Genomic DNA, 72,089 nt, shown 5'->3' with positions numbered 1-72,089 from the left:
TTGATTTGCTGATTTACTCACACTTCTGACCTTGCTAAAGTTCTCATTTCCTTTTGCTTTTGTTTTAATATCCAGGTACTTCTTGGACCCTAAATGATCTTTGAAGTGCAAGACTGTCTTTCCATTTGAAATATGTAACTGAAGTTGAAGATCTAATACTAAATGCTCCCCTTTAATTTTATTCCCATATTTCTCCCAAGTTCATTTTGTTCCTTCATTAGTTCCAGTTTTCTATAGTATTCATGTGGTTTATTCTAGGATATGTTTGAAGGCTATTTGTTAAATGAAAAGTGTTCTATATGAAGGTCGGATAGTTTATTATTGTGAAATATGTAGAACTTCAAGTAGCATAGGGTTCTAATAGCTTATTTGTAATTAAAAAAATACTGGTTCAAGAATGCTTAAAATACAGTACTCAACATGTGTATATTTTTTAGAATTTTAACTTGATATAACAAACGTATATTTTTTAGTATAGTTAATAAATAGTTTCATAGTTCAAGTTCATGTTGTTAGCATTAACAGCAATAATAATTTTAAGGTTTATAATATGGTTGTTAGTGTAGTAATTTTAGGATTTGCATGTGCTCTTGTTACGTGTGAATTATGGCCATTTGGGGCGTCAGTAGGGCCTTAATGTTTGTTATACTCTTGCCAAGGTTTGAGGCTGAATCTGGCCCAAATGGGGCCGCCTGTAATCTTGGCCAGGCGTGTTTGACCTCCATCTGTATACGTGTTTTTTTTTCTTTTGGGCTTAATCTTGAGCCCAACCTTCATCAGCATATAGTCTTTTCCCAAAATCAGCTTATTATGAATATCATTAAATTGGGCCTGGACTTATTGGCCCATTTGAGATAGGCTACTATCTGCTTGGCTGCACTTCTAGGCTCGATTTCAAGCTCAGTTTCCTTTTAAAATGGTCTTGGGCTTAAGCTCACACCAGAATTGGTTTAAATAATTAAAAGCCCAGCATGTACTCCAAACCTTCTTACAACTAATGGTTACGTATATTAAGCTCAAACCAATTCAAGATAAGAATATCATTAGACCTCCTTAATTAAGTGTAGTTTCTCTAAAAAAAAATAAAATTGAGGTGTGCCAAACACAAGAAAAGCCCATAACTTATGACCCTCATATTAGTATTACAACTTAGATATTAAATAATCATGTATACTCGTAGAAATGCTTTTAGGCGCGGCTTAAATTATTATAATTGTGTACACGTTCGCGTAAAATAATTGCGATTAACAAAATAAATCGATGTATGCGTTCGCGCAAAATTAGTCAAACTTTCTTAATAATAAAAAAGCATTATTAATTGTGGACACGTTCGCATGACATGATTTTTGACGCGCCAAACAAAATGAGTACACGTACACGTGACTCGTTTTCAAGATAATTCCATAATCACGAATGTTCGAGTAATTAAAAGCGGCTAAAGAGATAAATGCACATAGGTCTTAAAATGAGTAGCGACCGTGCTAGAACCACGGAACCCGAGAATGCCTAACACCTTCTCCCGGGTTAACAGAATTCCTTATTTAGAATTTCTGGTTCGCAGACTTTTAAAATAAAGTCGAAACTTCATCGATTTGGGATTTAAAATAAACCGGTGACTTGGGACACCAAATAAAATATCCCAAGTGGCGACTCTAAAAAATAAATTAAATAATCCCATATCGAATAATGTCACTTAAATTGGAAAAACTCACTTATCCCCTCTCGGGCTGGTAAATAGGAGGTGTGACAGGTGCCATCACGACTAGTTAGATTTTGGATCGTGACAAGTTGGAATCCGAGCTCTAGGTTTATAGATTTTGGGTCATGAGCAAGTGTCTAGTAGAGTCTTGCGGATCGGTATGATGACATCCATAACTATTGTTGATACCCAATTTTTTTATATATTTTTAATATGAATAAATACTTTTAAAATAGCATATATATGCATATATAAGCATGCACAAGGTTTTTATAATTTTTCTATAATTTTAAAGATTTTAAATTGATTTATTTTCTCCCCTTTTACTCATAAAATCTCCGATAATTACCCCTCAAATTATTATTGTTGTAATTTAGTCATCTAAATTCTATATATATGCCAAAATATTGTTAGAATATTTTTAATGCAATTTTGCATTTTAAAGCTAATTTGTATATAATTACAATATTAGCCTTATTAATGTATAATTACATTTATATGCATAAAATCGACCTTCAATATTTTAAAATGTTGAATATCAATTTTAAATCATTTTAGCACATTAATTTATTTTTTAGAAATTATCTATTATTTATTATAATTTATATGGGAATAAATTTGCTATTAAAATACTAGCCAAATTGTATTTTAGTTTTAGCCTTAATTGAACCCAACACCCCAGCCTAATTTTGGATTAAATAACCCTACCCAGGCCCTAATTACCCCTACCCGACCCAAAACTTATCAAATCCTGGTCGTTGATCTAAAAGATCAACGGCCCTCGTTCGTTCTTGCCTTTTTTACTCCAAACGACCCCCAAACCTAACCATTTTTCCAAATCCGCCGCCCAAAGATACTCTCTTCTCTCAGTAACTCTCAACCAAACCCTAGCCCTTCAACCGCCGACCTCTCCTCTCCGGTTATCTCCGGTAACCTCCCATCATCTCCTAAGCCTCCAATGGCTTCTCTCATGCCATGCCTGCCTTCTCTAAACTCTTCAACGGCCTAGGGCCATGCCGACTTGCATCTAGGGTTCATCACTTATCTGTTCTTGGCTACTCTAGTGTGATTTCGAGCAAAATCACGATGTATCTGTTACGATCTTTGGGATTCTAGACAGGTTCTTTCATCTCTCTATGGGTTTGTTCTGAAACCCTAATTTCTTCCTATATCTCTTACATCTGTATAGATCTAAGACGATTTGAGTTTCTTTCTTTAATGTTTTACACTGTCCTTGAAACCTTTTTGCAAGAATCGTTGATTTTAAGTGTTTTTCACCTTCTTCTAAAAAATTAGGGTTTTGGAACTTCTTTTAAAATTTTGTTTAACTAATTCTTTGTGTTTAAAATTCTATTTCTTGAATATTTTTGGCTGATTCTATGATTTTACTACCTCTTCAACTCGTCTATGTTGAAAGCCCTAATTTTCTAGGTTTTTTCGTTTGGTTCTGTGTATTAGTGATAACTGTGATTTCTACATGTTTTATACTAATTCTTACCTAAGCTTTGTGCATTAACTGCCATAAATTATTCCCAAAATGCTTACAAGTTGCGCTTGATTGGAGGTTTGAGCAACAAGATGACAAATACAAAAGATCGGCTCAAAAAGGAGTGAAATTTGCCAAGTGTCAAAAGACAACTAAAGTGGGGAACAAAATGACCTGTGCGGTCCGCATTGATGTGTCACGCGGCCGCACAGGAGAGTTCAGAGGTTGGGTTATTTCAAGGTCAATCTACGTTGTCCGCACTGCTTTGCCACGCGGCCGCGCAGGATAGTTCAGAGACCATGCAATTTCCAAGTCAAGATGTGTGGTCTGCGACCCTTTCTATGCGGTCTGCGCCCAAGAGTGTCACAGACTTAGTCATTCAAGGCAAAAGCCCACGCGGCCGCACACCTAATCAGTGCGGTCCGCGTGGATGAAGTTTAGAGAGGATGGATTTGGACCAAAACACCCTACGCGGCCGCGCGTCACATTTGTGCGGTCCGCGTCCCCAGTGTCAGAAGCAAGATATGAAGACCCAAACCCCTACGCGGCCGCGCGTCATTTCTGCGCGGTCCGCGCCAGACCCTCAGGGGTATTTTTGTCCGGTTTTTCCTGTGTAGTATAAATAGGACATTTTACTTTTTAGAGGGAGAGTTTTTTTTGGTTTTTATCAGATAGCAGCTGAACTCGAGACTTCATAGTTTTAGCCTATTTTGGGCAATTTCTTCTAGTATTAACGTGGATTTGAGTATATTAACATTGTAGTTAATTATTATATCAATTTCATCTACTATTTCTTCAATTTCTGTTTCTATTATGGCTAGCTAAACCCATTAGCTAGGGTTGTGGCTCAACCCTAGTGTGTGTAATTAATGGATGTGATTGTTTAGTGCATGAATGATGTTGGGTATTTGTTATTTGGATTAATCTTATGTTTTCATTAAAATTTGGTGGTTGCAAACACTAAGTCTAGCGTAGTGAGTCTTGACTCTTCTTGAGAAAGAGAGTCTATGACCCCAAAATTAATTCCAACAAGGAATTGGGATGGACCCATGAGAATGGTAGTCCCAATTAACGGGTTAAACCTCGAGAGAGTAATTACCCAACTTGAACCATAAGTTGCTTGGGCAAATTAGCCTACCTAATTGGTCTCAAGAGAGTCAATTGGGCAAAATCACTCTCTCTACCGAGAGGTGTGAGAGTTGGTGCAAAAGTGCAATGGTTATAGCATAAGTCCCATATTCATCATTCTTGCATTAGGAATCTCTACCTGTTAGTTGACCACCTAGGTACATGCCACGACCCTAGTGCCTTTCTCTATATTGCATACAACTTAGAATCAATATCTTAGCCTAACTTAGCTTTAAACTTGTAGTTGATAAATTGTAGTTGATAATCAAAAGAAAACAAAAAAAAATGTTAGAAGATCAATTAGGAGCTAAAACATAGTCCTAGACCATACAAACACTCAACTCTAAAGTGAAGCACCCTGTGGAAAATTGACCCCGATACCACTATTGGGTAAAAGTATTAGCGCCCACTCTTCCTTAGGTTGAGTCCGCTGCGATCACTTTTGTCGCCGTTGCCGGGGAGCTTTACGGTGTTTGACTATTTGTTAGCTAGTTTTATGTTTTGCTTCTTTTTCCTTCTTTTTACTTACTCTATTTGTGTTAATTCACTCAGGTACCAATGGCTTTAAACGCACAAGATGCTGTTAATATGGGAGTGGAGGAGGTGGAAGACGTAGAATAAGAGGAGGTTTTACCCCAAGCACAAAGACGGGGTAGAAATGCTAATGAAAATGTTAATGCTAATGACAACATACCAGACCCTCCTACACCTCCACCAAGAGTGGCACCAAGAGTTCTACCCAATGAAGGGTACGCAAGTGCAATAGTTCCTCCCCGAATCCGGGCGCGGAACTTCCAAATCACCAATGTCATGCTCACTTTGCTCGAACAACGAGGGTACTTCACAGGCGCCTCGGAACAAAACGCATACAAGAATTTGAAAGGGTTTGTGGATACTTGTTGAGGGAGCAAGCAGACAAATGTTTCGGAAGATGCACTGAGGTTAAGGCTTTTCCCCTTCTCACTTCGGGGGAAGGCATTGGATTGGTTGGAGAGACTCCCAAATCATTCCATAACTACGTGGGATGAGTTAGCCGATAAATTTATTGCCAAGTTCTTTTCTCCTAGTCATATGGCGGCTCTTCGAGATGAGATTCTATCCTTCAAGCAAGCGTCGACGGAGCCTTTACATGAGATATGGGAGAGGTTTCGGACGATGGTAAAAGAGTGCCTTAACAACGATATGAATGATGTTATGATCCAACAAACGTTCTATCGGGGTATAAACACAACAAACCAGTGCATTGTCAATCAGTTGGCCAGTGGTAATTTTATGAAGCTTCCATATAACGAAGCTTGTGATGTTCTTGATGAAATGGCCGATACTTCTTCGGCATGGCAAAGCCGGGATAATGTTCCTCAAGGTGATCCTAATGTTATACACTTGCATAAGGAGTTGCATGATCACGGCCAATCCATTGCCGAACTCACAACACCAATGAACCAATTGGCTAAAGTGCAACTTCAACAAGTTCAAAATCCGTGCCAAGTCAATGCCATGGAGGGAGTGAATATGATGAAAAGAAGGCAAAGAGGGCAACAACAACCTCAAGAAAATTTTGACAACTATGATGATGGTGAGGGATATTCGAATGAAGGTTTTGATGACCAAAGTGAGGAAGTCCAATATGTCAACAACTACCAAGGGAATAGAGGTAGTCAAGGGAATCAACAATGGAGACCCGAAGGTAATTGGGGCAATCAACAAGGTGGCAATTGGAATTACAATAGCAATCAAGGAGGCAATTGGGGGAACAATAATTCGGGGAATCAAGGTAATTAGAACGGGAACAACAATTGGAACAACAACAATGGTGGTCATGGTGGTTGGAACAACAATGGTGGTCAAGGTGGTTGGAACAACACTAGTGGACAAGGTAATAGGGGGCAAGGCTTTCAAAGGCCCCCAATGTATCAACAACCCAATAACCCGCCTCCGTTTCAATCTCAAGGGTCGAGTTCGTCGGGAAATGACATGGGTCGAATAGAGAACATGTTTGAGCAAATGATGAAGAAGAATCATGACTCCTATGCTCAATTGGCCTCCCATAACACTTCAATCCATAATTTGGAAGTACAACTCGGGCAAATTTTGCAATCTCTCAACACTCGCCCAAAGGGTGCTCTACCAAGTGATACAGTAGTAAACCCCAAGGGTGGGCATAATAATCATGTGATGGCTGTGACCACGAGAAGCGGAAGAGGCGGTGATGTGCAAGCCTCAAGAGGTAATCGAGTTGTGGTTGATGAAGAAGAGTTGCAAAATGATGAGATCCCATTGGTAGTTGAGGATGTTGTTGAACAAAGTGCAAGTGATGATGTGAGAATTGAAATTGATGAGGGTGAGGAGGAGACTCAAGAGGCCGTGAACCCATCTAGGGAACACGTTATTGATATGCCCGAACCGGTGGTGCCAAAAGCCAAGGCACCCTTGCCTAGACCTCCTCCGCCATATCCTCAAAGGTTGGCCAAGTAAAAAGGTGACAACTAGTTTAAAAAATTCATTGAGATGATGAAGAGTTTGACTATAAATGTACCCTTGGTGGAGGCACTTGAACAAATGTCGGGATATGCAAAGTTCATGAAGGACTTGGTTACTAAAAAGAGATCGATGGAGTGTGAGACAATCAAGATGACACACCATGTGAGTTCCATTGTACATTCCATGGCTCCAAAGCTAGAGGATCCCGGAGCATTCACAATACCATGTACCATTGGAAGTGCCGATTTCGCAAAAGCCCTATGTGACTTGGGGGCAAGTATCAATCTCATGCCATATTTGGTCTTCAAGACCTTGGGTATCGGACAACCTCGTCCAACTTCTATGAGGCTTCAAATGGCGGACCGGTCAATGAAGCGGCCTTTGGTGATTATTGATGATGTCTTTGTTCGTGTTGATAAGTTCATATTGCCGGCCGATTTCGTGATCTTGGATTGCGAAGTGGATTTCGAGGTGCCTATCATTCTTGGAAGGCCCTTCCTAGCTACGGGGAAGGCCTTGGTTGATATGGAAGTGGGAGAATTGACCTTCCGTGTTGGAGATGAAAAGGTGGTGTTCCACGTGTGCAAATCAATGAGACAACCAAATAGCACCGAGGTATGATCATTTGTTGACATTGTCACGGTAGTGATAGTGGATGACACAAGCGCAATGGAAAATGTTGAGGACCCACTTGAGGTCGTGCTATTGAACATGGATGTTGATGATGATGCTGGAAGGGTGGAGTGTGTGAATGCATTACATGGCATGGGCTCGTATTCTTATGAACCGAGGAAGTTATCTCTTGATCTTGAAAATCGCAAAACTCCACCCACCAAGCCATCTATTGAGGAGCCATCGGTGTTGGAGTTGAAACCACTTCCTCCTCACCTCAGGTATGAATTTCTGGGTCCTAATTTCACTTTGCCGGTTATTATTTCTTCTTGCTTGACTAACGTGCAGGTTGACGCCACTTTGGCGGTTCTTCAAAAGCGCAAGAGGGTGATTGGATAGACCTTGGAAGATATTCGAGGTATTAGCCCCGCATTTTGCATGCACAAGATAATATTGGAGGAGGATGCTAGGCCGTCTCTTGAACATCAAAGGAGACTCAATAAGGCCATGCAAGAGGTGGTCAAAAAGGAAGTCATCAAGTGGCTTGACACGGTGTGGTGTATCCAATTTCTGACAGTTCGTGGACTTCTCCGGTACAATGTGTTCCAAAGAAGGGAGGAATGACGGTGGTGACCAATGACAACAATGAACTTATTCTGACTCATACTGTGATGGGTTGGAGGGTATGCATGGACTACCGGAAGTTGAACAAGGTGACTAGAAAAGATCATTTCCCATTGCCGTTCTTGGACCAAATGCTTGATCGTCTTGCGGGTCGGGCTTTCTATTGTTTTCTAGATGGGTATTCAGGCTATAACCAAATTCTCATTGCCCCGGAAGACCAAGAAAAGACAACTTTCACATGTCCTTATGGCACATTTGCCTTCTCTCGAATGCCATTTGGATTATGTAATGCACCGGCGACTTTCCAACTATGTATGATAGCAATCTTCACCGACATGGTGGAGGACATATTGGAGGTCTTCATGGATGATTTTAGTGTGGTTGGGGACTCATTTGTTGAATGCTTGCAAAACTTGGATCATGTGTTGGCCCTATGCGAAGACACAAACTTGGTTCTCAATTGGGAGAAATGCCATTTTATGGTAGAAGAAGGAATTGTGTTGGGTCACAAAATTTCAAAAAGAGGGATTGAGGTTGATAAGGCGAAAATTGAGGTTATCTCAAGGCTCCCTCCCCCTACTTCTGTCAAAGGGGTGAGGAGTTTTATTGGACACACGGGTTTCTACCAAAGATTCATCAAAGACTTCTCTAAGGTAGTTAACCCGTTGTGTAAATTGCTAGAGAAAGATGTCAAATATATGTTCGATGAGAGATGTATGGAGGCTTTCGAGCTTCTAAAGCAAAAGTTGACGACTAACCCCATCATTATAGCACCAAATTGGAGCTTGCCCTTTGAGCTCATGTGCGACGCTAGTGATGTTGCGGTGGGGGCGGTCTTGGTCCAAAAAATCAACAAAATGTTCAATCCGGTGTACTACTCAAGTAAGACAATGAATGAAACTCAAAGGAACTACACGGTCACCGAGAAGGAATTACTTGCCATTGTCTTTGCCATGGACAAGTTTCGCCCATACCTTATGGGGGCCAAAGTGATTATTCATACCAATCACGCTTCCCTTAGGTACTTGATGACGAAAAAAGATTCAAAAGCGAGGTTAATGAGATGGGTGCTTCTTCTTCAAGAATTTGATTTGGAGATTGTTGATAGAAAGGGTAGTGAAAATCAAGTGGCGGACCACTTGTCTCGATTGGAGGAGGAAAGGAGGCCTTTGGACGGCCTTGAGATAAATGATGCTTTTCCGGATGAACAACTCCTCTCGGTTTTAATGCTAGACATTCCATGGTTTGCCGACATTTCCAATTATCTTGTTACCGGTGTGGTTCCGTATGAGCTCTCTTCTAACCAAAGGAAGAAACTCAAGCGGGATTGTTTGGACTGCTATTGGGATGAGCCGTATCTTTTCAAAATTTGCACCGATGGTGTAATTCGCCGGTGTGTTCCCGAAGAAGAGCAATTGAGTATTGTGAAAGCTTGTCACTTTTCGCCCTATGGTGGCCATCATGGCGGGGCGAGGACGGCGTCTAAAGTGTTGAGTTGTGGTTTCTATTGGCCTTCTTTGTTCAAGGATGCCGGTGACTTTGTGAAAAGATGTGATGAATGCCAACGTGCCGGAGGGATTTCGAAGAAAGATGAGATGCCCCTTAACACGATTCTAGAGGTTGACATTTTTTATGTTTGGGGGATAGACTTTATGGGACCATTCGTAAGTTCTTGTGGCAACACCTACATCTTGGTAGCGGTTGATTATTTGTCGAAATGGGTTGAGGCCATAGCTTTGCCAAATAATGAAGCTCGAAGTGTGGTGGCATTCTTGAAAAAGAGTATTTTCATGAGGTTTGGCACTCCACGTGCTATCATCAGTGACGGGGGTTCTCATTTTTGCAACCGGGCTTTTGACTCTTTCCTAGCCAAGTATGGGGTAAATCACAAGGTGACCACTCCGTATTATCCTTAAGCGAGTGGCGAAGTTGAGGTTTCCAACCGTGAGATCAAGAGTATTTTGTCCAAGACTGTCAATGCAAATAGGACCGACTGGTCGAAGAAATTGGATGATGCTCTTTGGGCTTATCGTACAACTTTCAAGACTCCGATTGGTATGTCGCCGTATCGGTTGGTGTTTGGGAAGGCTTGTCATCTTCCGGTAGAATTGGAACATAAGGCTATGTGGGCCCTAAAAAAGTTGAACTTAGAATGGGATGTCGTTGCAAATCTCTGGGTTGAGCAATTGAATGAACTTGATGAGTTTAGGTTTCATGCTTACTCCAGCTCGTCCTTGTATAAGGACGAGATGAAGTACCTTCATGACAAGTACACCCGAGGGAAGGAATTCAAAGCTGGTGACATGGTTCTTCTTTTCAACTCCCAGTTGAGGTTGTTTCCGGGCAAGCTGAAGTCTAAGTGGAGCGGCCCATTTGAAGTGGTTGGTGTAACTCCTTTTGGTGCCATTGATCTCAAAAATAAGAATGTTGAAGTTTTCCGGGTCAATGGGCATCATGTCAAGCACTATTTGGGCAAGATTGATGACAGCAACGTGGTGGCACTCATTCATTTGAAATGACTGTGATGGTAACATGCGTCGTGCCGCGACGTTAAATCAGGCGCTTCTTGGGAGAAAACCCATGTCTTTTTCTTTTTCCTTGTTTTTCTGTTGTAGAGTAGGATTTTTGAGCTGATAGTTTGTGAAGTGTTGCAGGGATAATGTTGAACCAGTGCAGGGCAAAAGTGCAAAATGGTCAATCTATGAATATTGCCTACGCGGCCGCGCTGGGATGGCTGAAAGAACCAAGTCTCTGAAGACTTTCACGCGGTCGCGCACCAAAATAGTGCGGTCCGCGTGGATTGAACAGCTAATGTGTAGGATGCAAAATCCAGCGCGGTCCGCGTCCCTTTTTGTGCGACTACGCTGGTAGATAGGTACTGGGTCCTAGGGCTTTTCTATAAATAGAGGCCTTGGGCCTCATTTTAACCTTTTCGCCAAATTTACATCTGAGCTATTGTTTTCACTGTTCATCAAGACTAATTGTGCACATTCATTAATCCCTGGTAGCAACTCTCATTCATTTCAATCATAGTCTAATTTTTGTTTTGTTTAATTGCTTTCTACTAGTGTAACTTCTTACTTTTGTCTTTTTCTTCTTAGTTTAACTATTAGCTTAGATTTTTGTGTGTTTTAGTTTAATCATGGGCATGGAATCTTGTTAAATAACTGAGTAGGGACACTTAGGACCCAAAAAGGTGAACAAAAAATGGATTTAATTGAACAAACACCCGGCTCAGTTAAATTAGCCCTACGCGGCCGCGCAGCATTTGTGTGCGGCCTGCATGACTCTAGTTAAGAGATGATGAACCTCTCTGTGCGGTCCACGTGAGCCCAACGCGGCCGCGGTCCAAAACAGTGCGGACCGCGTGTGAAGAGTTCAGAGAGGTCAACATTTGGGTATTTCACCTGCGCGGACCGCGTACCATTTCTGTGCGGTCCGCGCTGAACCAACGCGGCCACGGTCCAAATTAGTGCGGACCGCGTCGGTTTATTTAGAAAGGTATGTGTGGGTGTCAGTATACTGCACGGACCGTATGCCTTTTGGTGCGGTCTGCGCCCCTCTGTCTGTGTCACTGTGTCTGCACTCTTTGCATTCAACTGAACTATCTACTTCACCTTATGTGCTTCTACTAACAATATTAGACATGTATTCCTTGCAAACAATGGTTTAAAAATGAGCGGGCAAAGAAAAACAACCTGGGAAAGATGGTTCCTCCCGAGGGGGGAAAAGAAAGAGGATTGTGAAACTCACTCCTAAAACCAGGGAATTGATAAAGAAAACCCGGAAGATAATCTGGGAAGCTGATAGAGCTGCATCTCATTCCACGGGGAGTGAGTATGCACCTTCATGGAGCATTATCTTGGAGTCTGTCCCCACCCACATGTCCACTTCATTTCAGCTCCGTGATTCCCCTACCCCGGATCATGGTAATATAGCCTCCTCCAAGAAGCCGGTTAATGTCATCTCGGACTGGTCTGATGAGTCCATAGCAGGAGAAGAAGAGCAATACTCCACATCTCCCACAGCTTCATTATCAGGGGAGAGTGGAGGGTATGCTGAGGGAGGTGAGCCACAGGTCGGGGGGATAGAGCGTATTAGAAAACTAGAGGCATGGGCAGACAGGTTTGTTAGTGAGGTTGATTTCCACGAATTTTGGGAGTGGTGTCCCAAAAGGAAGCTGATTCCAGAGAGACAGTTCATAGATGCCGATCTTGTCCCTCTTAACCCTCATGTTCAAGCACAATTCCGCACTAGAGAGGGTTGGGGATTTTTTAAAGAACGTGTTGAGATGGAAAATGAGCATATGGTGAAGGAGTTCTACAGCAATGTTCACCATATAGTTCGGGACTCAAAAGCAAGTAAAGTGAGGGACAAGACAGTTGTGTTTGATGGCAAATCGTTGAATGAATTCCTGGGGTTCGAAGAAGAGGATGAATCGCAATATTTAGAAAAGCTAGCAATGAAAGAGGAGGTTCGTCCTTGGTTGGCCGAGCACTTGGCATCCCCGGGTACAGTCCTAGTATGGTTGAAAGCACAAGAAAAGATCTTTAGGAACACCCTGAACTTTGAAGCCAAAGGGTGGTTGACTTTCGTGTGTAGTCGACTTGACTCGTCTACACATGATCACTTTATTCCCCTTTCTCGTGCTGTCTTGGTAGCATCTATCATGGTGGGTTTCCCTCTGAATGTGGGTAATATTATGTCGAGAGTGATTTCTACAGTTGGTCAGGAGACCCAAACAAACTACCCCTTCCCAAACACACTCACTTTGTACTTCAAAGAATTGAAAGTGAAGAAAAAGAAATATGATGTCAAGGTACCTCCGGTGGCCCCGTACTCATGGTATAGTCAGTTGGATCCAGACAACCCAAATAGGGGAAAGAAGAATGTGGTATCCACTTCAACCGCACCTGGACAGTCTGAGGAGCCAGTGGTCATTGAGTAGCCCAGTGAGCCTTCCACCATTCCTGCTACTGATAAGGCATTTCCTCCAGGTCCGTCGTCAGCAGCTGGTCCTTCTATTGAAGCTGACCCGGTAGTCCCTTCATCAAAGACTCACCGGTTCACCGCAAACCAGCTCACCCATTCCCTTGCCAGTTTGAACAACTGGATGGAAGCTACGACATCCAAGTTGTCTACATTGACCACTACTGTACAGGCACAGGGAGCACCAATTACTGTTGAGATTCCTTCCTCCATTAAGTATGCACTAAAGAAGATCCTAGCTAACAAGGAAAAGATGATGGCGACGCAGGATGCCTTGACTAAGGCGGTTGGGGCACATGGCAAAGCGTTGGAGAAATTGGCTCGGGAGCACAAGAAGCTGAGGAAGCAGAAGGATTCCAAGTAGTCAGTGACACAGTTGAGAGTGGATGCGGACAAGCTCATGTCGGATCAGTTGCCAATTGACCTACTATTTGGGGATCCGACTGTAGAGCCAGCAGTAGCACAGGTACAGGAGGAGGAGCAGAGGCCGAGGAAAGAGAGGAAACTCCCTAGCACTAAGGGAGTTGTGATTGAGGTAGCACCGGTTTAGAAGAGTCCCTCTACTGCCCCACCAGTTGATGAGCCAGTTCTTGAGCAGGCACCTATCCCAGCAGCACAACAGCAGCAGGCCGGGGACCAGTCTGAGGTCCCCGCCAGTACAGAGGACTTAGGAGCCACTGACCAGCACAGGGTGACGGATGAGGCTTGAGGGGCCTTTCTATATCCTTTCTTTTATTTTGGTGCTTATTTTGATAGTTAGCATTGGGGACAATGCTAGATTTTATTCGTGGGGGTGTGGCCCTACTATTTTGATTAACTGTTGGATTACTGTATATATTCTTTTACTTTCAGCACATTCGGAGTTGTAGATGGCTTGTATATAACTGTTCATTCTAGATGCTCTTAAACTGAATGAATATATTCATTTCCCCTAGTTGTATATTCTCCTCCCCTTTTGTATATATTCATTCGGTTTTCATTTTGGTTTTCTATTTTTCGTCAAATTTTTCGTTTTAGTTGCAAAGTTAGGCTCGTAGCCTTTTTGTTTTGGCGTTTGCATTAAGCCCTTGGTTTTCTTAATGCCACGGTTCTTTCCAAGGGTAGAGTGTTGTGCGAACCGGGTGGCTCTTCCCAATGATAGATGGTGTGACAACCTTCTTAAGGGTTTGAGTCCGTTTTTGATTTTTCTTTTTGATTTTCAAGTTTTTGTAGTTAAGAGTACCTCAGGCAAAGCTTCACTTGGGCCTAGCACATTTGCCTTTGATCCTATGGTCAAAGACATTATGTTGTGTTTAGGATGGTGAAATTGTGGCCTTGAGACTCTTGTGTTGACCAAACAATCATCATGTGGTCATTTTGGGCCATTGTGCACTTGAATCATATCTATGGTCGTTGTGGCCCTCGACTCCGTCTTTGGCAATCCTTGAGTGTGTGTAGTGAGAATTCGAATCGTGAGCCCAAGTACCGAGCCGATGCCCTAGAACTTGCCCTGAATGTTTGTTGAGGCGAAATCATAGGTGGAACTTGACTTGAGACGTGATTATAGGCTCTCCTTGATCCAAAATGCAAAATTTGAACAATTTCCATGACCTACCAATGAAATAATCTCTAGTTCACCCCTTTTGACCCTTAAACATTTTTCTTTCATGAACCAAGCTACAAGCCTATACCCGTTCTTAATGAGACCCTCTCTTGGCACCCAAATCTTCCCTTGAGTAAATGGAAAATGTCTAAGTTTGGGGGGAGAGACAAGAAAGGCATCAATGTGGTAAAAAGGCGCAAAAGCAAAAGAAAAGGAAGGCAATGAAAAAGAGAAAAGACAAAAAGAAAGACAAAAATGAATAAGAACCAAAAAGGGAATCCAAGGACAACAAAAAAGTGAAAAAGGTGTGAAAAAGTGGTAAAAAGGAAAAAGGGTTTGAATTGCAAAATAAAGAGTGATAATGTGTCTCTCTAACCCCTTGAAAGAAGTGAATTACTCAATTGAGTCAAGAAAGTGTGCCAAAATAAATCAAAAGAAGTGTTTAAGGGAAGATTGAACCCATTTGAACAAAAACATGTCCTACCTTTACCCAAAGCCTTCACAATGACTCCTCAAAAGCCCTCTATATGATCTTGAGTTGAGGGAAGCCTACATTAGTGGATACTTACATAAGGGGCAAGCATATGGTACTTAGAGCCGGACTTAGGGCCTTTTCTTTGTGAGAGATGAGAGAGAAGTCCATTCACCTCGATTTGTGTGCAAATACTCTAAAATGGTGAGGTTCACTTAGGGAAAGTCGAGGATGTGTGAATTTGGGTTCCACAATGACCAAAGAAATTGAGAAAGGTTCCTTGATGAAATGTGTCAACTCTTGATGCTCTTGTGTCACACTTGATCCACAAGTTTTCAAAGTTTAAATGTGTTAATGATGCATTCGCATTGAGGGCAATTGTTAGTCCCAATTGATGCTTGTTGAGGTTACTTTAGGATAAACAGGAATTACTTGGGTGTTTTCCATTGAGGGGTAGGTCTCATTTTATTTGCTTGAGGACAAGCAAAGGTTTAAGTTTGGGGGAGTTGATAACTGTGATTTCTACATGTTTTATACCCATTCTTACCCAAGCTTTGTGTATTAACTGCCATAAATTAGTCCCAAAATGCTTACAAGTTGCGCTTGATTGCAGGTTTGAGCGACAAGATGACAAATACCAAAGATCGACTCAAAAAGGAGTGAAATCTGCCAAGTGTCAAAAGACAACTGAAGTGAGGAACAAAATGACATGTGCGGTCCGCACTGCTTTGCCACGCGGCCGCGCAGGATAGTTCAGAGACCATGCAATTTCCAAGTCAAGATGCGCAGTCCGCGCTCCTTTCCACGCGGTCCGCGCACAAGAGTGTCAGATACTTAGTCATTCAAGGCAAAAGCCCACGCGGCCGCACACCTAATCAGTGCGTTCCACGTGGATGAAGTTCAAAGAGGGTGGATTTGGACAAAAACACCCTATGCGGCCGCGCGTCACATTTGTGCGGTCCGCGTCCCAAAGCAAGATATGAAGACCCAAACCCCTACACGGCCGCGCGTCATTTGTGCGCGGTCCGCGCCAGACGCTCAGGGGTATTTTTGTCTAGTTTTTCATGTGTAGTATAAATAGGACATTTTACTTTTTAGAGGGAGAGTTTTTTTTTTGTTTTTATCAGATAGCAGCTGAACTCGAGACTTCATAGTTTTATCCTATTTTGGGCAATTTCTTATAGTATTAACGTGGATTTGAGTAAATTAACATTGTAGTTAATTATTATGTCAATTTCATCTACTATTTCTTCAATTTCTGTTTCTATTATAGCTAGCTAAACCCATTAGCTAGGGTTGTGGCTCAACCCTAGTGTGGGTAATTAATGGATGTGATTGTTTAGTGCATGAATGATGTTGGGTATTTGTTATTTGGATTAATCTTATGTTTTCATTAAAATTTGGTGGTTGCAAACACTAAGTCTAGCATAGTGAGTCTTGACTCTTCTTGAGAAAGAGAGTCTATGACCCCAAGATTAATTCCAACAAGGAATTGGGATGGACCCATGAGAATGGTAGTCCCAATTAACGGGTTAAACCTTGAGAGAGTAATTACCCAACTTGAACCATAATTTGCTTGGGCAAATTGGCCTACCCAATTGGTCTCAAGAGAGTCAATTGGGCAAAATCACTCTCTCTACCGAGAGGTGTGAGAGTGGGTGCAAAAGTGCAACGGTTATAGCATAAGTCTCGTATTCATCATTCTTGCATTAGGAATCTCTACCCCTTAGTTGACCACCTAGGTACATGCCACGACCCTAGTGCCTTTCTCTATATTGCATACAACTTAGAATCAATATCTTAGCCTAACTTAGCTTTAAACTTGTAGTTGATAAATTGTAGTTGATAATCAAAAGAAAACAAAAAAATGTTAGATGATAAATTAGGAGCTAAAACATAGTCCTAGACCATACAAACACTCAACTCCAAATTGAAGCTTCCTGTGGAAAATTGACCCCGATAGCACTATTGGGTAAAAGTATTAGCGCCCGCTCTTCCTTAGGTTGAGTCCGCTACAATCAATTAGCATGACTGATCGTTTCTTGTTTGAGTTTCTGCGACTATCTTACCTTGAATATGTTCCTACTGAGTTTTTAGCCTAGTTTATATCACTCTATGTGCTTGTGTCCATCTTGACTGTTCAAGACGTGCTTCTTTCTATCAGTGCTATTTAACCTTCATGTTTGTTATGTCTGGTTGTTCTTATCTTACTCTATTTATATGTTGAACACTAAATCATGACTTTCTCTTTGATTAATTCTGGATTCCCTATTTCATGGTTTGATTGGAAGACCTTCCTTTAAACCTTCGATTCCTACTCTTTCTATTCAAATTGATTGATTTGCTTACCTTGTTTGCATTAGTATTTTATTCCTACTGATTATCTCCTTAATTAGAGTTTTCTGAACTTAGTCCTAATTGTTTACCCTATACTTACAGAATTTGAGATCTTTCCTTATTGGTCATACATTGATTTCTTTCCTTATTTGTTACTTGTTCTTACCGTTTGAACTGATTCCCTTAACTTATGGGAATATTTGTACTGATTTTTGCTCTAATTGGTTCTAAGTTCCATAATTACTATACTATTGTGATTCTTACCTTATTTTACCTAGTTTCGAACTACTATATATACCTACTTTCTCATTGACACAAACACGAACACATTGGTTCAAAAACTCTCTCTTTCACACTTAAAGCTTTCTGCTCTCTTTTGTGTTACTTACTACTGTCTAAACTCAGCCGACTACAAGCCAAGGCTAACTACTGGTTTTTCTTTCACTTTGTGCTTACTATCCCCTTACTGGTATGTTCCAATTTTAATTCAAGTCCCAAAACAATATGCTTCTCCTATTACTTCAATTTGTCATGTTTCTAATATGCTTCTATCTATGGTTTTGTTGTTCAACCTTCAATTAACATGTATACTTCACTATCTTCTTTGTTGCATGTTGTATACCCCTTAGGATCCCCCTTCTAGTATGACCCAATGTGACTATGTTTCTCTGATCCCTGGCATGCACCTTTCTGTATGAAGTAATTGGCTACCCTAAGCCTATTGATTCTGTATTAACTCTACAATTCATGCTATACTTGACCCCTTTTAAGGCTCCTCTGATTCTGTACCTATGTGCATCTATACTTACTATATGCCATATGCCTGCCCCAAACCCCCATTACCCCTAAGTGGATGTGTGCACCTATTTGACTCTATGTATTGAAGTGTTGATGAACCTCTTTCTGGTTCTGTATTTGGTTTGAATGACTGTTAGTCACCTTACCTTTTTAAACTATCTTATTTAATAACTCCCTATGTGTTTTCTTACAAAACTATTTCAAGCAAATCTCTTTTTAACATTGTTTTCCCACTAAAACCTTTCAAACTGTGTCAAGCACCCTCACTCTACTCCTAAGTCACTAGGTTCTGCCCCCTCCAGTGTGTGTACTGCCTTGGGATCCTTTTGAGAACCCTCTGAACTCTGGCACACTAAGGCTGGCCCTTCCACACTGCACTTACTCATTTGGTTACAAAGTCTGGGTGTGAGCACTACCCGGGATCCTTGAGACCCTTAGGGAACTCTGATGTACCTAGAAAATAATATTGTCTATAAAATTGGTATTTGAGGCTATTGGAGGTCTTGGGAAATCACTTGGGTCTGCTTTAGTCTCCCTATAGTGTAACTTCTTCTTTTCTTTTTATCTATTTATGTAATTCATTCATCTGGTTTGTAATAATTTGTAAATGAATATTGGGGTGACTAGTGAAAAAAGGGTGGGTAGTTACATACTTGTGGGGTAAATGGATAGAAATCATGCCTATAGGATGTTATATTTGCTATGTTTGTCTTACCATGTTAGAAAGCATGCCTACAAGTTTCTAACATCAACTCTTAACAATTAGATACCATGCCTATAGGGAACAACATCAGAAACTCTGCCTTGATCTAAAATCAGTGTAGTTTAAATAAGTCAATCCAGTTCTTGAGTAGTTTGCTTTGAAGTTGGTCTAATTAACGGTTTGTTTTCCTAAAATGAATTCTCTTAAATACTACTTTAATTCACTGTTAGAAAGCATGTCTATAGGGACTCAAGAGTCAGTTTTAAAATATGCCCACTGTTTTAATATGTCAAGCGTAGTTATCATGCTTTTAAGACACCGCTATTCAGCGTGTAGGCAAGTTTATTGGACGTTTTCAAATCCTGCAGCTCTGAAACTGTTTCTGCTACTTAATGTTGTTCTGACTTTAACAAGCTTAAAATCAGTAGGCAAATGGATAGGGCCATTACTTCTAAGTTAATAAAACAAAAACTGCATATCTCATGTGTTCTGATATTCGCCTAGACATCATGTCTTAGTATACTGTTTAACAATATTGCCCTTATTCGTGTTTGAGTCGTGCTGTTTACATGCATTATCTATGGAGCTGAACTTGAGTCTCTAATTGCTTCTTTTCTGCCTTATGTGCTAAGGTCCTATTTATTCTTGCATGTATCCTTAGAATTTTTTCCTTTTAAGCACCATAGGGGTCGTCTAGAACTGTCCAGATTTAGAGGTCCTAAAATACCTCTAGGGCCACAAGGAAGGGACGGGTAGTGCACGCATAGGCATCATCAAGTCTGCTACCACACTTTAGGCTAAGACCATGGGGTGGGAAGGGTAGATATGGGATATAATGACTATGCGCTAATGTCACGTGTAGCCCCTCATTGAAGAGTGTTTACTGAACATTGTGTGGGGTGATCCTGTAGGCTAACCAACCTAGAACCCCTCCTTTCCCAAATCCCTTCTGTTTAAAACTTTATTTCATATACAACTTGTTCAAAACCTTTGCCTTATTATTTGAGTTATACAACGTCTAACGAGCTTTACTTGCAAATTATTTGATTCAACTATTTATTTGTTAATGGACTAATTCATGAATATAAGTTCTGTTAGGACCCACCATTGTGGACCGAGAGGGGTGCCTAACACCTTCCCCTCAAGGTTATTTCGATCCCTTACCCTAATCTCTGGTAATGCAAACTAGTCGAAGAGTTAATTACTCTAGGTGCCCTAACACACCATAATTTGTTAGGTGGTGACTCTTCAAATATCCAATTCTCAAAAGGAAATGAGTTATTACCCCCATGAATGTCAAAACCCGGACTTTCTCCGCAGAGGAAAAAATGGGGCGTGACACCTATCTTCGAGATGCTACAGGTTATTTAGGAGAAACTTCCAATCTTTTTCTCCTTATCATGCTGCATTGATTTAACATGAAGCGGAACTCTTTGAATTCTTTCCACGCTCTCATATACGCATGTGAGCACTCGGTATCATCTGTGCATCGACAACTTGTAATTCCATGGATGAGGTGCGAGATGTGTTTTGTGTGCTTGATCGGCCAGTCTAGAGGACTTGAGGCCGAGTTTTGACCATAGCTTGAGCATGAGGATTTCGGTTGTGTGAGCACATGCTTTTGGACTTATAAGTCCGGTAGCGTCCCTATTAGTAGAATTTACGGCTCGATGAGTGATTGGATGGCTATATGATGAGTATGATGTGACTGCGGGATGTGTTCAGATGGATTGAATATGACAATAAGAGCTTGCTTGAGATGTAAAAAGGACTATTGGGTGCTTTATTTATGTCTTGTGTGACATATAGTCTTGAGTTATGAGTGTATTGGAGGATCTTTCATGTTGTTTAACTATGGAATGAATTAGGTTCTCATGTTTTATTGGTGAGTTCATACTAAGAAAGATTAAGTGACTGCATAGTAGTTGTGGCTGTGAAAGGGTATAAAGAGATGTCAGTTTGAGTCTAAGCATGTGGGTTAATCTACGGATGTGTGATTTTTATTATGTTGTGTGGAGGCTTTCTTTTCCACCACTGGGTTATATTTGTGCGACATGAGTTTGGATCGGTTGTAATAGTTGACCTGACCGTCACGAGGATGAATGCAAGATTTGCAAATGATTTGAGGTATTAGATAGTTTGTGTTACATGAGCTTATGAAGGATTTAGTTGAATCTCATTGCGGTATTATGGCAGTAATGGGGTATGGTTATTGTAAGTTGATGTTTTATTCCATAGCTTTGAGCCAAGTGGGGGAGTCAGCTATCGATGAGTTGATTGCATAGTTATGTCTTGTATTGGTTTCGGTTTGAGGTATACTTGTGAATCAGTTATGACTTGCAGAGGTTGAGATCGAGGATAACTCGAGTAAGGGAATTTCTAGATATAGGTTGTATTATACTATGTGGATATATGGGAATCATGAAATGGTTGAGTGGTTATTTATGAAGGATGTAGTGTGCATGGAATAGGAATTTTCTTGGTTGCATTAATGTGGGGTTACTTCTTTGGGTGTCGTCGTGCTAATGAGGCATATGTCGTTTGGCATGTTTGAGCAATGCAATTGAGATGTGAGCAGAGTAGATGAATCTCGAGAAGGTTCTAATGGGTTCAAGATTTATATATAGCAATTGATAGTTTTTCAGATTTATATATGGCTAGAACCTGAGATTTACATTGGATGGTGTCGGGACTTGTGGTATTTCTATATCAAAATGTATTATACATTTCAGTATCAGGAAGGTGAAGTAAACGACTTTAGACTCACAAAAGGTTTCTTTAGAGTGGGTGTCTCAATTGTGGTACTCTTGGGGTGCTTAAGGTGGAATACATCGGCTTATGGGCCTTAGGGCGATGTGATTTTATTCTAGGATCTTGTGGGGTGAGTTTTGTTTAGGATCATGGTATTCTATTAAGGAGAAGTGTCATATTGAGGGTACTTCTGAAGGAACTCAGAGAAATAGGATAGTTTGATAGTAGGTTGGATCAGCATGGTAATGGGTATGATCGGTTCTTTGGGTACTTATGATATGGTGAGTCTCTATAGGTGTTTTGTGGCAATGCTCTTGGTTTTTGGCGACCTGCGTGGCTTGGTTGACTTAGAGGGATTTAGTTCTGATAGCTTGGTTATGTGTAAATGGATTACAAAGAGTTCTGTATCATTTCTATCACGGTTCGAGGTGGATATTTCCTGATGGCGTGAGAAACATGTTGCGTATTAGGGTTTTCTCCTGGATAAGATCAAATGGAAGGTTTCTGACTGATCGAGTATGTATTTTTCTGGTGACTTAGAGTTGATTTTGAGATTCTCGTGCTTTTCATATGATGGCAGGATAGATGCGGTGTGTTGTGTATGATTGAGATTTGTATGTGCAAGGTCATGGTTCAGTTTTGAGGCGAAGATCATGAATTCTTAGACAACATGGATGGGTGTTTTGACTTACGGATGTTCATTGGTATTGCGGTGCTCGCCTGGTTGATCGACTGCTGATATTCAGATTTTGCTATGTGGCACGGAAGAACTATAGAAGTATTCCTCGTGGGATGATCGTGTATGAGAGATGTGTTAGATATTTGGGCGGTGGGGTTAGTTTCAGATATGGTGATTCATGTGTTCTACGAATTTGGAGGTTGTGAGTTCTCAGAAGCAGATTGTTTTGCGGTTGCGGATATAAATATGTGGCCAAAGCTAGCCAGACGATGGTATGTGTTATGTTTAGGTCATTATGGATCTTCAGGGGGTTAATTATCTAGTTGGGATGACCCGGGTTGAATAAGGAGCTCGTGGGTAGGCCTAATAAGGATGTGTATTCTACAGCGGGCTGGATTTATTGGCTCAGAACTGTTAGTGATGAGGGGTGTGTCGTTTGGTTATAGTTGAGCTTATTCGTGTCTGATATGATCTATGTGTTACTCTTCTATGCTACGGGGGGTTTTGATTTGTTGTCTATATACGCACACGGTGTGGTTCTGTTTGGGCTTTATAGCGTACTTAGTGTGATTTGGTGATTGGGGTGTGGAATGATTGATTGCGCCTTGGTTATGGTCCTTTCGGGTTTGTGGTATTGTGTTATTTGCTTCTCTGTGGTTATGGTCATGCACCTTGTGTACTTGATGTCAAATTGCATGTGGTTATGGATTTGGAGCATTGTGGCTTGAGGTGTTCCAACTGTTTGGATGGGGTCACGCATTGCAACTAGGTTATGTCGAGAAATGATCCTTTGTGTTAGATTTGTGTGCCTTGGTTCCACTAGGTACGATGGGTTTGTAGCATTGCAGTTGTGGTGGTGCTTGTTTAGCTTGCATGACAGCTCTCTCACTTCACTCATTTTTCATTGTGGGTACATTTGAATTGTTACTTATTGGTGCACGGATTGCATAGTTTGTGATTCTAGGTAGTATTGGGTGGCATGTCAATAGAATAGTTGTGCTTGATGAGGTAAGGTCATTGGACCTAGAATGGATACTATTAGACTGGATTATAGTATGTATGGATGAATAATACCAGGAGTCGTCACTTGGCTTTGGTTCCTGACGGACGAGAAAGAACTCCATGACTTGTTGATCTGATGAGTGGTTAAGAGGTTTTGCATGTCTCTTTCATCATTGGAAGTGTACAGCGGTTCAGAACAAGATTTTAGTTGATATGGGGTTTGTTACCGGTGTCGAGTTGGTTATCGAGCAGCTATTGCAATCGGAAGTTATTGCTATGAGTATTTGAGCTATGTGGTATATCATGTGATTGTGTCTTGGGTTATGGTTACGGCTTGGTGAAACTTATTCAGACTTATACAGTGTGTAGATGCGAGATGCAGGTCTTATAGGAAATTTCGGATGTTGGAAATTGGATTCTAAAGCTTATAGGCTAAGGTTGAATTAAGGATCTTCAGTTATGTTATGTCGTCAGGCTGATATGGATTAGGGTGATGTAAGATCACCCCCGAGTATGTGCATGGTAAGGTTACAAGGTGGTTTGATGGCTTTGGAATAACTCTGCAACGTTCGAGGATGAACGTATATTTAAGTGGGGGAGGATGTAACGATCCAACCGATCGTTTTGAGAATTTGCACTTCGTACGGTAGTTTGAGGGCATGAGCATTTCCGTATGATGTACTATGACTTGTGTGAATCATTAATTTTGGTTTTAGGTTATTCGGAATTGATTTGGAAGGATGAAATTCATGATTGAAGCTTTAAGTTGGAAGAGTTGACCATGTTTGACTTTTTAGAGTTCAACCCCGAATTAGAGTTTTTATGGTTTCGTTAGGTCCGGAAAATGATTTTGGACTCAGCCGTATGCCCGGATTTGCATTTGGAAGTTTCTACAAGGTTTCAACGCTAATTGGAGAAAGTTGGAAATTTGAAAGTTTGGAAAGTTCATAAGTTTGACCGAGAGTTGACTTTGATGATACTGGATTTGTATTGTGGTTCCAGGAATCGGAATAGCTTCATTATGTCATTTTGGAATTGTGTGCAAGATTTGAGTTCATTCCGGGTTGATTCGATATGTTTCGGCGCGAGTTTTGGAAGTTGAAGATTCAAAGTTCATAAAGTTCCATTTGAGGTGTGATTCATCGTTTCAATGTTGTTATGAGTGATTTGAGGCTTCGAGTAAGTTCATATTGTGTTTTAGGACTTGTTGGTATGTTTGGATGGGGGTTCCGGTGACCCCGGGTGTGTTTCGCATGAGTTTTGAACAAGTTTGGGCATTTCGGCACTTTGATGATGTTCTGGAGCGAGTGAAGTGCGGAGGGCACATTTTGGATTGCTGAGGCAAAGCCTCATGTGCGGACCGTAGAAGAAAAGTACAAACCGCAGAGGAAATGTGCAGACCGCAGAAATCCTCTTGCGGCCGCAGAAAGGAGAATCTGTAGGTTTGATGGTTTGACTTTGGAAGCTTATATCTTTTAATATATAAGGAATTTGTAGATGATCCAAAAATAAAAGTTATAACCCTTTGAGTCTAGTTTTCATAAAACTAAACCATTTATCATTTGGACATTTGTACAGAAAATTATGGTCAAATTACTAAAGCTTGATAGTGCAGTCACTATTGAAGTGCGACCGCACAATTTGGAATTGCGGCTGCGGAATCTGGAATGTTCGGACCGCACAAAAAAAAAGTGCAGTCATCAGAATGGGAGGTAAGATTTTGTACTATATAAATGAGGGTTAGAGTATTATTTCTCATTTGAACTTTGGAAGCTCGGTTTGTGACAACCTTTCGTGGGTTTATCAAGAAATTTATCGAGATAAGTGATTCTAATTCGAATTTCGTTAATATACATGAATATATCATTGTTTTCATCATTTAATTAGTATTTTGAGATGAAAATTTGGAAAAAATTGTAACAACTCCATAAACTATAGTTTGAGGATTTGAAGGTCGAGTTGTGATCGAATTTAACTAATTTTTCTATGGTTAGATTCGTGGTTCAATGAGTGTTCAGATTTTGTGACTTTCGGCGGATTATGAGACGTGGGCCCGGGGTTTACTTTTGAGTTGACTTTTTGACTTTTGATTAAGAACTTAACATATTTATTTGGAATTATTTTCTTGGGCTTCATTTGATGCATTTGAGTTGTTTTTGGCTAGTTTCGAGTTGTCTGGAGGTCGGTACGCGCGAGATGGCATTTTTTGGAGAATCATTTGGCTTGCCCGATATTGGATTTGGCTTGTTCGAGATAAGTAACACTTCTAAACTTGGAGCTGAGGGTATGAACCCTAATTATACGTGTTATGTGATTTGTTTGGAGGTGACGCACATGCTAGGTGACGGGCGTGTGGGCGTGCACCATATTAACTTGTATTTTTTCATGTATTTTCCATGTGTTAGAGAACCGAGCTGTGACTCACTCTAGAAATCATGCTTAGGCATATGTTGGTACTATTGGGACCCACTAAGGTCATTTATATTGTTAAATTATATGTTTAAATTGAAATTTTATACTCAATCATACTTATTTATTGCATATCATATCTCAGTCTCTATTGCTATTTATTGATATATCATATCACCATTTTTTGGGCTAATCTCTTGATATTGTGAGCCCGAGAAACTGAAGAGAATGATGACTACGTGAGGCCGAGGGCATGATTGTGAGTGATATTTATGGGATCAGGTTGCACGTCACAGCATGTTTTATTGATTTACCTGGATCTGGATTATTATAGCGCTTGAGCTAAAGGACTCCGGACTCTGTGCACCCTAGTGAGCGCAGTTGACATTTATATTGAGGGATGGATCTTCCTTGGGCATTGATCTTTCCCGAATCATTTATATTTGGGGATGGATTTTCCTTGGGATGGATTGGCCTTATGCAGTACTGAGTGACTGACTGTTAGTTGATATATATATTTGGGATGGATCTTCCTTAGGCTATATTGTCCATATTCAGTACTGAGCGTGAGGTTTTATGTATGTTTGGTTGTGATGGATCTGCCATGTACAGTGCTGAGTATCAAGCGTGATGAGTGGGAGAGTGAGATTATGTGATTGAGTACTCTGAGAGTGTGAGTACGTGAGTTCATCACTGAGATGCATTATGTTTGGCATGTGTATTTGAGATATAGGCATAGAGATGCATTTCCTCATGCTATTCGATTTTGGTGACATTCATGATTTCACCTGCATAGTAACATGTAGGCATAGAGATGTACTTTCCTCATTCTATCTGAAAAATTAAATATCTTATTTATTGTTAAAAGAATTTTAGGAAAATTTACGATTTTCGAACTTACTCTAATGTTTATTTTTTTGGGTGTTTTTGGAGGAAGATTTGGGACTTACTGTTATACTTGAAAAATATGCCTACTTTCCGTAACTGTGAACGAGCTGAGAATATCATCCCTAAGTTATTTTCTTGTATCATTCTTATTATAATGTTATGAATTGTTGTTGGCCATTGGTGTCGATCTCCGACCTTTGTTTCAGTTCGTCACTACTTTCAACCTAAGGTAAGGTTTGTTACTTATTGAGTACATGGGGTCGGTTGTACTCATACTACACTTCTGCACCTTGTGTGCAGATGTTTGATGTTGATGTTGTTGTGTAGACGAGAGTTGGATTTAAACATGTACCTGCGTTCTAGTCATAGCTTCCCTCTTGATCTTGGTAGATCTAGAGTTTTAATTGTTCATGTATATTTCAAAAAGATGATGTACTTTATTTCATATCAACTTTGTAAATTCTAGATCTTAGACGCTCATGATTTGTATTACCAACCCTTGGGAAATTCTTGTATAGAAGCAGATGTATTATCGTTTCTTTCCTTAATAAATCTCATTAAATTGGATAGTTGGTTATTGGCTTACCTAGTGGGTTGGGTTAGGTGCCATCACGACTAGTTGGATTTTGGGCCGTGATAGTTATAAACCAAGTAACGGCCTAAAAAGGAAGGGAAAGCAAGCAATCACAACTAGACAACTTCAGCACAGAAGTGCTTTACTACAATATTTAAGGTCAAAATCATCAAAAGCTAGTGAAAAAGCTGGAGGTGTTTGAGCTTCAGCACTACTCTATTATGGTTAGGAACCGATGTTAATAGTACTTTGATTGTGGTTTGGATAATATTTTTTTGGTGCAAGTTATGATGTAAACTATTAAACTTATTTTACTTCTATATATGCTTTTGGGATGCAAGTTGTAATATAAAACCGAGCAAGTCCAGGTCTTTTGAGTTTTAATGCAATGTTCCTAAGCTTTTATTGTGGTTGTGCAATAGAAAATATACTATCTACTAAAGACTTTCATGTGTTATTTCTAGCTTTCAATGCATGTCCTTTTTATAATCTCACTGGACAGTGGCAACATCTCTGGACAATAGCAATAAGGTGAGCATAATTGATCACACAAAGCTCGCTACAGCTCAAGCTTAAGCTCAAACGCCGGCAACACCCACAATACATGGAGGACATAATTAACAAAATGGGAAGATTTAATACCACAAATTGAAACCCGTAATTCTAGATACAATAAACAAAATGCTACAACGTCAGTACACAAACAAGGTTCATGGTTACACAATACCTCCTAGCATTTGAAAAACCAAAAATACACATTGAAACATAAACTAATATTAAGCAACATCTTCAAATTTTTTCTCTTCTTCAATTCAGCCTCAAGTTCCATTTTATCCTTCTATAAGCCAAGAATTAACGTATCTGATTGGCCAGGGAATTTCGGATCATACTAATGAAAAAACCCACAAGCCACACGACCCTTATCCTGAAAAGTTTAATCAAACCATTATAAATAAAATGAAATCTTAGTCATATTATATCACATAACATATGATGATTTGAAAGATGATTACCCCATAGTATGCATCCAAAAAAATATCTTCCTGGGTTAGCATTTGTCGTTAATGTTCTCAAAGAAGCAGGCTACCTACAACCACAAAATACATTAAACCTCATCTTCTACAAATACTTGAAAGGGTGTTCTTTTTTTCAAATAACTTTGAGTAAGAATGAAGGATGGATAAATGAGAAAGATAAGAAATAAATCAATAATAACAAGAGAGGGGGAATTTCAAATGGATTAAGATGAAGAAATGGAGAAGAAAGGTGAAGAAATGGAGAACAAAGGTGAAATATAAAAATAAAAATAAAAAGAGGAAAAAATTTAAGTTTTAAAAAAAGGCTAATTAGACGTTAGTTGTTGTCAGGTGGGCCCATTTTAATGGTTATTGTCACCTTTCACGCGCTCTTAGACGAGTTATTTCATACATTATGCCACATAAGCAACGGGAGGGGGGTGTTATTATGAAGGAGGATATGGTTTAGGGGGTTTTCGGGGACACTTGATAGTTTAGGTAGGGAACTGACAAATTAAAGATAGTATAGTTTAAGCGGATTTTGAGGGTATTAACTCTTTAATTTATGGTATAGTTCGGATATGATGATCGTATGCATACTCAGATTATGTGTAATATATGGCATAGATACTACTAAATACTCATGTTTGTCATTGTGAAATTACGATTAATGAAATTTCATTTGTATCGACTTTTGTAGTCAAAGTATTAGAAATTTCATGCATATGCGAGAGACTTAATTAGTAAAATCTGGGGCATTTGCATCTATACTCGCTTTTTGGGTCACGTTTTAAGTTGTGCCTGTTTTGCAAAAAAAATTGCAAGCGTACCCACTTTTTCGCGTAACTTCAGCATACGGGGCTGAAGTAGTAAAAACAATCACGCAAAACTTCAGCATTCTAGTAGGCGGGACTGAAGTAGCAAGTGTGCTGAAGTTTTTATTTTGTAACTGGCGAACTTCAGCTCTAGAGCTGAAGTTTTTATTTTTGTAACTGGGGAACTTCGGCTCTAGAGCTGAAATTTTTGTTTTGTAGCTGGGAAACTTCAGCTCTAGAGTTGAAGTTTTTGTTTTTGTAACTAGGGAACTTTAGCTCTAGAGCTGAAGTTTTTTTTTTTGTAACTGGAGTTTTATTTTGTAATTGGGGAACTTCAGCTCTAGAGCTTTCTTGTCCCTGACTTGAAATGTCCATGACCTGAAATGTCCATAGCAAACTTTGGCTGCCCATCGTATCGAAAAATTCCCAAGTGTCGGTCGAAATTACCATGAGCAATACTTTTAGCATCCTCATCAATTGGAAAATTTTATTTTGTGTCTCATACAACTGACACTAATTGTATGAGACTATTTTTTGTCTCACAGTTTTGTGGACCTTGATTTCTGTGAACCCAGAAGTGTAAGATTGGGGTCCACAAATTTGTGAGACAAAAATAAGCCTCATATAAGTAGTGTCAGTTGTATGAGACACAAAATAAAATTTCTCCTCATCAATTAATCCAAACAAGTAAACTTCAATGTATCTAGGTCGAAGGGGTGTTCCTTTGTTAGCTGCAAGCCTGGAAAATAGTCCTTTATAGAATCGATACGCGTTGTTTAAATTAGCATTCTTGTCACCATCTGTAGACAAGAAAAAAGCTGAAAAGCTTTGAATTTCTTCTAATGGAACTATCGGATTGAGGGCGGATATAAATTTGAGGAAGAGAATGAGGAGGAAAAAGGGGACTGAAATTGTTTAAAAAATGGGTACAAGTTAAAACTTTTTAAAAAAAAATGGGTATAAGTTAAATGGGGACGATCAAATAAGACGCTCCGCACAATTTTTACGTAAAATCTAAGAAACATGACCGAGTTCAATAGCCAATCCAAACATTCTACTTTTTGTCCAAGATCAACAAATCAATCAACTAGGCCCTGATGCCAAATTAGTTGGGTGTTCTTTTTTTCATCATTAGCTGGGTTAGTTATATAAAAAAATTTATATCTTTCAGATGTTGCATCAAGTAGGACTATTTTTACATAAAACTCCTATTTTATCTGACTGTTGAATCAGCTATACTTGGTACATAAACGGAGTTATGAATTGACCTCAAATGGTTGAAAACTAAGCTGTTTTAATTTTTCTACTGATGCTCACTTACTCTTAGATATTTTGTAGCAGTGCTTAAAAACAATTCGATATCTTGATTCTTTTGGACTAAACGACCTAAAGATATTTTTAATGTGGTTGATATCGTCCGTTTTGGGCCAAGCTTGTACGGTTTACTCCAAAAAGCCTTACACAATTAAGAGTATCCAACTCCTTACAAGTAATTTTTTTTTTTCTATTTTTCATGTGGGACATTGTTCGCACACACCCAGCAATTTCCCCTTTGAACTAAGTTCCACATGACCCATCACCATTTATGGGCTAATTTGGAGATTAATTGTATGCAACCCACATGATCCGAGTATTTATGGTCAACGAAGCCCAAAGGTTGTGTATGCATCTTCAATGCTACGGGTAAAGATCATAAACCCCATAGACGGTTAAAGGCACTAAGTCAGGCCTCCAGGCTACACTCCGCCATCTTCATAGTCCCGCCAAACTATTGGCTCTGATACCAGTTGTTAGATTAAAACGGTCCAAAAATACTCTTAACATGATGTGATATTGTCCGACTTTGGCCAAGCCCGCACGATTTTCTCCAAAAAGCCTCACACCTTTAAGAGTATCCAACACCTTATACGCAAAATCTTTTTCCTGTCTATTTTCCACGTAGGACTTTGTTTACACACACCCAACAAATATGTCCTGTATTCATATGAGAAATAAACATCCTTAAAATCTTAACGCTCTAGTCAATTGCCACAAGCCTTTACGTTCAACCTGCGGTTCCCACACTATGTCACTGATCCATTTATGAAAGTAGTGACAGCAGTATTCAACTATGTTTTTGGCTTTATCTTACTTTTATAACAGTAAAGTCTTGCTTATTTATTGGAATGTACTGTACAGGAAAGAGTTGTTACTTGCTTAATTAAGAAAGCTACATGATGCAACTCCCATTATAAAGTATATTTCTTTTCATCCATTTGAGTTCTTTTGATTAAATCCTAACAAGATAGTAAATAAATTGGGAACTGACATTGGCATTGCCAACTTTTAATCATGTACCTTGCAAATCATACTAACTTATTATTGTATACTTAATTATAAGAAACTTTTCATGCCTTGAGCAGAATATTGGCATTTTTCTCTGACCAAACCCACTATATATTAACCAGCTGGATCATCTCAACTCATTTAGAGAACCGACAGTAGAAAACAAAACAAGACAAGAGAACTAACAGGTACCAAAACCACGAAGAAGAACTCTAGCTTGGGAACATCACTTCCGGTGTTGCTGATTTTTGCCACTCTTACTTACTGCTTAGATGCAAGATGACAAGTTTGCCAGCCGAGTGGCAAAATCAGAGGCATAAAGCCGCCTCCAGGACAATGTAACTCGGAAGATGACTCAGATTGTTGCAAACAAGGCAAGATGTACACCACTTACAAATGTTCGCCTTCTGTAACTGGTAACACAAGGGCGCGCTTTAACCCTGAATAGCTTCCAAAAGGGTGGAGATGGTGGTGGACCATCAGAATGTGACAACCAATACCATTCTGACGATACTCCAGTCGTTGCCCTTTCAACCGGATGGTATAGTGGAGGAAATAGGTGTTAGTAAACTATATTCATAAACTAATTCTGAAAAAGATAAAATAATATATAAACATAAAATATAAACGAAACAAAAGTTAATTTGAGCTCACTGAATTCAAAGTGTTTTCTTAAGAAATTTAATTCTCTCCTAGTACCCAAGGTTATGGATTATTTCTTTTCAGGATAGAACGAATTATACACTGGTGTAGTGGTACTTCAAACCCCAGTGTTTTAGCGAACATGAAGTTCGGTAGCAAATCACACTTACTATTGCTTTCTTTGAAGTTAAAAGTATGCAGAAGAAAGGAGGAGCACTCAGAAAATCGTATGGAAAACCTGAGAGAATGGACTGGTATTTATAGCCAATGTTGGGCTGAAACTGAAGAGGTGCAACTCTTCGGAATGGTTGTTTATGCAAAAAGGCCATAGCATAAATGGCATAACATAAATGGTTATTTACGTAACAATAAACCGGGAATTCAAGAGGGAGGTTAATTTTCAGTTACAAAACCAATAAACGAAAAACGGATAACGGAAAAACGTTTAACATTCCCTTGGATTTAATATTAACATTAGTATTAATATTATGTTATTAAAACGGATATTTAATAACATTTCTGTTAATATTTACTATTAACAAATAAATTTGGTCCAAATAATTAATCAATCAATCATTTGACCAAATTCAAATCTTTCACCAATCGACTCACATTCCTTTTTCAGCCCTATTTTTACCCTTTTGGGTTTAGGAACTTGCAAACACCCCCACACTTTAAAATAATTCAAGTTGAGCTTCCTTCCTTTCCATTTTTCATATAGAATGGATTGTGTTTTGCTATGGGGTACTCGATTTAGTATTCGGTTAGCCATAAGAACGACTCCCCCCCCCCCCACAAGTTCTGTGGCAAATCAGAACTTATTAACAATGCGTTCATCATCTCCTTTAATGAACGATTCTTTCTTTCCGCAATCCCATTGGATTGGGGCATGTAGAGTGCCGTTGTTTGATGAATAATTCCATATTCTAAATATTTTCTTCAAAAGGAGATTCATATTCACCACCCCTATCACTTCTTATCATTTTGATTTTCTTGTTAAGTTGTGTTTCAACTTCATTTTTGTATTGTTTTAACGCGTCTATTGCTTCATCTTTACTATTAAGTAAGTAAACATAGCAATATTGAGTACTATTGTCAATAAAAGTTATGAAATACTTTTTTCCACTACGAGAGGGTATTGACTTCATATCGCCAATATCTGTGTGAACTAAGTCTAAAGGATTTGAATTCCTTTTAACTGACTAATAAGGATGTTTAACATACTTAGATTCTACACATATTTGACATTTTGATTTGTCGCATTCGAACTTAGGCAATACTTTCAAGTTAATAATTTTCCGCAAGGTTTTATAATTGATATGACCCAAACGTATATGTCATAATTCATTTGACTCAAGTAAGTAAGACGAAGCTTAAATTTTATTATTATTCTCAACAACAATTACATTCAGCTTGAAAAGGCCCTCAGTGAGGTAATCTTTTCCTACAAACATTTCGTTCTTACTTATTACAATCTTATCGGATAAAAAAACACACTTAAAACCATTCTTAACAAGAAGTCCAGCAGAGACTAAGTTCTTGCTAATCTAGGGAACATGAAGGACGTTGTTCAAAGTCACCACCTTGCCAGAAGTCATTTTCAGAAATATTTTCCCGCATCCTTCAATTTTGATCATTGCAGCATTTCCCATAGAAAGCATCTCTTCGGGTCCAACAGGAGCATATGTAGCAAACGCCTCCCTATCATCACAAACATGGCGAGTGGCTCCAGAATCAATCCACCACTCCTTAGGATTTACCACCAGGTTGCATTCAGAAAGCATAACACAGAAGTAACATCTTCATGATTTTCAACCATGTTTGCTTGACCCTTCATCTTGCCTTTCTTCGGAGCACGACAATCTATAGATTTGTGTCCAGCTTTCCCACAGTTGTAGCAATTTCCGTTGAACCGCTTCTTGCTTGGGTTGCTTTTTGGTCCAGAAGCCTGCTTCCTCTTTCTCTTATTTTGAGAAGTATCCTCAACAATGTTTTCTCCCATTATTGTTGAGTTTTCACGGCCTCTCTTTTCAGCATCTTTGTTGTCCTCTTCGATCCTCAACCAAACTATGAGATCTTCAAGGGATATCTCATTTCATTTGTGTTTCAAGTAGTTTTTGAAGTCCTTCCACAAAGGAGGAAACTTCCCAATCATCGCTGCAACTTGGAATGCTTCATTGATGATAAGACCTTCAATGAAAATTATGTTAGTAAAAATACTAAAATTACTATTTTCAACATCAGTATTAATTCGAATTATACCTTCAGCAAGGAGATCGTGAATAATCAGTTGCAATTCCTGGACTTGGGTAATAACAGACTCGTTATCTACCATTTTGTAGTCCAAAAATTTAGCAGCAACAAATTTCTTCAACCCAACATCTTCAGTTTTGTATTTCTTTTCAAGCACAGTCCACAATTCTTTTGATGTCTCCACACCATTGTAGACGTTATACATATCGTCGTCCAGTCCGCTAAGAATATAATTCTTGCACAAAAAATTAGAATGCTTTCATGCCTCAATCACGAGAAAGCGTTCATTCTCTGAAGTTTCATCGGGCAGAACAGGAATATCTTCCTTAATGAACTTCTGCAGACTTAAATTAGTTAGGTAGAAGAACATCTTCTACTGCCACCACTTGAAATCAATCACGGAAAACTTTCTAGATTTTTCTACCGGGGTTCAGCTTGTCGATGCATTGGCAGTCACCATCGGAATAAATTAGTTTCCGTTGTCATTCGTCATTTCTGTAAAAGAATAACACAAGCAAACGTTTAATAAACGTTTAAAACTGGAGTAGAAAATCGCTACAAAGGCTTTAATCTCCAAAACGAGAGTAGAAAAAACACAAAGGTTTTAGTCTCGAGAACAGTAAGTATAACAACAATACAGAAAAAGTTAAATTCCTTAAGCTTATTAGTAAACTGTATTTGTAAACTAATTCTAGAAAAGATAAAATAACATATAAACATAAAATGTAAACGAAACAAAAGTTAATCCGAGCCCACTAAATTCACAGTGTTTCGTTAAGGAATTTAATCCCCTCCTAGTACCCAAGGTTATGGATTATTTCCTCCCATGATAGAATGAATTACACACTAGTGTAGTAGTACTTCAAACCCCAGTGTTTCATCGAACACAAAGTTCGGTAGCAAATCACACTTATTGTTGCTTTCTTTGAAGTTAAAAGTATGCAGAAGAAAGGAGGAGAACTCAGAAAATCATATGAAAAATCTAAGAGAATGGACTAGTATTTTAGCCAATGTTGAGCTGAAAATTGATGAGGTGCAACTCTTCAGAAATGTCATAACATAAATGGCTATTTACGCAACAATAAACCGGGAATTCAAGAGGGAGATTAATTTTCAATTACAAAACCAAAAAGCGAAAAACGGATAACGAAAAACGTTTAACATTCCGTTGGATTTAATATTAATATTAATATTAATATTAATATTAATATTCTGTTATTAAAACGGATATTTAGTAATATTTCTGTTAATATTTACTATTAACAAATAAATTTGGTCGAAAAAATTATCCGAAGTCGAGCGACGACGGCAGCGCGAGGCTTGCCTTCTTCTCAACTCTTTAAGAGTTAGAAGAAGAGCAATTGCTTATATACCCACCAAAAACTTCTTCCTCTTCCAATATGGGACAATGTCCCTTTGTCAAGAAGGGAATCTTAAATGAAAAATATTTCCCTCTATTTACCATTCACTCTCTTTTAAGCCTATTTTAGGTTAAAAACTCAACAATAGGTGCCTTAATTATTTCACCATAAGTGCTAATGGGAGAAATGTGAAGGCTAAGGTTGTAGATGAGTGTGACTCTACCATGGGATGTGATGACGAGCACGATTATCAGCCTCCATGCCGGAATAACATTGTTGATGGTTCTAAAGAAGTGTGGGAAGCATTGGGTATACCTGAAGGTGACTGGGGCGAGCATGACATTACATGGTCTGATGCTTAGTGCATCATTATCTTATATTTATAGTATGGTTCGGAGATGATGGTAGTATGCATATGCGGATTATGTGTAATATGTATACTATTAAATACTCACGTTTTGTCATTGTGAAATTACAATTAATGAAATTCTGTTCATATGGACTTTTGAAGTCATAGTAAAATGAAATCTCATGCCTATTCAAGAGACCTAATTAGTGAAATCTGAGAAACAGGACTTGGTTCAGAGCTAGTCCAAACATACTACTTTTTGACCAAGATCAATAAATCAATCAACTTTGCCCCGATTCCAATAACATCTGGTTTCTTTTCTTCAATGGCCAGATCTAGCCCTTGTTGAAAAAGGACATCTAGAACCTCGCCTTGCCACATCCCAAAATGTCCGGACCCGTCAAATATTTCTACCGCAAATTTCGCATTTGACACAATTCTTGTCATAAGCGAAGATGCCAATGATGACGTATTGTTGACACTTGATGTAGATTCTTCTTGTTTATTGTCTCCCATCTTTGACACAAATATTATTTAATAGCTGACGACACAAATCAAGATTATTTCCTTTCTGGTGTGGAAGATCAGACTAAGCTGCAACCACAGAGCATACTCAGACAGAACCTTGACTCAGTTACCAAGATAAATCTTTTCTGATGTGGAAGATCAGACTATGCTGCAACCACAGAGCATACTTAGACAGTACCTTGGCTCTGATACCAATTGTTGCGGAAGCCAAATGTATATAGTGTGAATAAGTCACAACTACTATACCAAAAATTATGACAGCCACCAAATAATAAATAAGACAATAAAGCAATAATAAAGGGAACACCAGAATTTACGAGGTTCGGCTAATTTTGCCTACTCCTCGGACACAACCAATATTTTATTCCACTCCAAAAATACAAGTGAAATAATACTAAAGAGAGAAGATACAAATGCCTTAAACAGATGAGAAGGCAAATGAGAGGTGTGTTTCAATCCTAAACATTAGGCCTTCTTTTATAGGGGAAAAATCCCCCCCAAACTTAACTCCCAACCAATGTGGGACTTTGTTTCTGCCAAACTTAACAAATCTCCGCCTTGGCAAAATTCCACATCTTCAATTTTCTCTCAATAACAAAATTTGATTGTGTCTTCATCTTCAATCTTCAGTTTTCAACAATGTTCATCAAATCCAAACAATGTTGAAACTTGACCGCAGTCACCACCTTTGTCAGCATATCAGCAGGATTCTCCGTAGTATGAATTTTCTTCACCGTGACTCCACCTTCTTCTATGATTTCTCGTACGAAATGATACCGAACATCAATGTGCTTCGTCCTTGCATGATAAACTTGGTTCTTCGCTAATTGAATAGCACTTTGACTATCACAAAAAATTGTGATACCTTTTTGTTCAACACCAAGCTCCTTTAGCAATCCTTGAAGCCAAATTGCCTCTTTCACAGCCTCTGTAATAGCCATGTACTCTGCCTCTGTTGTAGACAAAGCAACTGTTGACTGCAAAGTAGACTTCCAACTAACTGGTGCCTTTGCAAAAGTAAACACATAACCAGTAGTTGATCTTCGTTTGTCCAGATCACCCGCAAAATCTGAGTCACAATATCCAACTACAGACTGATTGTCTTCCTGCTCAAAAACTAACCCGACATCTACAGTATTATGAATATACCGTAGAATCCACTTCACAGCTTGCCAATGCTCCTTCCCTGGATTGTGCATATATCTGCTAATAACTCCAACAGCTTGTGAAATGTCAGGCCTTGTGCAAACCATTGCATACATCAAGCTACCAACAGCATTTGCGTATGGTACCTTTGACATATACTCTCGTTCAGCTTCATCCATTGGCGACATAGTAGTACTTAGCTTAAAATGGGAAGCAAGTGGAGTACTAACTGGCTTAGTCTTGTCATCTATGCCAAAACGTTGAAGTACTCTCTTCAAATATTCCTTTTGAGATAAACAGAGTTTCTTTGAACGTCTATCTCTAATTATCTCCATGCCAAGAATTTTCTTTGCCTCACCCAAATCCTTCATCTCGAACTCCTTCTTCAGTTGAATCTTCAACTTATCAATTTCTTCCGAATTCTTGGAAGCTATCAACATATCATCAACATATAGGAGAAGATATACAAAGGAACCATCTTTAAGCTTGTGCAAATACACACAATGATCGTATTTGCTTCTCTTGTACCCTTGCCGCAACATAAACTCGTCAAATCGCTTGTACCATTGTCTAGAAGATTGTTTCAATCCGTACAACGATTTTTCAAGTTTGCACACCATATTTTCTTTTCCAGCAACTTTGAATCCTTCTGGCTGAGTCATGTAGATTTCCTCCTCCAAGTTTCCATGTAAAAACGCAGTTTTTACATCCATCTGAACTAGTTCCAAATCCAATTGTGCTACCAAAGCCAACATAATTCTAATGGAGGAATGTTTTACAACTGGAGAAAATACTTCATTGTAATCAATTCCCTCCTTTTGAGCATATCCTTTGGCCACCAATCTTGCTTTGTAGCGAACATCTACTTGGTTAGGAAATCCTTCCTTCTTTGCAAATACCCATTTGCACCCAATTGCTTTCTTTCCCTTCGGGAGATTGGCCAATCTCCATGTATGATTCTGATGAAGGGACTGTATTTCATCATTCATGGCAATCCTCCACTTATCTTCTTCTGAACTTTGGACAGCGTCTTTATAAGTGGTAGGAACATCATCAGCTACAATTGAGGTTGCACAAGCAACCGTCTCTATGAGACGAACAGGTTTCGTTATTGTTCTTTTTGGCCTGCTGGTTGCTATTGATTCAAGTTGTTGTTGAGGTTCCTGAGTTGGAATCTCCTCTACTGGCTCTCCTTCCAGAGGGTAATCTTCATTTGTTTCCTCCTCTGCTTCTTGTGTAGGAAAAATAAATTTTCCCTCAAACTCCACCTGCTTAGAAGCACCTTCATTTTGTTTGGTATCTTCTGTTACCTTATTTACCATAGCAGATTCATCAAAGGTAACATCCCTGCTGAATATTACTTTCTTTGTCATAGGACACCATAAGCGATATCCTTTGACTCCAGAAGTAATTCCCATAAAAATAGCCTTCTTTGCCCTTGGATCCAATTTTGACTCTGTCACATGATAATATGCAGTTGAGCCAAACACGTGCAAAGAGTTATAATCTACAGCAGGTTTTCCGTACCATTTTTCAAATGGTGTTTTGCCATCAATAGCAGCAGATGGTAGACGATTAATGAGGTGGCATGCATATGTAATTGCCTCAGCCCAAAATTCTTTGCCCAAGCCAGCATTGGACAACATACACCGTACCTTCTCCAGCAAGGTCCGGTTCATACGTTCTGCCACTCCATTCTGTTGTGGTGTATGTCTAACAGTGAAGTGTCGGACGATGCCATCATTTTCACAGACCTTATTGAAATGATCATTTTTGTATTCACCTCCATTGTCTGTGCGAATACACTTGATCCTCCTGCCTGTTTGATTCTCCACCATCGTCTTCCATTTGAGAAAAATTCCCAGCACTTCATCTTTGTTTTTCATTGTATACACCCACACTCTTCGAGAAAAATCATCAACAAAGGTTACAAAATAGTGCTTCCCACCCAATGAAGGTGTTTTGGAAGGACCCCAAACATCAGAGTGTACATAATCCAAAATGCCTTTAGTATTATGGATCGCTGTACCAAATTTAACCCTTGTCTGTTTCCCTTTGACACAATGCTCACAAAACTCCAAGTTGCAAGCCTTTACTCCTTTTAACAATCCTTGATCTGATAGAGTTTTCAAGGATTTTCCTCCAGCATGTCCCAAGCGCATGTGCCATAGCTTGGTTGCTTCTACCTCTTTGTCGTCACTGGATGTCACTGTCGCTGTCCCAATATTTGTACTGCCACGATAGCGGTACATATTATTATTCTTCCGATTAGCCTTCATTACCACTAGTGCATCGGAGCATACTCTCATCCCTATATTTTCTGCAATGATTTTGAACCCTTTTGATTCGAGGGCTCCTACAGAGATGAGATTCTTCTTCAAATCCGGTACATATCGAACATCTGTTAATGTTCTGATCATTCCATCATGGTTCCTTAATCGTATTGAACCAATTCCATATGAGGTAAGAGGGTTGTTGTCCGCTGTGTGGATGACTCCATATTTTCCCTTTTGAAAATCCACGAACCAGTCCCTGTTGGGACACATATGATAGCTACAAGCCGAGTCCATCAACCATATGTCTGATGATGTTGATGACTCTGTTGTAACTAATGAGAAGTCTGAATCATCACAATCAGCTACATTTGAATCCATAATGGTCTTTCCATTGTTATGTTTGGCCTTATTCTTCAACTTCGGACAGTCTTTCTTCCAGTGCCCTTTTTTTCTCGACAAAAGGCACATTCATCTTTGCTGGGTCTGGATCTTGACTTGGATCTTCCCTTCTTTGTCCTCGTTTGATTTTGAGGACGACCCCTCACAAATAGTGCTTCTCCTTCTCCGCCCTTCTGTTTTTCTCGCTTTCTTTGTTCATAGCTGTACAAAGCCGAACAAACTTCTCTGAGAGAAACTTCGTCATTTCCATGGAGTAGAGTAGTTTCAAGGTGCTCGTACTCATCAGGAAGTGACGCCAACAACATCAAGGCCAAGTCACCATCATCATAAGTTGTATCCATATTTTGCAAATCTGTGACCAACTTATTGAAACTGGTGATATGTTCATTCATCGTGGTACCAGGAACATAGGTGAAGTGAAACAGTCTCTTCTTCATGTACAATTTATTTTGACTGTTTTTCTTCAAAAATTTATCCTCCAGTGCTTTCCATAATTTACTTGCAGAAGTTTCCTTTGTGTATGGATATTTCTGCTCTCTAGCAAGGTAGGATCGAATGGTACCGCAAGCAACACGGTTGATAATTCTCCAATCTTCTTCTCCAATAACATCTGGTTTCTTTTCTTCAATGGCCAGATCTAGCCCTTGTTGAAAAAGGACATCTAGAACCTCGCCTTGCCACATCCCAAAATGTCCGGACCCGTCAAAAATTTCTACCGCAAATTTCGCATTTGACACAATTCTTGTCATAAGCGAAGATGCCAATGATGACGTATTGTTGACACTTGATGTAGATTCTTCTTGTTTATTGTCTCCCATATTTGACACAAATATTATTTAATAGCTGACGACACAAATCAAGATTATTTCCTTTATGATGTAGAAGATGAGACTAAGCTGCAACTACTGAGCATACTCAGACAGAACCTTGACTCAGTTACCAAGATAAATCTTTTATGATGTGGAAGATCAGACTATGCTGCAACCACAGAACATACTTAAACAGTACCTTGGCTCTGATACCAATTGTTGCGGAAGCCAAATGCATATAGTATGAATAAGTCACAACTACTATACCAAAAATTATGACAGCCACGAAATAATAAATAAGACAATAAAGCAATAATAAAGGGAACACCAGAATTTACGAGGTTCGGCTAATTTTGCCTACTCCTCGGACACAACCAATATTTTATTCCACTCCAAAAATACAAGTGAAATAATACTAAAGAGAGAAGATACAAATGTCTTAAACAGATGAGAAGGCAAATGAGAGGTGTGTTTAAATCCTAAACATTAAGCCTTCTTTTATAGGGGAAAATCCCCCCAACTCTTCTTTTCCCACCGATGTGGGACAAAATTTCTGCCAAACTTAACAAAGACAACAGGCCAGGTCCCATCCAAAGAATAGTACCTCAGGTTCAATTTTTTTGCAGAAGTCGTCGCAACTGATATGAAAGACAGAGCAGCCAATCACAAGGTGCTTTGGTTTGAGACCTTGTCCAATTCGGAATTTACATAACTGGTTCACAATTAATTCGAAATCAATAAGCTCCTTGATTAATATATTTATACGTCCTATTCATAGGCATCCTTAAAAACTTAACGCTCTAGTTGATTTCCATAAGCCTGTACGTTCAACCTGCGGTTCCCACACTGATCCATTTATGAAAGTAGTGACAACAGTATTCAGGTGGAAAATCCTCCAACAAATCAATTGGCAAATAGTTAAATGCAAAGATACAAAGCTCTTCCACGGAAGATCTATCTTGTTCAATAGAAGTCGTCATTAATGCTACCAAATGGTTAATGTTACATTCTATATAATGGCACACCGAGCTCTGGACAGAATAACCTAATGCAAATGGCTGATATACTTGACCATGGATCCAAGATATGATCATATATAAAAAACGATCTATATTTCTAGGTCTTGGATTCAGTAGCAGAAGCCATGGCTAATGGGGAAAAACCATGATCAAGAGTAGCTTTCCATACTTCGTCAATATCAAACATCATGTTACCACACTCGTGCTCTTTCCAACCTTCCAACGCGTGTAAAATTCCTGCTATTCTCCACGCACTCATCACTCTTCTTGGCAGCCAATTCTAGAATTATAATGTGAATTACAATAATAAGGACGATCAAAACAATTAAAGAGAAATTAAGGATATTAAACAGTAGTAATATTTTCTAACCTCACAAGAGTCTGCATTTTCAAGATGTTTTGGAGTAATCATAGCTGGTGTGCTGAAGTAGATACGAGCTTTCTTTGGCGGTAATTGTGAATAAGGAATAAATAATGTTCCTTTTGGTGCTTTCAGTTGTTCATCTTCACCCAATCCATCTCCGACTAACCATATCTGCAACATAATCAAGAACCTCTTTTGATTGTTACGAATTATCAAGATTCAGGACAATATACTTTTCGTTGTATATTAGTTTGTACCTTTGAAACATTATAAGATTTCGACAGGACCAACTTAGTTGCAGCCTCAGGGGTTAGCTTTGTGTTAAGTCTCTTGTACTCTTCTTCGTCTAACGTGACAACCTGTATATACAAAACATACATTCAAAACAATCGAAATTAGGAAAAATATACCTGAATTCCTCCTTGGCACAAGGCTAAGGCAATGGAGTAAGCAACTTTGGATAATGTCCTCGAAGGACAACTTGGGAAGTTCCTTTAGGAATGGAATTTACAACAACAGCAACAGCTAGGCTACTTCCATCTACCACCTTCACTTTCAGCTGAGGATTTCTCCTTATGTAAAGTTCACCATTGCTATTCAGCCTCTCTTCCTGGAAAATTACATTTGTATAAAAGCGTAAGTATCAGCTGCTCATTTTGGTTCAGCCTACAAACCTTGATATCGGGTGAGGGGTGAATTTTCTTTAAATCTTTTTCTCCATAATAACAGTTTTGTGATAGCTTACATAAATATTTTAAGAAGCTTGCAAGAAAATTACCCGTTAAGGATGAGTATCATTAGACTTTTTAGGCATATACTTTGACTTGCCTGATTTTAGAGTCCAAGGCTCAAAACTTGTATGCCTTTCTGATCTGCTTCAATGATTGCTTCCTCCATCAAATTGTTAATAGTCTCTCTTCGCGATTTCATTAAGTACTACAACACAATCAAGAATCATGCCGAATAATCTCTGTAATAACGGATCCTGGGTTGTTAGATGTGTTAGGTGCACCACATCAAGCACTTCAGCTTCCCTCATTAGTGACTTTTCATACAATATATCTGACGACTTGTCCACTGTATCATAGATATAGTCATACATTGGCATAAAAAGCGAATAGTTTGTTCTGAACTGGGTGTGATGTAGTGAATGGTACCTATACCACCAAAACGCTGATCTTAGTGCCGAAAAAATAAACAGGATCTTCACATATGGATTATAGAATTTCAGCAATTACAAACGGCCCAATATTCTATAGGAATTTTGCATTGCTTGTTATAAAAATGTTGTTATAATTACCATATAAGTGACCTGATCGGGTAAATATTTACATACAATTAAGCTCGTTGAAATATAGGCAAGAAGACTCACGAGGGCGTATACATCAAGTACTTGAGAGGGGGAAATATAGAGAACCTCCACTTAGGAATGAGCTCAAAGTTGCAATGCCCCATGTTCATGAAATCAATATAGGTGACATAAGCACCAACTGCAGCTATAGAGACAGTCCGAGTGAATACAGTAGTGAGCAATGGTATGGCAAAGAGCGTGAAATATGATAAGTGCTCAGCAAATTGATGAATTACAGCTGCCAAATTAAATACAAGTGATGGGAATGGTAACGAGAGTAGAGAAAATGGTGGTGCAAAGCTCTGTGAAGCCAATAATAGAGAAACTCGACAGGACCAATATGAAGCAAGGCCATCGACCACGACCAACTCTAGTCCTAAAAAGGATAAGCGGTCGCTGCAAATATAATTCGGTCTAAAAGTCCAGAGTCGAATCCCATAGAGAACTAAGACTTAGCTATATCTGTTTAATATCACTAAAAAGACAAGTTTGAACAATTTTCTAAATTATAAAGATTGAGATTTATATTTCTAACTAATTAACTAGCAAATACTAGAAAACGGTAAAATTATCAACTAACGAGACAAAGGGTTGGAGACTAAATTACGGAGGTCTAGAGTTATGATTTCCCCAACTGTCGGAATTCTTCTAGCTATGTTCCCTACAATTTCGCCAATGTATTCTCTACTGATCGTGAGCACTTTAGATGTCGTAATTCTCTCTCGAGCAACTACAATAATTTACTAGACATATTCTCTCGAACTACGCTAGTTGGCTTTATCTAACTGCTCATTATGATTACGTCAAGGCTTTGTTATTTCTAAACCTGCCTTTAAACCCACTGTATTGATTTCTCACATACGTTAGGAGTGACGTTGTTCAACAACTACCTAAATATGTACTCTCTCTCGAGCAGCACATAATAAATAGGTACAATCAACCGATGGCCATTCAATCAACAATAATAAACACGTAGTTGAACAAGTAGAGAAATCCAACGGCTCAATTATATAAAAACATAACAAGAATTTATCCTACAAAAGATTCTATCAAAACCCTAGATAACAAAATAACTATTCATAATAGTATGTAAAACTACAATACTAAAAGTCATAAAGAACAATGAAAAAAATAGGAAGAGGAAGGAAAAACTCGTAGAAGAATTATCTGTCTTGCTCCTATAGTGTCTCTGCCTCCTTAGGTCGAATATGTGTAAAAATATTGGTCTCCTTCTCTCAAAATACCGTTTTTCCATGTATATATACCAAGTAGGGTTGGGCCCAAACTATTGTACCTTCTCCTACGCGAAAAAGGACAAGTTTTCAGGCCTAGATGGTCGTAGCCGCGGTCGGGGCGCGGCACGGACGCGGTATTTGGCAAGTATACTGCCTCAGCCCGCCTTAGATCCGCGGTCGCGGTTTCGACTGCGTTTTTCACCCTATTCTATTTGGAATTTGGAAAACCGTAAAACATAAAAGTTGTAGCACTTTGGGTTATCTTTCCAACCACATATTGTGGAGCCCAAATGAAGTTATTAGCAAAGAGTTCTGTGTATTTTACTAGATAGTGTGCAATATGCCTACTCGGTTCTTTGTTTTGTTTCTCTATCATCCGTTGATCCCCGAATATGATCCCGGCTTAATTCCTTGGGCTTTTACTCAGATTACAAATCTCCAAATCACTTGAATTCATTCCATAACATCTACATAGCTCGGAATCACTCCTACAAGGCATAAAATATACAATTAGTGCAAGACACTAGTGATTAAAGCTCAAACTCAATTAAAGTGCAGTAAATTTGAGTGTAATAAGCGACTAAATTACGTCATTATAGCCTATCATCAACACCCCACACTTAAATCATTGCTCGTCCTCGAGCAATCAAACTACACATTTTTATAGACACGACATTTTTAAACAATTCTCCTAACTCATCACACAAAGAGTATTCAAAATAGACTAAGCACAAAAGTGTAACATATTCACCTCAAGATTTGACTCACAAGTACCACAAATTATTCACAACTCACCCACTTACTCTAACATAGAGGTCACTAACATTACCTTTCCTTCATGAATCAAGTGCCCTCACACAACAAAAGAGAGTAGTTCCACACAATAAAATTTAAGAACACTTAGGAACTCAAGATAGAAAGAATTCACTCACTCTCAGAAATAACATTCATATGCCACAAAAGATGCACCATAAGCTTGATCGTAGTGTACTACTCCACTAATCGAGCTCATTCAATCTAGGATCAATTAGGACTTTATTTGGTTGTAATGTAGGCTACGGGACGGGTAGCAAACATTTAGATATAAGAGTGACTACACCTCCCTAAGCACTTTAATACATATACTTTAACATTCAAAACCAATACTTATGTCAAACAAAAACTCCACCTTCACATCAACGTATATTACCCAATTCTTCTTTAAGTACACTTACATCAAGAGCCACCACTTATCAAGGAATTTTTTTTACAACAATCCAACTATATTTTTTTTTTTTACAATTCAAGTGGCTCTTACGTTTTCAAAATAGTGCACCTTCTCCTTATTTAATTAGTTCCACTCAAAATCCAAACCAACCACCCCACACTTTAACTTTACAAAGTTCATAAATAATTCAAGTGCTCATGAGAGGTTACAAGGTTCAAATAGATGATTAATTCAAACAAATGAGTAAGGCTTGTAATGTGGTTGCCAAAGAAACAAGATTACAGGCTCAAAGAGGTTAACTACGATACATAACAATTAGGTAGGTAAAATATACATATCTGACTCAACAAAGAAACGCATATATCACTTCCAAGACTGAAAAAAACTACTATTTCGCTTTGCAAACATACGGGGCAAGTTCTAGACATCAAATGCAATGCACAAAATAACACCCAAACCTCACACCCACATGGCACATAACTCACTCAAGATTGGATTCATCATGATACTCTAGTCAAAGCAGTTAAACAAATTTAAAATAATACAATTTAAGGTACTTATACAAGAGTCAAAAACTGAGCCTAAGCGTCACAACCAAAGTACTCACTATTCTCAAGACATAACAAAGTCAAGAGATATTGCTTCAATTCAAAACACAACACAATGACTCTTATTCATAAAAAAAAAACTAACTATACCCAGTTCAAATAAAACCCTTAGAAAAGAACCGCGGCAAAAAGAAAAACCAAGAGGGAATTACTACACTACCTAACAAAAAAAAATCTTTTTATTTTATTTTATTTTTTCTTTAGACTTAAACCCCTCAAGAAAATTGTCTAATAAATCTATCGTCAGGAAAAGTCCAATATTTTCTATTTAAAAAAAATTATTCAATTAAACTAACACAACTAAAATAGCATAGAAAGTCACCCAGACAATCTCCTCACCCTACACTTAAAATTGTACATTGTCCAAAATGCACACCATAACTAATAAAAGGGTAAAAGAGACTCCCTCGTAGGCCAAAGGCCGAAACACTAACAGCTCAAGAGGTACTCAGACTTCTCCCAAGCTTGGTCCTTCGTGCGGGTACCTCACACTTAGTTCCAACCATTTAGTTTGTTGTTGCATCCTTCCAATACCTTTGCTTTCCAAGCTCCTATAAAAAAAATTGACACTACAAAAATAATACAATTAAAAAAAATAATAAATAAAAGAAAGCAATAAAGCTGGGTTGCCTCCCAACAGGCGTTTGATTTAACGTCGCGGCACGACATTAATCACTTTTTGCCTATACCTCGAGCTCATGAATTGAACCTCCGATTTGGCATCAAGTTTTCGGCTATGCTCCAGGGGTGGAGCAACAAATCTAATTGTCTCAAGCAACCATTGTACTATTCTACGCTTCTTGGCTTTTTGATCTGATATGTAGCCATGTCTTTCTGGCAAGAAAAATTCCAGAATGTAGGCACCTTGTTCCTCATTCCTTGACTTCTCAATCGGCTCAGATGACTCTATTTCCATATCGTCATCAAGCACAATGTAGAAAAATGTTTGGAGTGTGGACCAATGCGCTCAAACACATGAACTTCAGGACTTTCAAACATCCTCAACATCAATGATACTAGAGTCAACAAAATTTATATCCTCAATGTCCTTGGCTGACTCTAGTCTCACTTCTTCAACATTGACATTCTCAAATTGTAGTTGGCTAGGTTGTTGATGTTCTACTCTGACCTCCCCAATTAACACCTCAAATTCATGCTCTTCTTGGTAACTATCATCAATATTGGCTTGTTGAGCATTAACAGCTCCAACCACTTGACTCAATTAAGCCTCCAACTTGCTAATAGTTGCCTCTTGCCTTTCTATCTACAATTGTTTTTCATTATTTTGTTTCAGAAGACACTTTAACATCACCTTGATCTCCTTCAGGTCTGTATCTCCAGGTTCTTTGTTCCTATTAACTTCACAAGAAAAGGTAGAACCATCATAGTATGGGGTTGGGGGAAGATAAGAAATATAAGCACAACCATTAAAGTGATAATTTTTACCACCACACATATCACACACATTTTACAAATAAGATTGAGTTGATGCACATAACTCGCTCTCGGAAATATTTTGATAATTTTGATACGGGTGATTTCCTTCACAATATGTATGAGGATGAATAGTAGAATTATCTACACCTAAATTCCCATAATTCCAAGATGTCATGTTTCTCAAATCAACAGTTATAAGAAAAGTACAAAAAGAAAAAGAAAAAAAACAAAATAAAAGTTCAAACTTGAAACTTAGCAATATATAAAGCTACAACTACACCGTTAGTTCCCCGGCAACGGCACCAAAATTTTGATCATGCCCAACTCTAGTCCTAAAAAGGATAAGCAGTCGCTGCAAATATAATCCGGTCTAAAAGTCCGGAGTCGAATCCCACAGAGAACTAAAGCTTAGCTTTATCTGTTTAATATCACTAAAAATAAAAGTTTGAACAATTTTCTAAATTATAAAGATTGAGATTTATATTTCTAACTAATTAACTAGAAAATACTAGAAAACGATAAAATTATCAACTAACGAGACAAAGGGTTGGAGACTAAATTAAGGAGGTCTAGAGTTATGATTTCCCCAATTGTCGGAATTCTTCTAGCTATGTTCCCTACAATTTCGCTGATGTATTCTTTACTGATCGTGAGCACTTTAGATGTCGTAATTCTCTCTCGAGCAACTACAATAATTTACTAGACATATTCTCTCGAACTACGCTAGTTGGCTTTATCTAACCGCTCATTATGAACACGTCAAGGCTTTGTTATTTCTAAACCTGCCTTTAATCCACTGTATTGATTTCTCACATATGTTAGGAGTGACGTTGTTCAACAACTACCTAAATATGTATTCTCTCTCGAACAACACATAATAAATAGGCACAATCAATCGACAATCATTCAATCAATAATAATAAACACGTAGTTGAACAAGTAGAGAAATCCAACGGCTCAATTATTTAAAAACATAACAAGAATTAATCCTACAAAAGTTTCTATCAAAAACCTAGATAACAAATTAGATATTCATAATAGTATGTAAAACTACAATACTAAAAGTCATAACCAATAATGAAAAAAATAGGAAGAGGAAGGAAAAAATCATAGAAGATTTCTCCGCCTTGCTCCTATTATTTCTCTGCCTCCTTAGGTCGAATCTGTGTCAAAAATTGGTCTCTTTCTCTCAAAATACCGTTTTCCCATGTATATACCAAGTAGGGTCGGACCCAAACTATTATACCTTCTCCTACGCGAAAAAGGACAAGTTTTCAGGCATGGATGGCCGCGGCCGCAGTCGGGCGCCACACGAACACGGTATTTGGCAAGTATATTGCCTCAGCCCGCCTCAGGTCTGCGGTCGCGGTTTTGACCGCATTTTTCACCCTGTTACGTTTAGAATTTGGAAAAACATAAAACATGAAAGTTGTAGCCCTTTGAGTTACTTTCAAACCATATATTATGAGCCCAAATGGAGTTCTGAACAAAGAGTTATATGCATTTTACTAGATATTGTGCAATATGCCTACTCGATTCTTCGTTTTATTGCTTTATCATCCGTTGATCTCCGAATATGATTCTGGCTTAATTCCTTGGGCTTTTACTCAGACTGCAAAGCTCCAAATCACTTGAATTCATTCCATAACATCTACATAGCTCGGAATCACTCCTACATGGCATAAAATATACAATTAGTGCAAGACACTAGCGATTAAAGCTCAAACTCAATTAAAGTGCAGTAAATTTGAGTGTAATAAGAAATACGTAATTATAGCCTATCATCAACACCCCACACTTAAACCATTGCTCGTCCTCGAGCAATCAAACTACACTTTTTTTATAGACATGACCTTTTTAAACAATTCTCCTAACTCATCACACCAAGAGTATTTAAAATAGACTAAGCACAAAAGCGTAACATATTCACCTCAAGATTTGACTCACAAGTACCATGCATTATTCACAACTCATCCACTTACTCTAACATAGAGGTCACTGGTATTACCTTTCCTTCATGAATCAAGTGCCCTCACACAACAAAAGAGAGTAGTTCCACACAATAAAATTTAAGAACACTTAGGAACTCAAGATAGAAAGAATTCACTCACTCTCAGAAATAACATTCATATGCCACAAAGAGATGCACCATAAGCTTGACCGTAGTGTACTACTCCACTAATCGAGCTCATTCAATCTAGGATCAATTAGGACTTTATTTGGTAGTAACGTAGGCTACGGGACGGGTATCAAACATTAAGATATAAGAGTGACTACACCTCCCTAAACACTTTAATACATATACTTTAACATTCAAACCCAATACTTATGTCAAACCAAAACTTCACCTTCACATCAACGTATATTACCCCATTCTTCTTTAAGCACACTTACATCAAGAGCCACCACTTATCAAGGAATTTTCTTTACAACAATCCAACTATATTTTATTTTCAATTCAAGTGACTCTTACTTTTTCAAAACAGTGCACCTTTCTGCTTATTTAATTAGTTCCACTCAAAAGCCAAACCAACCACCCCACACTTTAACTTTTACAAAGTTCATAAACAATTCAAGTGCTCATGAGAGGTTACATGATTCAAATAGAGGATTAATTCAAACAAATGGGTAAGGTTTGTAATGCGGTTGCCAAAGAAACAATATTACACGCTCAAAGGGGTTAACTACGATACATAATATTTAGGTGGGTAAAATATACATATCTGACTCAACAAATAAACACCTATATCACTTTCAAAACTGAACAAAACTATTATTTCGCATTGAAAACACACGGGGCAAACTCTAGGCATCAAATACAATGCACAAAATAACACCCAAACCTCACACCCATATGGCACATAACTCACTCAGGATTGGATTCATCATGACACTCTATTCAAAGCAGTTAAACAAATTTAAAATCATACAATTTAAGGTACTTATACAAGAGTCAAAAACTGAGCCTAAGCGTCACAACTAGAGTACTCACTATTCTCAAGGCATAACAAAGTCAAGAGATATTGCTTCAATTCAAAACACAACACAATGACTCTTATTCATAAAAAACTAACTATACCCGATTCAAATAAAACTCTAGGAAAAGAACCGGGGCACAAAGAAAAACCAAGGGGGAATTGCTACACTACCTAACTAAAGAAAATCTTTTTATTTTATTTTATTTTTTCTTTAGACTTAAACCCCTCAAGAAACTTTTCTAATAAATCTATCGTCAGGAAAAATCCAATATTTTCTATTTAAAAAAAAATTATTCAATTAAACTAACACAACTAAAATAGCATAGAAAGTCACTCAGACAATCTCCTCACCCTACACTTAAAATTGTGCATTGTCCCCAATGCACACCATAACTAATAAAAGGGTAAAAGAGACTCCCTGGTAGGTCAAAGGCCGAAGCACTAACAGCTCATGGGGTACTCAGACTTCGCTCAAGCTTGGTCCTTCGTGTGGGTACCTCACACTTAGTTCCAACCATTTGGTTTGTTGTTGCATCCTTCCAATACCTTTGCTTTTCATGCTCCTAGAAAATAAAAAATTGACACTACAAAAATAATACAATTAAAAAAAATAATAATAAATAAAAAAATTAATAAAACTGGGTTGCCTCCCAACAAGCGCTTGATTTAACGTCGCGGCACGATGCGAATCACTTTTTGCCTCCACCTCGAGCTTATGAATTGAACCCCCAATTTGGCATCAGGTTTTTGGCTATGCTCCAGGGGTGGAGGAACAAATCTAATTGGCCCAAGCAAACATTGTACTATTCTACACTTCTTGGCTTTTTGATGAGATATGTAGTCCTGTCTAAATTCCAGAATGTAGGCACCTTGTTCCTCATTCCTTGACTTCTTAATCGGCTAGGATGACTTTATTTTCATATTGTCATCCAAGCACAATGTAGAAAAATGTTTGGAGTGTGGACTAATGCGCTCAAACACATGAACTTCAGGACTTTCAACATCCTCAACATCAATGATACTAGAGTCAACAAAATTTATATCTTCAATGTCCTTGGCTGAATCTAGTCTCACTTCTTCAACATTGACATCCTCAAATTGTAGTTGGCTAGGTTGTTGATGTTCTACTCTGACCTCCCCAATTAACACCTCAAATCCATGCTCTTCTTGGCTACTATCATCAATAATGGCTTGTTGAGCATTAGCAGCTCCAACCACTTGACTCAATTGAGCCTCCAACTTGCGAATAGTTGCTTCTTGCCTTTCTATCTAAAATTATTTTTCATTATTTTGTTTCAGAAGACACATTAACATCTCCTTGATCTCCTTCAGGTCTGCATCCCCAGGTTCTTTGTTCCTATTAACTTTATAAGAAAAGGTAGAACCATCATAGTAAGGGGTTGGGGGAAGATAAGAAATATAAGCACAACCATTAAAGTGATCATTTTTACCACCACACACATCAGACACATTCCACAAATAAGATTGAGTTAATGCACATAACTCGCTCTCGAGAATATTTTGATAATTTTGATACGGGTGGTTTCCTTCACAATATGTATGAGGATGAATAGTAGAATTATCTACACCTAAATTCCCATAATTCCAAGATGTCATGTTTCTCAAATCAACAGTTATAAGAAAAATACAAAAAAAAAGATAAAAACAAAATAAAAGTTCAAACTTGAAACCTAGCAATATATAAAGCTACAACTACACCGTTAGTTCCCCGGAAACGGCGCCAAAATTTTGATCACGCCCAACTCTAGTCCTAAAAAGGATAAGCAGTCACTGCAAATAATATCCGGTCTAAAAGTCCGGAGTCGAATCCCACAGAGAACTAAGGCTTAGCTATATCTGTTTAATATCACTAAAAAGACAAGTTTGAACAATTTTCTAAATTATAAAGATTGAGATTTATATTTCTAACTAATTAACTAGAAAATACTAGAAATCGGTAAAATTATCAACTAACGAGACAAAGGTTTGGAGACTAAATTAAGGAGGTCTAAAGTTATGATTTTCCCAATTGTCGGAATTCTTCTAGCTATGTTTCCTACAATTTCGCCAATGTATTCTCTTCTGATCGTGAGCACTTTAGATGTCGTAATTCTCTCTCGAGCAACTACAACAATTTACTAGACATATTCTCTCAAACTATGCTAGTTGGCTTTAACTAACCTCTTATTATGACCACGTCAAGGCTTTGTTATTTCTAAACCTTCGTTTAAACCCACTGTATCAATTTCTCATATACGTTAGGAGTGACGTTGTTCAACAACTACCTAAATATATACTCTCTCTTGAGCAACACATAATAAATAGGCACAATCAATCGATAGCCATTCAATCAACAATAATAAACACGTAGTTGAACAAATAGAGATATCCAACGACTCAATTATATAAAAACATAACAAGAATTTATCCTACAAAAGATTCTATCAAAACCCTAGATAACAAATTAGTTATTCATAATAGTATGTAAAACTACAATACTAAAAGTCATAACCAACAATGAAAAAAATAGGAAGAGGAAGGAAAAACTCGTAGAAGAATTGTCCGCCTTGCTCCTATTGTGTCTCTGCCTCCTTAGGTCGAATCTGTGTCAAAAATTGGTCTCCTTCTCTCAAAATACCATTTTTTCATGTATATATACCAAGTAGGGTAGGGCCCAAACTATTATACCTTCTTCTACGCGAAAAAGGACAAGTTTTCAAGCCTGGATGGCCACAGGCGCGGTCGGGGCGCGGCATGGACGCGGTATTTGGCAAGTATACTGCCTCAGCCCGCCTCAGGTCCGTGGCCGCAATTTTGACCGCATTTTTTACCCTGTTCCGTTTGTAATTTGGAAAAACGTAAAACATGAAAGCTTAGCCCTTTGAGTTAGCTTTCCAACCATATATTGTGGGCCTAAATGGAGTTCTGCGCAAAGAGTTATGTGCATTTTACTAGACAGTGGACAATATGCCTACTCGATTCTTCATTTTGTTGCTTTATCATCCGTTGTTCCCCGAATACGATCCCAGCTTAATTTCTTGGGCTTTTACTCAGACTTCAAAGCTCCAAATCACTTGAATTCATTCCATAACATCTACATAGCTCGGAATCACTCCTACAAGGCATAAAACACACAACTAGTGAAAGAAACTAGCGATTAAAGCTCAAACTCAATTAAAGTGCAGTAAATTTGAGTGTAATAAGCGACTAAAATACGTAATTATAGCCTATCATCAGCCATAATAATGATGCCATCAGTCCTCCACAAAGGCATGTGATGAGCTTGTTCCAGCAACAGGTATCTGATATAGTATATCAGTCCATTAAATATGATATGATCATCCCTATAAAATCATATATTCTACCTTAAATTAGGTGCCATTACGGCTTATAGTGGAAATTGGGTTGCGACAATAGACCAGAACATAGATAAGTTTGGCACAAAATTATCATTTTTATAATGAACTACATAATACACTATCCTAAAACTATAACCTGATATTTTAATATCAAATACTAATAGCACAATTACTAGCCACTATAATTTGTCAAATTGTAATAATATTACAATAAGACAAGAGGGGTTGTTCTGATGGTAAGCAACCTCCACTTCCAACCAAGAGGTTGTGAGTTCGAGTCTACCCAAGAGCAAGGTGGGAAGTTCTTGGAGGGAAGGATGCCGAGGGTCTATTTGGAAACAGCCTCTCTACCCCAGGGTAGGGGTAAGGTCTGCGTACACACTACCCTCCCCAGACCCCACTAAGTGGGATTATACTGGGTTGTTATTGTTTTTGTTGTAATAATATTACAATATCCATCTGTCCAACAGAAAATGATAGTAATTAGCTATAAATATTGTGTGGGATAACCACTTTATAAAGTGGTATTTACTTTTTATTCAGCACTTTTAATACTAAGCAAAAGTAGCCATTAGTCTATTAAAATTAATATGAAAAGATGATGTTACCCTTTCTTCTATCTCTTTTCTATCCATGTTATACCAATGTAAAGAACATACAGGATTGTTTTTATCTTGAACAAAGTAAAAGTTTTGCCTTCCAGTCTCTAGTATCCATGAAGTTTAATAATTTCAAGTATTTGAGTGCTTGGAACACGACATCACTGACGTCCCAATAATCTTCCTCAAAAGTGTCTCGTATTTCCAATTTGAAATTCTCCAGATTACGCAATCTTGCAATATTTTGATATAACCCTTTGATTGGCAATTCGATGAGAATATGCAAAGTAATTTTTATCTTTAGGTTGTTTTCTCTTGAATAAAGTAGAGATTTTGCTGCCATTTAATAGTTTGATGTTCAAAAATTAAGGACATTTGATCCTTAACTTAGAGTTACAAGCACAGAAATTAAGGACAGGTAGTCCTTAACTTAGAGTTAAAAGCACATAAGTTAAGGACAGGTAGTCCTAAACTTAGAGTTATAGGTTCAAAAGTTAAGGACATGTAGTCATGAACTTAGAGTTACAAGCTCAAAAACTAAGGACAGGTAGTCCTTAACTTAGACTTACAAGCTCATAAATTAAGGATAGCTAGTCATGAACATAAAATAACAAGCTCATAAGTTAAGAATACTTGGTCCGAAAACTTAGAGTTGGAAGTTCAAAAAATAAGGACACTTGATCCTTAACTTAGAGTTACAAGCACAGAAATTAAGGACGGGTAGTCCTGAACTTCGAGTTCCAAGCAAAATTTAAGAACATGTAGTCCTGAACTTAAAGTTATAAGTTCAAAGGTTAAGGACAAGTAGTCCTAAACTTAGACTTACAAGCTCATAAATTAAGGACAACTAGTCCTGAACTTACAGTAACAAGCTCATAAATTAAGGATACTTGGTCCTGAACTTTATGAGCAGAAGGGTATTTTCGTCCGGACGGGTAAAGTTTATTAAAGCAGTGGCTAAAGACTAAAGATATTTTAAACAGTGGCTTAAAAGTAAATACATGTCTTATGCATTTCCCCCGAATTAGCTAGTGGTTAGTTGGGTCATAAAAGATGGTGGACTTTTTTATAAAATATAAAAGTTTGGTATTATTATTGAAATTGTTAAAAAATCCAACAGTGATATTTTGTGGGCATTTGCATCTATACCCATTTTAACTTGTGCCCGCTTTGTAAAAAATATTGCAAGCGTACTCGCTTTTTCGTATAACTTCAGCATATGGGGCTGAAGTAGCAAAGGCAATCACGCAAAACTTCAGCATTCTAATAGACGAGCCTAAAGTAGCAAGTGTGCTGAAGTTTTTGTTTGTAATTGATGAACTTAAGCATAGTAGCTAAAGTTTTGTTCTCTATTTCCATTGCTGAAGTTTTTGTTTTTGTAACTGGCGAACTTCAGCTCTAGAGCTGAAGTTTTTGTTTGGTAACCGGCGAACTTCAACTCTAGAGCTGAATTTTTTGTTTTGTAACTGGCGAACTTCAGCTCTAGAGCTGAAGTTTTTGTTTTGTAACTGGCGAACTTCAGCTCTAGAGCTGAAGTTTTTGTTTTGTAACTGGCGAACTTCAGCTCTAGAGCTGAAGTTTTTGTTTTGTAATGGCGAACTTCAGCTCTAGAGCTGAAGTTATTTAGTTCATTTAGCCATATGGGTCGGATCCAATGTTGCTAGGTATGCACCACTCCCACAAGGTGCCATTCTTACTCTGTTATACATGTCAATCAAACTACAAGTTGATCTTAGCTAAAGTTTCTGCAACAAAGACACCTCTTTCTGGATATGCCAATCTTTCTGTTATGTAAATATGCCCCACTGTAACTTTCAGTTATGTTTCTTATAGTGTAGTCAATAGTAGTGGCTGAAACAGCCCTAGTATGAGACCGAAGTAGTTGGTTCTTAAATGTAAATGCATATTGACAAAATTTAATGGCTACAAACTTTAACCAGCAGAATTGAAAGTTACTATCCATATTTATGGCAATCATCCCATGAACTAAAGTTCCATAGCAGCACCAACAGCAACAGAAGAAAGAAGAAGAAGAAGAAGAAGAAGAAGAAGAAGAAGAAGAAGAAGAAGAAGAAGAAGAAGAAGAAAACGAAGGAGGAGAAGGATGAGGAGAAAGGGGGCTGAAGTTATTTAAAAAGTGGGTACAAGTTAAAAGGTTTTTAAAAAATGGGTATAAGTTAAATGGGGGGGAGGGGACCAAATAGGGCGCCCCGTGCAATTTTTACGATATTTTGGGCAAAAACAGGTCTAGATCTAGTTTTAGGATATAGGAATTTTATTTTCAAAATCTTCCAAAACATAGATAAAATCTATAAACAAACATGTTTTGCCAAAAAAAAATTACAAAAAAACTTGGCAAAATCTATGGCCAAACGGGGGATATTATTTGCTTTGGGTCAAGCCTGCATGGTTTTTCCCAAAAGACCTCACACTATTAAAAGTATTCATCTCCTTAGCTTATTTTTCTTTTCTACTTTCTACGTGGGACTTTATTCACACACACCCAATAATATCTCCATTAAGCTAAGTTACACATGACCTATCATCATTTACGGCCTAATTTGGAGATTTATTGTGTACAGCCCACATGATCCGGGTATTTATGACCACCAAAGCTACATGTAATGATAGTAAATTGGCCCATAGACGGGAAAAGGCACTAAGCCGGCCCTACGCTATCACTTCGCCATCTATATATTCGTCCTGCCAAACCATTGGCTTTGATACTAGTTGTTGGCCAAAACGACCCAAAGATACTCTTGACATGTTGTGAAGTGATACTGTCTGTTTTAGGCCAAGCTAACACGTTTTTTCCCAAAAGATTTTATTTTTTACTTTTCATTATGAGACTTTATTTACACACTTTCAACATTTATTTGTGTATTTCTAGTGTTATGAAGAAGTTCCGTGGTAAATTATTGATTTTCGATTTAAATCCTTTTTTACCTTAATTAGAGAAGAGGAAAAAAGATTTGCTGATGGTGACCACTTTTCACGACCCCAAATACCGGTCGTGATGGCGCCTATCATAGTACTAGGCAAGCCGAAAACCCCTATTCCACAACTGATTTATCAACAGCATTAAACCATTTCTCTAACCTTTGTTTTCGAGATAGAATTCTTTCTAAGCATAATAATAATAGAAGTACCCGGAAAACTAAATGACAAATACGACACGACCCCAATAATCCAGTGTCACGAGTCTAGAGCCTCTAATACTTATCAGAATATCTAATACATCAAGTCTAGGAATGCGGAAAAAATAAAAGATAGAAGGGAAGAATCAGGGTTGCGGACGCCATGCAGTTACCTCGATCCTCCCAGCAAGTACTAGATAATAGCAAAAGCTCTCACTCCGCCCCTCGGGCACCTGGATCTGCACACAAGGTGCATGGAGTAATGTGAGTACGCCAACTCAGTAAGTAACTAAAGTAAATAAAGACTGAAAATAGTGACGAGCAGTTAAAACATAATATCTGAAAATATCAACAAGGTAATAGCTCAGCTTTGTAATTTAAAACCAGTTTCGTCTCAAAGATATACACTTTCAGCTTAAGTTTGAAATCATATACTTAGCAATATTTTTCCAAAAGAGGCTATGTTTGAAAGAAGAGTGAAACGGTGAAAACATCATGACAAGGCCTTAGGAATCACTCAAATATGGTCCCTCGGGCAGCCTCTCGGTCACTCGGGACTCATCTCTCGCCACTTAGTGCTCATTCTCAGCACTCAACTCATATATCTCTCATAATAACATAAATCAGAATAACCCCTGCGGTGTGCAGCCCGATCCGTACATCGCTGCGGCGTGCAGCCCGATCCATATAGATAGTCGACTGCGCTCACTGGGGGTGTGCAGACTCCGGAGGGGCTCCTACAGCCCAAACGCTATATTGTTGCGGCGTGCAGCCCGATCCAATATATATATCGCTGCGGCGTGCAACTCGATCCATATAAGTATTGCTGCGGCGTGTAGCCCGATCCATAATATATATATAATATCCTCACCGTTGGGTTCTCAACCCCCTCTCAGTCATTTACCTCACCGCCTCTCAGGCACAATAATAGAAGGTAGGGATCTCAGCCCACAAATCCTCTTATTTAGGAATAAAGTGATAGAATCAGCTTAAATCGTTTAAACAGATAAAGACATGACTGAGGATATGAATTTTTAACAAGTAAAGTGAGGAAAATCAGTCAAAATACCCCTAAGGATTCTACAGGTCGGCACAAGGCCCCAAACATGGCATACAGCCCAAATCACAGTATAAATGACTGAAACATAGAATAATATAGATTTCCAAATCAATTACGCGGCTTAATAGTCGCTATGGGACAGACCAAGTCATAATCCCTACCGGTGCACGCCCACATACTCGTCACTTAGCATGTGTGTCACCGCATTTATCAAGTCAAATACCGAGGTTTTGTACCCTCAATTCCAGATTTACAATAGTTACTTACCTCAAACCGGTGAAAATACTACTCTGCGATGCCTTTGCTTCTCGAATCGGCCTCCACTCGTGTCGAATCTAGCCAAAATCAGAACGAATATGTCACAATATGCTAAGGTAGCAAAGCCCAATCGAAAACAATCGAAAAATATCAAAAATCCCAAATTAGCGAAACCCGAGCCCCGGGCCCATTTCTCGAAACTCAGAAATTTTTACATCAACGGGTTCGTTATCCTCCCACGAGTTCATACATATCAAACGTTCTCAAATCCGACCTCAAATGGTCCCTCAAATTGCAATTCAAAAGTTCAAAATCTCAAGCCCTAGTTCTTCCATTTTTAGCTTAGGTTCCATGAATTTCTAGGTAAATTTCACAATAGAATCGCGTTTTAGGTTCACAAATCTTACCTCGAATCAATTCTCCTTGATCCCTCTTTAATCACCTTAAAAAAGATCCCAAAATGCTCAACTATGGAGGAAAAAAATGGCTCAAAAGCGCGGATGAAATAACTTATAAACTTTCTGCCCAGTTCTAACTTTCCTTCTTCGTGAACGCGGTCAAACTCTTGCTTTGCCTAGGCGACCCTTTGCGAACGCGATGCTTTGCCTAGGCGACCCTTCGCGAACGCGACAACACACCTGCGAATGCGAAGCACAATTTCACTTCTAATCCACTGACTCAAATCCTTCTATGCGAACGCGACAGTACCCCTCGCGAACGCGATGCACCAGGCTCACTCCCCTTCGCGAACACGTGGCCTGCCTCGCGAACGCGAAGGTCAATTTCATACCTTCCTCCTCTTACTCTTCGCGAACGCGAGGACCCTTATGCTGCAACTGCTGAGATCAATTTTTTGCAACTTTCCAAACTCAAAAGAGGTCCGATTGACCACCCGAAACTCACCCGAGGCCCCCGGGACCTCAGCCAAAAGCACCAACACATTCTAAAACCTCATTCAAACTTGCTCCAATCATCAAAACACCTCAAACAACATTAAATTACCCAAAACTCATCGAATTCAAGCCTAAGTTTTCTAAAAACTTCCGAAATATGCTTTCGATCAAAAACCCAACAAAAACACGTCCGAATGACCTGAAATTTTGCACACACATCCCAAATGATATAACGAAGCTACTTCAACTCTCGGAATTCCATTACGGCTCTCGGATCAAAATCTCACCCATCAACCGAAAATCGCCAACATACTAACTTCGTCAATTCAAGCATAATTCTACACCGGACCTCCAAAACCAATTCTGATCACACTCCTAAGTCATAAATCACCTCTCGAAGCTAACCGAACCATCGAAACTCACATCCGAGCCCTCTAACCCATAAGTCAACATCCGGTTGACTTTTCCAACTTAACCTTTTTTAAAAGAGACTAAGTGTCTCATTTCTTACCAAATCCACTCTGAACGCAAACCAACCAACTCGACCACATAAAACACGGATAACGAAGCATAAAGAAGCATAAATGGAAAAAACGGGACGGTAACTTATGAGACGATTGGCCGGGTCGTCACACCGATAGTTGTGTCTATGTGGTTAGGGTGGACAGAGCGGGAAGCCTGCAAATCATTCTGGATGTTCATATAACTGGTTGCACTGTAATGCTCTGAATGTCTCTTGACATTTGCGGTAAGTTTAATTTGGCTTCCATCCATTAAGTGAATGTCAAAGTTAACAATTGATACTTTCATTTATTATTGTAGATTTTATAGGTTCAGGCAATTGGGAATTGACATTGGCATGCCAACTTTTAATCATATCCCTTGAAAAACAATACTCTGTTCTTTTTCTTTGAGCATTAATTTTAGCTTTCATTTTTATTAGCCGACACAGTTAAGAATTCCCTCTTTATCTTTTATAGGATTTTGTGAATAGATCATAAAATAAAACAGTGGAATCTCCATTAAAGAGGCACTGATACCATTTGTCACAGATTTGTTATTAACTGAGAGTTCTCAATTCACGAAGGAAACCTGGAAATCCAATGAAGAATGAAGGAAAATAAAGTTAATGGAAATGAAAAGGGAGATTAACAAAAAGTTTGTTAATCAATAGAAGTGATGATTCATGCTCCAAAATTTGTTCAAATTACATCTTATACGATGCATACAGAGCTCTGGAAATATCACCTAATGCAAATGGCTGATACACTTGACCATGGATCCAAGATATGATCATATAATCTATATTTCTAGGTCTTGGATTCAGTAGCAGAAGCCATGGTTAATGGGCAAAAACCATGATCAAGACTAGCTTTTCATACTTTGTCAATATCAAACATCATGTTGCCACACTCGTGCTCTTTCCAACCTTCCAAGGCATGCAAAATTCCAGCTATTCTCCATGCGCTCATCACCCTTCGTGGCAACCAATTCTAGAATTATATTGCAATTACTATAAGAAGAAGATCAACATAATTAAAGAGAAATTAAGGATATTAGATAACCGTCTCTAACCTCACAAGAGTCTATATTTTCAAGATGTTTTGGAGGAATCATAGCTGGTGTGCTGAAGTAGAAGCAATCCTTACGAGCTTTACTTGGTGGGAATTGTGAATAAGGAATGAATAATGTTCCTTTTGGTGTTTTTAATTGTTCATCTTCACTCAATCCATCCCCTACTAGCCATGTCTACAGCATAATCAAGAACCTCTTTTGGTTATGAATTATCAAGATTCAGGACAGTAAGCATTTTGATGTATTTTGGTTTATACGTACCTTTGAAACATTATAAGATTTCGACAGGACCAAGTTAGTTGCAGCCTCAGGGGTTAGCTTTGTGTTAAGTCTCTTGTACTCTTCTTCGTCTAACGTGACAACCTCAAGTTTCAACATTGTTTGGATTTGATCAACATTGTTGAACACTGAAGATTGAAGATGAAGACACAACCAAAATTTGTTATTGAGAGAGAATTGAAAATGTGGAATTTTGCCAAGGTGGAGATTTGTTGAAGTTTGGCAAAATGCCAAAGTCCCACATTGGTTGGGAGTTAAGTTTGGAGGGGATTTTTCCCCTATAAAAGAAGGCCTAATGTTTAGGATTGAAACACACCTCTCATTTGCCTTCTCATCTGTTTAAGGCATTTGTATCTTCTCTCTTTAGTATTATTTCACTTGTATTTTGGAGTGGAATAAAATATTTGGTTGTGTCCGAGGAGTAGGCAGAATTAGCCGAACCTCGTAAATTCTGGTGTTCCCTTTATTATTGCTTTATTGTCTTATTTATTATTTGGTGGCTGTCATAATTTTTGGTATAGTAGTTGTGACTTATTCACACTCTATACATTTGGCTTCCGCAACAATTGGTATCAGAGCCAAGGTACTGTCTAAGTATGCTCTGTGGTTGCAGCATAGTCTGATCTTCCACATCAGAAAAGATTTATCTTGGTAACTGAGTCAAGGTTCTGTCTGAGTATGCTCTGTAGTTGCAGCTTAGTCTGATCTTCTACATCAGAAAGGAAATAATCTTGATTTGTGTCGTCAGCTATTAAATAATATTTGTGTCAAATATGGGGGACAATAAACAAGAAGAATCTACATCAAGTGTCAACAATACGTCATCATTGGCATCTTCGCTTATGACAAGAATTGTGTCAAATGCGAAATTTGCGGTAGAAATTTTTGACGGGTCCGGACATTTTGGGATGTGGCAAGGCGAGGTTCTAGATGTCCTTTTTCAACAAGGGTTAGATCTGGCCATTGAAGAAAAGAAACCAGATGTTATTGGAGAAGAAGATTGGAGAATTATCAACCGTGTTGCTTGCGGTACCATTCGATCCTACCTTGCTAGAGAGCAGAAATATTCATACACAAAGGAAACTTCTGCAAGTAAATTATGGAAAGCACTGGAGGATAAATTTTTGAAGAAAAACAGTCAAAATAAATTGTACATGAAGAAGAGACTGTTTCACTTCACCTATGTTCCTGGTACCACGATGAATGAACATATCACCAGTTTCAATAAGTTGGTCACAGATTTGCAAAATATGGATACAACTTATGATGATGGTGACTTGGCCTTAATGTTGTTGGCGTCACTTCCTGATGAGTACGAGCACCTTGAAACTACTCTACTCCATGGAAATGACGAAATTTCTCTCAGAGAAGTTTGTTCAGCTTTGTACAGCTATGAACAAAGAAAGCGAGAAAAACAGAAGGGCGGAGAAGGAGAAGCACTATTTGTGAGGGGTCGTCCTCAAAATCAAACGAGGACAAAGAAGGGAAGATCCAAGTCAAGATCCAGACCCAGCAAAGATGAATGTGCCTTTTGTCGAGAAAAAGGGCACTGGAAGAAAGACTGTCCGAAGTTGAAGAATAAGGCCAAACATAACAATGGAAAGGCCATTATGGATTCAAATGTAGCTGATTGTGATGATTCAGACTTCTCATTAGTTACAACAGAGTCATCAACATCATCAGACATATGGTTGATGGACTCGGCTTGTAGCTATCATATGTGTCCCAACAGGGACTGGTTCATGGAATTTCAAGAAGGAGAATATGGAGTCATCCACACAGCGGATAACAGCCCTCTTACCTCATATGGCATTGGTTCAATACGATTAAGGAACCATGATGGAATGATCAGAACATTGATAGATGTTCGATATGTACCGGATTTGAAGAAGAATCTCATCTCTGTGGGAGCCCTAGAATCAAAAGGGTTCAAAATCATTGCAGAAAATGGAGTGATGAGAGTATGCTCCGGTGCACTAGTGGTAATGAAGGCTAATCGGAAGAATAATAATATGTACCGCTATCGTGGCAGTACAGTTATTGGGACAGCGACAGTAACATCCAGTGACGACAAAGAGGCAGAAGCAACCAAGCTATGGCACATGCGCTTGGGACATGCTGGAGGAAAATCCTTGAAAACTCTATCAGATCAAGGATTGTTAAAAGGAGTAAAGGCTTGCAACTTGGAGTTTTGTGAGCATTGTGTCAAAGGGAAACAGACAAGGGTTAAATTTGGTACAGCGATCCATAATACTAAAGGCATTTTGGATTATGTACACTCTGATGTTTGGGGTCCTTCCAAAACACCTTCATTGGGTGGGAAGCACTATTTTGTAACCTTTGTTGATGATTTTTCTCGAAGAGTGTGGGTGTATACAATGAAAAACAAAGATGAAGTGCTGAGAATTTTTCTCAAATGGAAGACGATGGTGGAGAATCAAACAGGCAGGAGGATCAAGTGTATTCGCACAGACAATGGAGGTGAATACAAAAATGATCATTTCAATAAGGTCTGTGAAAATGATGGCATCGTCCGACACTTCACTGTTAGACATACACCACAACAGAATGGAGTGGCAGAACGTATGAACCGGACCTTGCTGGAGAAGGTACGGTGTATGTTGTCCAATGCTGGCTTGGGCAAAGAATTTTGGGCTGAGGCAATTACATATGCATGCCACCTCATTAATCGTCTACCATCTGCTGCTATTGATGGCAAAACACCATTTGAAAAATGGTACGGAAAACCTGCTGTAGATTATAACTCTTTGCACGTGTTTGGCTCAACTGCATATTATCATGTGACGGAGTCAAAATTGGATCCAAGGGCAAAGAAGGCTATTTTTATGGGAATTACTTCTGGAGTCAAAGGATATCGCTTATGGTGCCCTATGACAAAGAAAGTAATATTCAGCAGAGATGTTACCTTTGATGAATTTGCTATGGTAAATAAGGTAACAGAAGATACCAAACAAAATGAAGGTGCTTCTAAGCAGGTGGAGTTTGAGGGAAAATTTATTTTTCCTACACAAGAAGCAGAGGAGGAAACAAATGAAGATTACCCTCTGGAAGGAGAGCCAGTAGAGGAGATTCCAACTCAGGAATCTCAACAACAACTTGAATCAATAGCAACCAGCAGGCCAAAAAGAACAATAACGAAACCTGTTCGTCTCATAGAGACGGTTGCTTGTGCAACCTCAATTGTAGCTGATGATGTTCCTACTACTTATAAAGACGCTGTTCAAAGTTCAGAAGAAGATAAGTGGAGGATTGCCATGAATGATGAGATACAGTCCCTTCATCAGAATCATACATGGAGATTGGCCAATCTCCCGAAGGGAAAGAAAGCAATTGGGTGCAAATGGGTATTTGCAAAGAAGGAAGGATTTCCTAACCAAGTAGATGTTCGCTACAAAGCAAGATTGGTGGCCAAAGGATATGCTCAAAAGGAGGGAATTGATTACAATGAAGTGTTTTCTCCAGTTGTAAAACATTCCTCCATTAGAATTATGTTGGCTTTGGTAGCACAATTGGATTTGGAACTAGTTCAGATGGATGTAAAAACTGCGTTTTTACATGGAAACTTGGAGGAGGAAATCTACATGACTCAGCCAGAAGGATTCAAAGTTGCTGGAAAAGAAAATATGGTGTGCAAACTTGAAAAATCGTTGTACGGATTGAAACAATCTTCTAGACAATGGTACAAGCGATTTGACGAGTTTATGTTGCGGCAAGGGTACAAGAGAAGCAAATACGATCATTGTGTGTATTTGCACAAGCTTAAAGATGGTTCCTTTGTATATCTTCTCCTATATGTTGATGATATGTTGATAGCTTCCAAGAATTTGGAAGAAATTGATAAGTTGAAGATTCAACTGAAGAAGGAGTTCGAGATGAAGGATTTGGGTGAGGCAAAGAAAATTCTTGGCATGGAGATAATTAGAGATAGACGTTCAAAGAAACTCTGTTTATCTCAAAAGGAATATTTGAAGAGAGTACTTCAACGTTTTGGCATAGATGACAAGACTAAGCCAGTTAGTACTCCACTTGCTTCCCATTTTAAGCTAAGTACTACTATGTCGCCAATGGATGAAGCTGAACGAGAGTATATGTCAAAGGTACCATACGCAAATGTTGTTGGTAGCTTGATGTATGCAATGGTTTGCACAAGGCCTGACATTTCACAAGCTGTTGGAGTTATTAGCAGATATATGCACAATCCAGGGAAGGAGCATTGGCAAGCTGTGAAGTGGATTCTACGGTATATTCATAATACTGTAGATGTCGGGTTAGTTTTTGAGCAGGAAGACAATCAGTCTGTAGTTGGATATTGTGACTCAGATTTTGCGGGTGATATGGACAAACGAAGATCAACTACTGGTTATGTGTTTACTTTTGCAAAGGCACCAGTTAGTTGGAAGTCTACTTTGCAGTCAACAGTTGCTTTGTCTACAACAGAGGCAGAGTACATGGCTATTACAGATGCTGTGAAAGAGGCAATTTGGCTTCAAGGATTGCTAAAGGAGCTTGGTGTTGAACAAAAAGGTATCACAATTTTTTGTGATAGTCAAAGTGCTATTCAATTAGCGAAGAACCAAGTTTATCATGCAAGGACGAAGCACATTGATGTTCGGTATCATTTCGTACGAGAAATCATAGAAGAAGGTGGAGTCACGGTGAAGAAAATTCATACTACAGAGAATCCTGCTGATATGCTGACAAAGGTGGTGACTGCGGTCAAGTTTCAACATTGTTTGGATTTGATCAACATTGTTGAACACTGAAGATTGAAGATGAAGACACAACCAAAATTTGTTATTGAGAGAGAATTGAAAATGTGGAATTTTGCCAAGGTGGAGATTTGTTGAAGTTTGGCAAAATGCCAAAGTCCCACATTGGTTGGGAGTTAAGTTTGGAGGGGATTTTTCCCCTATAAAAGAAGGCCTAATGTTTAGGATTGAAACACACCTCTCATTTGCCTTCTCATCTGTTTAAGGCATTTGTATCTTCTCTCTTTAGTATTATTTCACTTGTATTTTGGAGTGGAATAAAATATTTGGTTGTGTCCGAGGAGTAGGCAGAATTAGCCGAACCTCGTAAATTCTGGTGTTCCCTTTATTATTGCTTTATTGTCTTATTTATTATTTGGTGGCTGTCATAATTTTTGGTATAGTAGTTGTGACTTATTCACACTCTATACATTTGGCTTCCGCAACAATTGGTATCAGAGCCAAGGTACTGTCTAAGTATGCTCTGTGGTTGCAGCATAGTCTAGGCTACTTCCATCTACCACCTTCACTTTCAGCTGAGGATTTCTCCTTATGTAAAGTTCACCATTGTTATTCAGCTTCTCTTCCTGGAAAAGTTAAATTTGTATAAAACCAGAAGTATCAGCTGTTCATTTTGGTTCAGCCTACAGCCCTTGATATCGAGAGAGAGGTTAATTTTCTTTAAATCTTTTTCTCCATAATAACAATTTTGTGATAGCTTACATAAATTTTGTGATATCATTAGATTTTTTAGACATATACTTTGACTTGCCTGATTTAAGAGTCCAAGGCTCAAAACTTGTATGCCTTTCTGATCTGCTTCAATGATTGCTTCCTCCATCAAATTGTTAATAGTCTCTCTTCGCGATTTCATTAAGTACTGCAACACAATCAAGAATCATGCCAAATAATCTCTGTAACAACGGATCCAAAATATGGAACAATCTTGAATAATTTTTCATTACTTACTTGTATGCGACACTTTGGGATAGCCAAGTTTGTAATTTGAGATTCTTGAATAAATTTCTCTCGACAACAAATGTGTGACCTTAAATCCAAGACACATGATGGGCTCAGTAACAATGGAGGAGTGGTGATGCGAATGATAACGAGAGTAGAGAAAATGGTGGTGCAAAGCTCTGTGAAGCCAATAATAGAGAAACTCGACAGGACCAATATGAAGCAAAGCAATAATAATGATGCCATCAGTTCTCCACAAACGCGGATGATGAGCTTGTTCCAACATCAGATATGTGATATAATATAACAGCCCATTAAGTATGATCTGATCATCCCTACAACACGCCAACCTTAATCAATTGTGCCATGTATAATTTAATTTATTAGATTCTTTTTAATTAAAAGTTCAAGAACCTAATTTTATTGGTCGAAATTTGGCAACTCGGTAACTGCAGATAAGTCATGCCAAGGATAGGGTCTACCACGACATTATAACGAAGGGGTCGCCCTCGTAAGGATTGTTGCCGAGGACGAGTAACTGGAGTTGCAATTGTAACGGTGTGACTGGCTTAGAAAAGGACACCACGAATATTCCCTTGGATATTCCTTATATTGTACTTTTTAGAGTTTCTTGGATACGTCCCTTATCAATAGTAAGAGATAGAGAACAAAAAGGATCTGGACTTTCCGATAAAGACACATGTAAAGGTTGACTGAGAAAGAAGATACAAAAGTTGTCTTGTTCACTCACTATATTATTTGGGCACATGTTGTTAAACCTTTGCTCACAAGATCCAAAGATTTCATATCCATATTCACTTCTCACCTTTTCACGTCACTGATAGAAGAAAGGAACATCTCAATCATACAATAATTGGGTGGTAGATCCTTTCTTATTACACTTATTATCATTATCTACATTTATTGCATGTTCATGTTATCATATGCATTGCTAATCATTGATTATTAAATCTGTTATTTAATGCTCTTGAACAATGTTCATCTCACGAATATCCTGTTATAATTGATCTAGAGTTTATTAAGTTTAACTAAGATTCGCCCTTTAATTTATTATTAATTGGCTTAACTAAAAGGTTTAATACTTTTTTAGTCAAACACTAATAAAGTCAAACATCTTTATGACAATCACACAAACCGTATATGTCTTTGTTAAAAGTACAAATATTTGAACTTTGAAGTATGCTGGTCCTTTTTTCAAGGTATTTATTATATTAAAAGTTGGATTAAAATGTGGGATGTGTTGATGTGACGATTTAAACCAGTAACAATAATTTTAATTTGGTGCATCGACAAGGTTGGATTTCCGGCATTATGACTTTTTTGTGACTTATTATGAAATTTACCTTCTCTATTTTAATGCTAAAAATGGGCCTTAATTAATAACCACTAGGGGTTCGATTGCTCTCAAGAGTGATGTAAGTCATTTTTCTTCTTTGGTAGAAAAATGATCCTAACCAAACCTTAAAAAATAACATTTCATGGAAAACATTTTAAAAGAATTACTTCCGTTATACCAAAACCTCAATGTTCGCTTTCTCTTGGAATTGAGTTGTCTTGGCTAGGACTTTGTGCACGAGGGTGTGTATCTTAACGCTTGCGACTATTTAATGTGGCGTAGATGAAGAATGAATTAAGGCGTAAGGATAGAAAATGACATACCAGTTGCTTTCTCTGTCAACTTGATCAGATTCTATGCTTTTATCAATAATTCGATTATTACCCTTAGCAGTCCTGTGACGGGATAGAGATATCCATATCTGGTTGTGAATCACTCTCCAGAGTAGAAGTGGAAGTATGATTATGTACACAAGGTACCTCTCGCTTTCATCTTTGATCATAAAATATGTGTATATGCTATGACCCACAGATGGTGCCAAAACCAAGTACTTCATCCACACAAATCAATATTGTAAAAAGGTCAGCAGATTCATGATTAAAAAAAACCACAAAAAGGAGAAAAAAAAAATTCCTGATGCAGAATCGTTACGTTATTGACAAAGAAATAAGAGGGAAGAAATTGAAGAATTGTTGCATGAAGCTTAATAGTTACGTTTACCTTTTATATTTTAAAGAAAAAGGTAATGAGTTGCCAATACAATGAGAGAATTCCAAAAGACCGCAATTATTCTGTAGAATTTTTCAAAACGCTAACTACGTACTTTTATTAGTATAAGAAAGCATGTTTTCCTGGAACTTGTCACATTTATTAAATCTGTAGGGAAAAAAGGTCAAAAGAATTCCTTTCTCTCTTTAGTTTCTCTTTTGGCCAACCATCTACATCTCCCTAGCTCCATATTAGTACCATTTTTCCAAAGAAAGAAGGAAATGAAGAGGAAAAATGAAACAAAGACATACATTGGACTGTAAGAACTCAGCGCGATATATACCGTAGAAGAAAGAAGATAAGCAAATTGTTAAGATACATTAAGAAAGCCACATGCTTACGAATATACTTGAAAAACATAGAGTATGACGTATTGACGGCAAAAGGATAACGGGAAAAAATAGTTGGGGAATTCAAGAAAGATTACCTTGAAGTTTCCAAGAAATGTCCATGGCCAATCAGTGAGAATGCCAGGTTTAGAAGCCATGCTTTTGTACAGCTTCTTCCTTGCAAAATAAAGTGCTTGTAGTTTTGGCCACCTTAGATTGTTCTTCCTCTATATAAGCTTCTCTCCTTATATAGAACTGCATTGTAGAGGCATAGTATTTAATATCCGTTCAATTAATGACCTTCACCAATAAGCACATGTATGATATGTAACCAGACGAGTTCATACGACACTTCGCTAAAAAGATTAAGTACTATATTATACATAATTTGTGTATATATATTATATATTAAAAATGGAGTACTTAATTATTTTTCTCCTTGACTTGCAAAAGAAATTTACTTATTACAGACCCCAACTTCACAAAAATGGAACTAGCTAGACCCATTACACTATCACGTGACAAGCGCGTGCTTAGCAAAAAAAAAAAATACTACTCCCTCCGTTTTGAACCTATTTCCTTTTTGATCCGTTCTAAAAAGAATGACCTTTTTTTAAATTTGGAAACAATTTAGGTTAAACTTACAATTCTACCCTTAATGAGAAGCTTTTATAACCACACAAATATTCTGGGCCCCTTTTTGACTTGTTTAGGACCACAAATTCCAAAAGTCTTTATTTTTTCTTAAACTCCGTGACAATCAAACATGTTCACATAAATTGAAACGAAGGAAGTATTGAAGTGTGTGAAAGTATTAAAAAATAGTACTAACCATTTTCATATTTTGTAGCACTAATGTCCGTACGAGTAGTACCTAATATACAACTATTCGTCCCAAAAAGATCTGTAGCAAGAACAGTTCAGGATGAATTCGAAGAAGTCAATAATTAAGGAGTAGAAGCCTAGAAGGCCTTGATTGTAACTTGCTGAGATGCATAGAATCTACGTTTTGCTTTTGTAATTTTGTACGTAGTTCCATCAATTCATTTCCAAAAGCGTTTCTGCTGTATGTGTATGTAAAGTTTATTCGATAAATTAAAGTTTTTTTTTAATCACTGATTATTGATGTTTCGCTTAAAGTGTATATATATATATATATGCATATCGCCTCATGCTTTACTTTTGTTTCGTGGATTTAGGATGTAAAATATGTTAACTTATATTAATTTGAGTTGTTTTTATGTGTAGGAATGATCCGAGAGCAATTGGGGGCAAAAGGTGTGAGATTAGAGCCGAAACAGACGAAAAAATGCAAAATGGCATTTTCAGCGCCACAGGCAGCGACCCATGCTACCTATGGCGCCAGAGGCAGTATACTCTAAATTGCCAGCGTCAGGGACAGCGCTTAGCGCTG

The 72,089-nt window shown here is 38.4% G+C and overlaps 1 protein-coding gene and 2 pseudogenes across 1 annotated transcript; 1 reads left to right on the top strand and 2 right to left on the bottom strand.

Annotated features, from left to right (window-relative positions):
• The first annotated feature begins 13,419 nt into the window (after positions 1-13,419).
• On the top strand, positions 13,420-35,988 carry LOC104219058 (kiwellin-1-like; annotated as a pseudogene).
• Positions 35,989-42,188: 6,200 nt separating this feature from the next.
• LOC104235958 (very-long-chain aldehyde decarbonylase CER1-like) lies at positions 42,189-70,894 on the bottom strand (annotated as a pseudogene).
• On the bottom strand, positions 61,899-68,102 carry LOC104235959 (protein CER1-like 1). Its single transcript, XM_070161679.1, has 5 exons — positions 68,034-68,102; positions 67,773-67,848; positions 62,475-62,620; positions 62,214-62,387; positions 61,899-62,131 (listed from the first exon to the last, which is right to left on the bottom strand). The coding sequence occupies exons 1-5, from the start codon at positions 68,100-68,102 to the stop codon at positions 62,015-62,017; spliced, it is 582 nt and encodes a 193-aa protein (XP_070017780.1). The 3' UTR covers positions 61,899-62,014.
• Positions 70,895-72,089: the final 1,195 nt, after the last annotated feature.

The sequence above is a fragment of the Nicotiana sylvestris genome, chromosome 1, assembly GCF_000393655.2.
Source record: "Nicotiana sylvestris chromosome 1, ASM39365v2, whole genome shotgun sequence".
NCBI lineage: Eukaryota > Viridiplantae > Streptophyta > Magnoliopsida > Solanales > Solanaceae > Nicotiana > Nicotiana sylvestris.
The sequence above is the reverse complement of the archived record's forward strand: the minus strand, read 5'-3'. Positions and strand labels throughout refer to the sequence as shown.

What these genes read in the sequence shown, in the direction of transcription:
- LOC104235959 (XM_070161679.1), bottom strand. Translation starts at nt 68,102, where the DNA reads ATGGAGGAAGCAATCATTGAAGCAGATCAGAAAGGCATACAAGTTTTG. An exon ending in AATCTTATAATGTTTCAAAG is followed by an intron (nt 62,388 to 62,474) that starts GTACGTATAAAC and finishes ATTATGCTGTAG; the next exon opens with ACATGGCTAGTAGGGGATGG. An exon ending in AAAATATAGACTCTTGTGAG is followed by an intron (nt 62,132 to 62,213) that starts GTTAGAGACGGT and finishes ATATAATTCTAG; the next exon opens with AATTGGTTGCCACGAAGGGT.